Raw genomic sequence first — 60,948 nt, forward strand, 5'->3', positions numbered from 1 at the left:
TCCATTTCCAAATTGTTCAACATGGCAAGAGAGCATATTAGAGGTCGTAATTGGACCTGTGAGGAAGATGTTGCTTTATGCTTCGCATGGGTTTCTGTTAACGAAGATGGTGCAGTTGGCACAAATCAAAATAGGAAGGTTTTGTGGGATAAAATCATTGCAAAGTTTCAAGAAAACTGCAATGGCGGCGGGCGAGATGGTGGTGGTGTTTATGATCAGTGGAAGACTATCACAAATCATGCACTTTATGGAAATGAAGCTTGGAGAGAGCCGTGGTTGGCATGGCTAGTGGAAGGAGCGCCACAGAAATTGTGAGTTTTGTTCTTGATATTTTATTTGGCATGTACATAATATTATTTTGCAACTAATTATTTTTATGTATTTTTTGCATAGGGTGACAAAGCAATGGAAAATTTACAAGACAACAGTAACACCAAAAAATCAAGTTTTTAAGTTGCAACATGCTTGAGACGTCCTCAAGGATTGTTCGATGTGGGGAACTGATGTGGACCAACAATGGGGAAGTTATTTCAACGTGAAGCCGCACAGACAAATGTCGGAGATGAAGTTGTCGATGAAATGACCCCATCTCCTTATTTTGCAAGGCCCCCGGGAAGAGATAAGCAAAAGGAAGCAAAGAGAAAAGGGAAGTCCCAAGATCTGATGAGTGGAAACTTTGGTACCGGAATTGCAAAATTGAACGAAACCCATAGCGCTTGCTAAAAAGAAACGACCCAAATGCGTTTGCAAATGAAGGAAATCTCGGATAGAGAGCAAGATAGGTTTGAAATTGAATTCATGATGGAGGACCTCAGCAAATACACTCAAAAGAGGAAGAAGGTCTTACATGGTAAGCAAAAGGAAATTTTGCGAAAGTCTACCTCAAGAAGTATGTTTCAAGATGATGAATCCTTTGAACCCTATATCCCAAGTCATGTACGAAGTCCATCACCAAGTGAAGATGTTGGATATGATTATTAAGTTTATGTAGTGTATGAATTATGTGCTTTATTAATTAAGTTTATTAATTGTCGTTTGTATTAAGTTTATGTAGTTTATTAATTATATGGTTTATGAATTATCAATTGTATTAAGTTTATGTGGTTTATGTACTTTATTAAATTTATGTCTTATTAATTATTGTTTCTACTAATCTAGATGTCTTCAATAATTATTGTACTTATTATTCCACACTTTGAATGCTTGCTTTATGGAAAATTTAGTGATTTTTCAATATTTATCGGAATTTATTTTTTTTTAGATTAAAATGTTCATAAAATTAATTTACGATAGTCTACATATTTATTTATTTTTAATTTAATTTAAGAAAAAAAAATAACCTAAGTTCATTCTTTAATAATCCCGGACTAAAATTTTAGGTCAGAACGGTTGGGGTAGAAAAACTGTTTCTGGGCTAAAAGCTAAATTTTCCGGACTAAAATATTTGATTTTTAGCCCAACCATTGGAGATAGTCTTAATCACAAGAAGCAATACTCAATTCCCCGATGGTATTCTGACCGAATTACATACAATTACTTATCTAAACATCCTAATGGTAGCTAAGCATTAAGATATAGAGACAGTTTAAAGCACAATGATTAATAATTCAAAGCATGCATGCATAATATCATAAGCAATTAAATAAAAACTACATATTCATGCTAAGGCTCAAGGCATCGCCCTAGCAAACAAAACTAGTTACGATCAACCGTAAAACAAAATATTATTAAAAACATGGATAGAAAACATCTTGAAAATAAACTTGAATTGTCAAAAGCAATTCTCCAATAGTGCATGCGTCCTCTCCTCCTTAACCCTAATATCTAAATATCTTATTTATACTAATTCAAAATAAAACCCTAAAAACTTAGAATAAAACTAGGAAACATAATAAAATAATAAAACAAAAAATAAAAGGTTTCCTATTTGAACTGAAATTCGGACTTATCAGAAAATCACACTTTTGAACCAAATCAACTCCGATTTGGTCCCAAAAGGTCTCTTTTGAAAGCTTGAGACGTCCCCTACAAATCCTCAGAAGGAATCTTCCTCAAAATATGCCATCTTGACCTCCAAAATGTCCACAAACGTCAATCTGGGAAAGCTGCGCACTGGGCATTTATTTCTTCACCACAGCCAAACGGCCTGGTAGAAAAATCTGGAATTTTGACACAATTATCTTGAAAGACTCACGAACATCCTCCAATTAGAATCACTCCAATATTCATCCGTCTGATCACTTTTTACTCCAGAGTTAGTCGAATGTCCTACATTGGAAATATATAACAAAGTATCAAAATTCTACCAAAATAACCAATAAATTAATACTAAGATTAGGGTAAAATATATGGTATAATATAGACTCATCATCTGTCGCCACCTAAGCCATGTTTTCTTGTAGTGTTTCTCGCTATACATACATCCGTGCATATTCTCGCTATACATACATCCGCGCATTTTTGTGTACCTAACATGGTTTATGCACTGAGAGAGAGAGAGAGAGAGAGAGAGTGAGTGAGGGGATGGAATCTGTATGGGGTTCCAAAGATTCCAAACACACCCAAATAGTTTACAAGGGGACGGAATCTATGTATGGGAATCCAAAGATTCCAAACACACCCAAATAGTTTATATAGTGTTCACACTGCATGCATGAATGATATGATTGAAGTCCTTTTTGATAAAGTTGCCCTAATTGATAATTGCTTCCACCACCAACAATATATTATTATAATTCCCTACACGTTCACTTCAGCTCACTTTACCACTTGCTCTCCTACTTCTTAATTTCCGCTGCTTCATCAAATGGAAAGCAAAAGCAATAAGCCGGTGAAGAAAGACAAAGGATCAAAAGTCATAGCCAATAAGAGTATCCCACCAAAATGAGGTCAGGTCAAAGCTAGAATCTTTGAGGAACTAGTGGAGACTGTGACCTACATAGCAGGAGGAGCAGCAGGAGGAAAGTGTGGTGGCAGTTTTCTGGAAAGACCAGGCTCGTCAAGTGTCTACCCATATTCTTCTGATGAGAAATACTAGCACTGTTTGGGAAAAAGGGAAAGAAGAGGAAGGGTAGGTTATTTTCTCTCTTTTAAATTGCTACTTTTAGATGTCTGAGGGTTTGGGAAAAAAAGGGTAGGGCGAGGAAGGGTAGGTTATTTCCTCTCTTTTAAATTGCTACTTTTAAATGTCTGAGGGTTTGGCAAGTATCCAAGTTGGTTAAGCCCTAGGGGTTGCCCAAACGGCAAGGGTGAATACGGAAATGGGTTAGGGTTCGGTCAAGTCAAAGCATTCGATTTCCTTTACTGTAACAAAAATGTAATGTCCATTTTGATTTTGCTATAAATTAACTGTTCATCATTCTTAACAATATGGATATATTCAAATCTTTTTAGATGACAGTTTATCTACAAATAATTAGAATTTCTATTTGGGTTGGACCAATTGAACCTTAGCATGCCACAAATCCATAATATGTGATTATATTTGTTCTAATTTGTTTGTATGTAAGAATTTCCGAAAAAGTGATATATCCCGGTATCCCGGTTATATTCATGAATCTCCAAAAGATAGTTAGAGAGAGGTTTGCTAAGTAGGAAAGGGATCATCTCCGAATCCCTTTCCACCTAATCCACCAAGTTCATGATCCGGGTCGTTGAAATTTGATCCAACAGCTACAAACAGGGGATCCCTTTAAAAGTTGTAACAACTGTAGCTGTTGGATCAAATTTCATTGGTCCAGATTCCGAATTCGGTGGATTGGGTATAGGATCCCTTTCCTGCTAAGTATCCAACAACACTTCTGATGTGGTCCAAATTATATGCCAGTTGTGCTTTTGTCTATATTAGTATTTCTGATTGGTTGAACTTGTCTATTTGTGTGTGTCCAAAACTCATGTGTTCACACACATCTGCTTCTTTTCACTGTCATATACAAAACTCACTTTGGTCTCATCAAAACCCCCCCCCCCCCAACCAACTTTCTTTCCTCTTCATATATAATTCAGCTACGATCTATAAAGATTTATTTATTACAAAAAGCAGCCAAATTTCCACCCTAGAAAGTTAAAATTCAATATATACTAAAACTAAAAAATCAACCGAAACACTGTTCATAAGCACAGTGTAGTTCTGATTTTACCCTTGCTTAGTTTGTGTTATTACAAGGTTGCCATTCTTTCTGCTGAGTTCGTAGCTGTCGTTCTTTCTCTTCGACAGCACGATGATAAAACTCTCTAGCAAGTCCAACTGGCTACAGACTCCATCAAACCCTAGAAATTGTTTTGCTTTTTTTAAGCATCCTCCTTTTTCTCCCTGCTCCTTGCTTTCCCCAACCTAGAATCCTCATCCTTTCCCCGAATGAGATATCTGAAATCCACAACCCAAAACTCACTCATAGTAGCCCCTGCCTTGCCTCATTCCTCATATCCTAATGGTTCGTTCTCTCCATTCGATTCGATTTCGGTGAGTTCTTTGTGTTATGAATTTTGATGTTTTGCGTATAATTTTGGTTTTTGGAATTTCGAATTTGTACCCTGACCTTGCTCCAATTAATTTTAATTTCGTCTGTTATTGTTGGGTTTGAGTAAATTTCGAACCTTTTGTTTTCGTTCTTAAATTTTTTGAGTTCTATCTGTTAAATATTTGTTAAAAGACCCGAATTTTCTGTTCGAACAATTTGTATAGCCTATGAAAACTGAACAAAAAGTCATATGTTCCGTGATTTCTTCCTTCCCGGTCTACTAGAAAACCTTTTGGAGCTTCATGGTGGTCGCACATCTCCTCCTCTCTGCTCCTCCTCCAAAACTGTGAAGATTTATTTACCGTTATGTATTTATGTTTCGATAATTGCATGTTAAAAAAATGTTTTGAATTTGTGATTTAATGTAATTGGACTTTAGAAATTTGTTTCTTGATTATGTCGAAGATTTCATGATCGTGATGTTGAGAGAAAGAGAGCAAGAACCACGTTCACATAATATATTCACTATGGGTGCAGAAGCTCTGTTCTCCCTTTTTGGCCAATTTCAAAGGCTCTGAATTGCTTAATTTTCTTTAAAAATGTTTTCAACTTCAGATATATATATATATATATATTTTTTTTTTCGGTTTTCTGATTTCTGGTTGTGTTTCAGAGCATAATAGTGGGAGTTTGAGTAATGGAGCTGTTGGATTTATCCAATATAAATCAACCTTTAAGTGGTCTACTATATGTAATAGGAATGTAATATTGAAGAATAATGTTATTTGTGATTTGATCTCTTAAAGATATCAATCCTATATAAGGTGTCTTATACTGGAAATAGGATTGATGGAATCCTTAATTGAATATGATTATGATACTTGACTTGGAGACTAATAAAGTAAGTTAGGTTTCCTTTATGGATGGAAACCCTAGCTTTTAGCCTATATAAAACACCGGTCCCTATAAGCCCTAGAACACACAGCATAATGCTTCCCATAGAGTAGTTGTATTCGGCTAGGAACTTATAGAAGATCTTGGTGTTGCCATGCCCACTTCCTTTCGTGTTCGACTTCCATGGCTACCGTTGGAATCAGGTTAGTCACTCATTCGTTTGTGTTTTAATTGTATAACCTAATAAGGCTAACAGTTGGTATCAGAGCCACTGATTATATAATTAAAACCTATTAGGTTTAATGTTGGATTATATAATATTATCTTGAACTGCTTGTTTAATCCAAATTCTCATTGCATATACTCGGCAACATCACCATGCGATTTGAATAAGTTCAATTGTTGATTGGAATCAGGTTGCATAATTATTCTAAACCCATGGTCATGCTTTTGGGTCAATATTCAACTGGGAAAACAACTTTTATTAAACTTTTGTTACGGGAATTGATGGGTTCTCTTAGATCAGCCTCGGGCTTTCCGTCTTCCATATAAAAAATACCCATGTCTATCTCTTCCTCTTCACGACAAGTGCTCGCGGATGATTCGTGTAATATATGCAATTAGCTTTACCTCCTTAGTTTGAGGATTCGACAGAAAAATAATATTTTTCACTAATGTTATGGTTGCAGTCAAGGGAAATTTATTAAGAACTATGCTAATTGATACCCTGATTATTATCAGCAAGACAAGTTGCCTGATTACAGCACGAATCCACAATATTGTATTGTATGCAGTGTATTACGTATAACCACATAGTTTTGCTTGCCAATTGGAAATTGGACTATGCTTAGAGCTAGAGGCGTTTATTTTTTTTTATTTTTTATCAAAGCATGAATTACATTATGGAATTGAAGCATGAAATTTAAGAAAAACCATATAGGAATTGGAATCCTATAATCATATAGGAACTTAAAGAAGCATATATGTAAGGCGTGGTATTACATTATGTATTTTACAGTGGAAATCATGGCACTAAGAAGAATAACAGTTTTGTTCTATTTCAATCTTCATGCTAGTGTTTTGGTTGAATTGATTTACCATGTGCCACTGATGATCTCAATTTTTGTAAGCATGCTATATTTGTTCTGACCTTACTGAAGAGGTCCCTTCGATTAGCAAGCAGAACGAAGTCATCTACCAAAGCAAAATGGTTTGTTTCATTGACTTTGATTTCCATAATGGTTTATGATATTTTGGCTGATATATATTTGGGTTGATCCCTGAAAGCTTAAATTGGTAATAAGATAAATATGTACTTGCATGAGTGATGTGCTAAGTATTGTAGAGCATGTACATACATTGAATACCATGTTTCAGTTAAGTATGTCATGAATATGGATCCAATTATTTTATGTTTGGCAACTGTATAAAAATAGGCACATGATTTATGTGTTTGACTAAGAATTGACATTATCAATTTTTAATCTGGTATATGTTAATATACTTCTTTTCGATCAGGAAGAGCAATGATAAATTTAAGGTTTTGCAATTTATTTGAATTATTACTCCAGTAAATTAAGGTACCGTTATGATATAATTTGGTTGCCATAAATTTCTATTACACATTCACTGATTTGTTCTCTACAAAATGGCTTGAGGTGATACTCCAATTTAACAAGAAATAATTGCATAAGTGTCGGCAATTGGGATATGCAAACATGCCAAGAAGTATGTAAAAGTCAAATCTATCTTGTTTGTTCGCGGCTAATTTTTGTTAGTGCCACATAAGAGCGAGCTTGCTGGAATCAAAAGCTCCAGCCGCAAGTTTAAGGGGGTTTTACTGCCACACGCGAGAACACCTGTGTGAGGTGCGTCCTGGGTGGACAGGCAACAAGGGGACACTAACCACCCTTCGAATGCCTCACGGATTATTGCAGGTTCTGTTTTCCTTTTTGCATTACATGATTATGTGTAGGAAATATATATAGACTGAATTAAATAGCCATGTCATTGGTTGCTGTCGGAAATATCTAATATGGATTCAATTTTAAGTATGCAAGCATGGAGCAAAATTGACATATGGCGTGTTTTATTAAAGGGATTGGGTTGTCCTATATTGCTTTAAGCTTGAGATGATCTTATGTAAAGACACAAATGTGTTGATTAGTAATGCAGTATGCTGGTACTTAAGTATGATTGGAGATTTAATTCAAGTACGGTTTATAATGATATTAACTCCATAAGAAATTTGCTTGACTAATCAAATTAGTTTTGTCTATAATTTTGCTTTCCTATCTCAGTATAGTCATTCAATTGTACGTGACTAGTTAACTATGAAATTGATGCATAACTTGTGGATTGACTGAGAGTGACAGAAAGCATTCGGTGGCAAGAACAAGTACAGTATACAGATGAATGAGGTTTGCAGTAATTATGTGACACTTCTCATTTGTATTCTATTTATTCTTATATGAGAATTATGGTGGTCATGTGATTATATATGTTTATAAAGAAGTAGTGAACATATGAAGGCATGAGGTATGTATTTCATTCAAAGTATGTGGCTTAACTAATAAGCATGAATTTTCAAACATGTATTATTGTTTGTGGTTTTTCCTATTCCTAAAGAATTTAAACAATACTTTGATAAGTAATTTTTATGTGTCATAAGGGGAGAAGAAAAGAAACTTATACAAGCCTAATGTATGGCATGTATTGGAGATGTTTCTTTTGAAAGAAAAGAATTTTGGTAGTTCCTTTGTTTAATTTGGTATTTACAAGGCTAATGCACGCTTTTGATGCTAATGATTTAGGAGCCTTGTACTACGGAAAGAAATGTACAAAAGAAAAGGAACCCGTTTGATTTAAGAAAACATTTGAGCAATTTAGTTTTTAAATTAAAGGAATGTATTGTTCTTTTGCATTACATAAAGTATTTCTATTTCAAGCAATTGACTCTGTAATGATAAGTATTGACATTCTTGTGGTGGAATAAAACTTGTTCTATATGTGATTAATCTTTTTCAAGTATGCTGTCAGGTTTCTTGAGATTAATTTAATGTCAAAGGGAGTTATGAAGGAATTAGTGCCATTTGTTGGCAAGACTCGAAGCTCGAATCAGGTTATCATAATTTTGTCACTTACAGTTAATTAATCCATGTGACTTCTTGTATCGTTTCAGGGCAGAGTTGATCAATGCCTTTTCAACTAAAGGAAGCCGCAACGGCTTAGTTGATGATGAGACTGTATTTTTGAGTTACTTCGGTCAACTTTGCATCTTAATTAGAATAAAAGGGATAATCTTCTTGCCTACAGGTGTGGATTACTTCTTTTAGTTTAATTAAGATGGCATAGTATGGGTTTTATTTCACAGAAGTTGTGAAAACCTTCATCTTGCCTACAGGTGTTGAAGTTTTTCATGAAGGAACTTTTGTGACATAAAATCTAGTACTAGAAACTAGTTAATTTTCTTGCCTACAGGTGTAAATTAATTTAGTTTCATGAAGTTTATTGGGATAAAGTTCCATGCCATCAGTGACAAATATTTCCACAATGAGCCCCATAAAAGGTTTTGGTTTGAAGGCATGGAAATCGGTTGCATCATGATGTATTTTGTATCTCTTTATGAGACTTGTTGATGCAAAGTGTTGGATCCATGAAGGTTAATCAATGATTGCTAAGGTACGCATTGTTTAAGTCTTATGCTTGTAAATCTTTTCAATTTGAATTATGATGTCGGTTTAGAGGATGAAATTTGACTACTAAAGTTTCCTTTGGACATCGAAATTGAAATGATATGAAATTGAATTTGTTATGGATATATAAATTCATGATAGATGCACATAATTGTTTCTGGCAGATTGCGTGTCTTGATTTAAATCGGGTGAATGACATGTCTAATGATCACCAAATGACCTGAATTTTGGATATGTTCAACATATAAATGTCTACTATGTGTCTGAAAATTTTCGTAATTTTCTGCCATGTATGTTAATTATGGTGAATTTACTAGTAACCCATGCTCGTATAGACAGTTTTTACTGGCAGATTGTGATGTTTTTTGAGACGTGACTTTAGACTACTATTTTGACCCAAAATGGCTCTGTATTTTTATTTTATGAAGATTAGTATGTCTATTTTGATCAGTATAAATTTTGTAGCAATCAAGCATATAAATTAATTATGATTAATTCTAAAGTGAGTGTACCTCGTTACTGAAATTCTGTTTAACAACTTTGTGTTGGTTGTAATATCTATTTTATTATGTCTAAAATATAAAGCAATTTTATTTAGGTACATCTTTGAAAGAGTGTTTGCCCAAGTGGGAGAATTAGTGAACGAAAATTGGGCTTCACACTCATTAACTTATTTGCAAGTATAAACTCTGAAAACTTAGTGGGAGTTGTTCTAAAATTGTGAGCATTAAGTGGACTTGCATGAATCTATTAAAGCATTATTCTATCTTCCATGAATTTGCGTTACTCGAATGTCTATAATATGTTTAAGTTGCACGAATGTATACTTGGTATATGCGTGCATTTTTCTGTTACTGCCAATCATTTGGATTTCTCAGTTGATCATTTGTTTTGGGGCTCATAAGGACTTAGCATAAATGTGGACTTATTAATACATATAAGATGGTTGTTGGATACATGTTTTGTGTAAACAGCAGTGAATGCTTTCAAGCTTAGTTGTACCTTTCATTGAGGTAATATGCATTCATTGACTAAGTAAGGCTACTCCCAAAGGCATATTTTCAAAAGTATGATTTAAGTATTGATTTGCAAATTAAGTAACGATGTTGCAGATCAGTGGGAGTTTGAGTTTTGTGTTAGTAATGCCTTGCAGTTGCAGATGACCTATAAGGTATGTATATAATCCATGTATTCATTTTAATCTCCAGTTGGATTCATTAAGTCACATTTTTCGTGTGCTAGTCAATAATCTGATAAAATATATATCAGATATCAAGTTGTTATCAAATTGCATATTAAATGGCATGACATGATTTGTGCATTGCCTCAGTTGTGAGGATTTCCATCTTGCCCGCAGGTGTTGGAAATCACTATGAAAGTAACTGATATGGTGCATAGATCAGTGTCAAAAACATATTAATTCATCTTGCTCACAAGTGTTGAATTAATTTGTTTTATGAAGTTTTGGGATATTTTACTTGGACATGTGCCTATTTGGTATTTTCAGTTGTGTCCGTTGGTTACAAACATTGTTTGTATTGTTATCGGTCTAATGAAACTGATGCATGATTGTTTTGGAGATGTATTCACCCCTGCAGGTTATAGTGGTTTCATTAGATGAAGGATATCTGCATTGGCAGATTTAAGGCTTCGAAGAAGCATAAAGTGTAACTTGTGAGTTACAATAAGGTGGACCTGAGATGATATAAAGTAAGACATTTTGGTTAATTTAAAGTTTAATTTTAAAGTTTCATCTCTTGATCATAATTTGTGTTTCATGTGAATGAGGATCTTAGCATGTGTGATTATGAAGGTTCTGGGTTGTGTCAACCCTACAACCTTGTTAGTTCCATGTTAAGAAATGCATTTGACAGAAATTGCATTAAGGACGAGATGTAATCACTGTTACATGGCCACTAAAGTGACATTAGTCTCCAATCTCAAGTATAAACGTGAATATTACATTTTGTAGACCAAGTGGGAGAATGTTGGATTTATCCAATATAAATCAACCTTTAAGTGGTCTACTATATGTAATAGGAATGTAATATTGAAGAATAATGTTATTTGTGATTTGATCTCTTAAAGATATCAATCCTATATAAGGTGTCTTATACTGGAAATAGGATTGATGGAATCCTTAATTGAATATGATTATGATACTTGACTTGGAGGCTAATAAAGTAAGTTAGGTTTCCTTTATGGATGGAAACCCTAGCTTTTAGCCTATATAAAACACCGGTCCCTATAAGCCCTAGAACACACAGCATAATGCTTCCCATAGAGTAGTTGTATTCGGCTAGGAACTTATAGAAGATCTTGGTGTTGCCATGCCCACTTCCTTTCGTGTTCGACTTCCATGGCTACCGTTGGAATCAGGTTAGTCACTCATTCGTTTGTGTTTTAATTGTATAACCTAATAAGGCTAACAGGAGCTGCAACCATGCAATGGAGTATAGCAGGAGGCAGAGGACCTTTCTCTCCATCTCAATAGATAGAGCTAGAACACCAGGTCTTGATCTACAAATACACCCAATGTGCCTATTTCGTCCACTCTGCTCATCCCAATCAAGAAGGCCCTTAATTCTGCAGGATTTTTGACATTTTCTAACGGAATTCTCAGGCCCAATTCATGTAATTTCTTCATTTTACTCAAAGGAAAATGATTTCTGCACACTTTTTTTTCTTATGCACGTTTTTGCTTATTTTGTTGTTTGATTTTTGCTTGATTTTATTTAATTCAAAGGCTAGAAATAAATCTAAATTTTTCATGCCTTCGTTCTAAGTATTTTTCGATTTTCGTGGGGTTGTGTATGTGCAGTGGGATGGGGTTCTATCCATTTGGTATTCTCCAACACCACTGATCCTGCGCAGAACATGTTCATTGTGAATTACAAAGATTTCATAGATAATGTACAGATTAGGGATACACTTGAGCCTAGATAAGCATGAAAAGCATACGGTTTTGCTTCACCCATCTAATCACAGAATTGTGTACCATCAATTCAAACGTTGTAGAACCACTTTCTACAATGAAACTGTAGTTGGCTGTGTGTGTTTGTGTTCATTGGCAAAAACAGATTGATAGTGTTGAAGAATGGGGTAACAATTTAATTATGTGTACAATGAAGAATCACATATGTTATTCTTAAAATGGGTCTGCACAAATTTTGCATAATATGAAGTCACCGTATATAAATGGTTTTTCCAAAATTATTTGCTATTTTGTTCCTTTTCGTAAATAGGGTTGTAAGATTTCCACATGTATGTAAATAGTATTGCCTATCGGATATACATTTATAACTTTCTATATGTTTTATACGGTTTTAAAACCCGCAGTATCGCGCAGAGACACTTTCGCTAGTTAAAGCTAAAACTTAGCTAGGAAAGAGAGTTTTTTCACTCTAATAGGATGGCAAATCTAAAATAATTAGAGTTCTGTATGATCTAGTTATGAATAAATAAATAAATAAAATTGTTAAATCGATGATCAGTTTAAAATTTTGAAGATTTTATTACAGTAGAATCTGATTTTTGAGCCACTTAATGTTGTCCATTTCGAATGATCAAATAAGCCTGATCTCGAATATAAAAATCAACTCACATTTTTAACTATTTGAGCTATTAGTGTTCGATGCATATGAATTATTTGTTTACATTACTTGTTTAAAAGTAATTTAATTTTATCTGAAAAATGAAAAGGGTTGCTTAGAATGAGCAAAATAAGGGCTGGTTTGGTATTGATGTGCTTTGAAAAAAAACTGCTGTGAGAATAAGCGGCTGTGTTGTAAGAATAAACGGCTGTGAAATAAATCAGCAGAGTGTTTGGTAAACATTTTTGTAAAAGTGCTTTTGGAAAGAAAAAAAAGCAGTCTGATAATGGATGTTTTCATTAAAAGAGCACTGTAGCTCCGTGTGCTTTAAAAAAAACCAGTTTTCCAAAGCTGCAAATAGCTGCTTCAGCTTTTCCTTTTATTTCAGCTTATTCTCACAGCAGTTTCCAAAATAAGCCCCTTTTTTATTAGTTTACCAAACACCTAAAACCCTCACAGCTTTTTTTCATGGGTGCTTTTTTTTTAAGCACCTCACTCCCAAACCACCCCTAAATGTAATCATATGGCTCAGCCAGTCTCTGATTGACAGCTTACTCACTTTATCTGGTATGAGAATGACATGTAGTTGATCGTAGATGAGATGAGCAACATCTCTTAGTAATTATATATTATTTGTTTTTAAACCGCATAATATGAACAACGATGGCACACAGACGAAATTTTTACAGTTCAACTGATCGGCGCAAGCGGAGAGAGGTGACGACGGCAAATGGATGAAATTTTTACAGTTTGACTGATTGGCGCGAGCGAAAATAGATGAGATCAGAAAGGGAGAAAAATTAGGGTTTGAGAGATAAAGAAAGCTAATCCCAAAATGGGTGAGAACGGCAACAACCATAAAGAAAAGAAGAAAGAGCACCGAAGCATCCAAAGAAATTGAAACAGGAAAGAAACAATGTGTGGCCTTCGAGGGCAGGGCCGTCCTTTTACTGTGGAAAAGATGGCAAAAATTTGGCTTAACAAACAAATTGAGAGGCATTTTCGTCCACACACTGCCCATGAACAGTGCACTTGAGTTTGAGTTTTAGCATATGTACTAGCCTTCATGCACGCACATGAGCGCGTGCAAAAGGCATTTTTTAAATCGCTGCGTGCTACGCGCGACTTACACGTTTTAAATGTATTTATATGCGTAAACTGACAAAAAGAAAGTCAAATATTTGAAGTAAATGAATAATCTTAGATCATGGTAGAAGAAACCCCTCGTAAACCAATTAAAACAGTTGAATTCACATAATAAAATTGGTCTCTATAGAATTTACAATAAGAATAGAGAAAATAATATTTAATGAACAATTGATTGAAACACATTATTGCTAGCCCATTGTGAGGCTAAACCCACCTCCTCCCCCTTAGTGTAGATAATATCATTTGTTAAAAAAAAATTTATTTGACAACTAATTTAATCACATTATTATCCGTGTGCGAAAGACCTTTTTTATAACCGGCATTATACGCCTCTTAAGATGTTTTGAACGTGTTTAAAAATAGAGAAAATAATATTGAATAAACAACTAATTAAATCACATTATTGCTAGCCCATTGTGAGGCTAAGCTCATCACCATCCTCCTTAGTATAGATAATATCGTTTGTTATAAATAGAAATAAACAATCATTTAACAACTAATTTAATCACATTATTATCAACATGCGGAAGACTTTTTTTATAACCGGTATTACACACCTCTTAAGATGTTTTCGACGGCTTGGTGACACCAAAATTACTATTCACAACATCTGATTGAATCACATTATTACTAGCCTATTGTAAGATACAAATTTATAAAATTAAAAAATTAAAATTTTTTTTACTAATTTATCACCCGCACTACGTGCCTCTTAAGATGTTTTGAACACAATATTCATAATTTTTCTTTCCCCTTCACGTGGGCACCATCAACTTTCACTCATCCTTCCATTTTTTTGTTCTTTTCTCTCATCCCACTTATATTTATATTATATTTTATAATGACCAAATTACCAAATTACCCCCACATTATTTGATATAGGGATACTTTGGATGCGGTCCCTAATTCCTAACATTTTTTTACTAAAACCTTAATTGTGTTCAAAGTTTGATCAAAGTCCCTTGACTTTGTACACCTCATTATATTACTATTAATATTTATATTTTTATAGTTTAGACATTAATTGTTTGATATTTTATGAGATTTATAATCCTATAAATTTAAAATCCCTCATTATAATACTGTTAGAAACGGCTACAATAAAAAAATTCAAACATTTTGATTGAATAAATGGATAAAAACTATGTAACAATAAAAAATAATAAATGGCAAAAGAATGTATCTGTAGTGTTAAAAAAATTGGTACATTTGACATATAACAAAGTGGTACATTAATAAGAAGAATAGGTACATTATAAATAAATTATGGTACAAATAAAAGATTAAAAAATTATGAGTACAAATGAAATTTTAAAAAATATGGGCGTATAAAGAAATTAATACATGGGTATAAATTAAAACTAAAAAACAAATACAACAAATTTTAAAAAAGGTTGCAAATTAAAAGTGGTTGCAAATTAAAAGTGGGTACAAACTAAAAATATAAATACATGATACAAAGTTTAGCTATAAAACATAAATATAATATATGTAATTTTTCTATCATTGATTAATTATACAATGTCATATGACGGTAAACACATGGGCACAAATAAAAAAATAAAAAAATATGGGGACAAAAAAAAATATATGGGTACAAATTAAAACTGAAAACGAAAATTGGTACAAATTAAAAAAGGTTTGCAAATTCAAAATGGGTACAAACTAAAAATAAAAATATATGATAACAAATTTAGCCATAAATATAAATATACTAATTGTAACATTTTTAACACTAAAGGAATATATTTAAAAATATTGTATTATTGAAATAATTAATTATGTTATTAATATCCAAGGACCTTGATCAAAAATTGAAAATGAATGAGATTTTAATCAATGAAGTAGCAAAAAGATGGATGAAAACCTAATTTCTCCTTTGATTATATTATAATGGGCTACTCTTGAATTTTTTTGGTTAAGGAGCAATTTGGTCCAAATATTTTGTCGAAGCCATGACCCCAAAGTAGGGCTCTGGCTTTATATATAATAGATAATATATTGAGTTTGAGTTTTAGTATATGTATAATATATTATGTGTTTTTAAACGCAAAATAAAAGTGATATACACTGATTCCTTCATTCCTCATAAATAAACATACTAAATATATATATATATATCATCTGCATGCGACACTAAGCCAATCATGGGCCCAAAATATCTCTATAGGTGTGTTATCTATACCTATTTTTATTTCTTTCATATCTTGTTAATTTATGTTATTTGATATTCTTCAATTTATCTGATCTGATGGTCAAAAATTAAAAATTTGTAAGAGGAGAAAAAAGAGATGTGTAGATATCACACATCGTCTCTATATATACAGAGGACAGTAGAGACCTCTCTACTTCACTTTACCATCTGGCCCTCTGCGATTCCTCTCTTCTCTCTCAATTTCATTCTTTTCCACCATAATTCAACTGAGGAAAAAAAAATGGAAAACAAAGACAGCAGCAGCAACCCAGTGAAGAGGAAAGGAAAAGGGAGAGACTTGACGAATTTCCCACCAAGAAGAGGTCTTATCAAAGCCGGTATCTTTGGGATTGGGGGCAGATCTAATCAAGCATGTTCATCAGGAGGATCAGCAGCAAACTGTGACACCAATTCTTCAGGGGAAAGCTCACCTTCTGCAAGCTAATCTTCTAATGGGTACGATTAAAGCTACCAGCTTTTGGGAAAGGGGAAGAGAGAGAGAGAGAGAGAGAGATGGCAGATTGTGACTATATGATGAAAGAAATTAATTAAGGGAAGTTATTTGTTTCTGGTGTTTTTCTTTTTTTACTTTGAATTTTGAGGGTTTGAACTTTGAAGTAATTATGTTATCCAAGTTGTTCTGCTAGAAGTATGTAACTCTTCCTCTTTCTTGGCAGTAATTAAGTTCCATTTTGCTACCTCTCTTCAGTTTTCTGGATCTTCCTTTCTGCACTGCAATTACAATCCTGAATTTTACTGAACATTTTGCGTGGATGAACATCTGTTTCCTAACAGCTCCAGATCACAAAAATTCCAACTCGTTTTTATCACTAATTAATTAATTATCTAAGAAACAATTTGATCTTTGATCAAACTAATTAACTTATTTTATGTTCTCACTAATTAAGAAACAAATTATGTGCATCATGCACACTCGTTAGTAGTGCTAAAATATGTGGTTAACCAAACTAGCTCGCTTTTTGGCGACAAATCTGTATTGGCCCTTCGTGACTGACGATCGGCTCCCCGAGGAAGACCTTTTAATCTGTTATACATTGTTGATGTATCCCTCTGAATTATGAATAAAATTTCGTATTGAAGAAAAATAAGAAAAATTGCATAGGAAATCAGGAATCTGCAGAGAATTATATGAATTATTGAAGTGTGACAATTTTTTAAGCAGTTCATCAACCAAATCATATCCATCCAATATTCTTATTAATTAATTTAACTTTTTTTAACGGATTTTTTGGATCATTGGAATCGAACTTATCCAGACATTGGAAGTGATTACAGACAGAATATTATTTGGTTACTTCATCAAATTGTATTCTTTCTTTGACTTCAATAATTATCATCTTACACTACAAAAAATACAAAAAATGGCCATTGGGTACAAAATTAAGGACACAAATGAAATATTGTGTCTTTTTGAACACCAATATAGAGGAACATTGCCCATTCCATGAAGGGCTATTATGCCCAATGTAAAAAAATAAAATTAAATAATAAATAAAAATAAATAAATAAATAAAAACTAATGAAAAATGCTTGAAAACTTTGAGTTTTAACGATAAGAACAAAATAAAGGGTAAAATGAATAGTAACATGATTAACTTTTTAGTATAAAAATTTGATTTTTCGTTAAAGTTAACCGTAGCTAAACCTTTTCGTTAAAATTCTCAGAAAAAATGGACACAATACATTACCTTGAAAGCTTAAACAAAAAAATGGACACAAATATATTATTTGTGCCTATGTTATGCTACTAAGGACACAATTGTTGGTTCTTTATTATTTTTTTCATAAACTTAATACCAAGGAACAAAATGTCGATAATATCGGCGATATATCACCGATATTATCGGTTTTTTCCCGAACCGATATTTTAATAGGTATCCAAGGGGTTTTCGTCAAAATATCGTGATATTATCGCGAAATTTCGGAACTGTGCAAGTCGGAGACGAACGCCGGAGCTTCTACAGCTCCGGCCGACTGTAAAACAGCCCCCTAGACTCCGATCTAGGTATGAAAATGAAATAGAAGACGAGAGGAACGTTTTTATAACGTCCATTTGCCGTGAAACGGCCGGAGGTGTTCGAAAAGTTCGTCGACACCCACGGCCTCACCGGAGATGGGTGTGCCTATTCCCGAGTCGATTTCATCCCAAAAACCTTGCAAAAACACGAGATAGAACTTCAATTTCACATCTAAGCTTCGATCTAGAACATAAAAAGAAAAACCCGAAGCTTACCTAATCAGAGAAATTGAAGGAACTCACTGGAGCAGGTGCGATGGTGTGCGTGTGGGTCTCGGTGCAGAGAGAAATGAGAGGTGTATGTGGGTCTCGGTGCAGAGAGAAAGGAAAGGGAGGAGCAGAAGGCCATTGTGTGTGTGTGGGTCTCGGTGCAGAAAGAAATGAGAGGTGTATGTGGGTCTCGGTGTAAAGAGAAAGGAGAGGGAGGAGCAGAAGGCCGTGGTGTGTGTGTGGGAGAAGAGAGAAGAGAGATCGAGAGATCTGTGTGTGTGTGTGGGAGAAGGGAGAAAAGAGATCGAGAGATCTCTGTGTGTGTGTGTGGGAGTGGAGAATGGAGAGAATAGAGAAGGATCGAGAGAGAGAGAGAGAGACAGAGGTCGTGTTTGTGTGTGTGATGTTTGTGTGCATGCGTTGTGTGCGTGTGTGGTTGCGTGCGTTGTGTGTATGTGTGTGGGGTTCCTCCTGTCAGGAGGACATATGACTCATTCAGGATTCCTGACAACTTTTACAATTATTTTGACAATTTCATACTACTTTTACAATTATAACTTGTACAATTTCAGACCATGGATGGTGGTTTCATTCAAAACTGTGTGCCGATATTCTTTCAAGAGGTGGAGTATCAGAGTCATTCAGAGCATTTTCGTTTCTTCTTCTTCCCTTACCACTTTCAAAGCTGACACTGTGATATTCTTTCAAGAGGTGGAGTATCAGAGCCATTCAGAGCATTTTCGTTTCTTCTTCTTCCCTTACCCCTTTCAAAGTCATTCTAGATCCATTCCAGAGCTTGAACACAAAGGGTTCCATACTTAAAGTAAGTTTACAAACTTAGATTTATATTATTGTAATTTATACAACAACAAAAAAATTTGTGTGGACTCGTATGTTAATTTTTTTAAGTAATTAATACTTGCATGTTAGTTTTTGTAAGTAATTAAGTAATGTTAACAATTACATGTTAATTTTTTTAAGTAATTAATACTTAAATGTTAGTTTTTGTAAGTAATTAAGTAATGTTAACAATTACATGTTAATTTTTTTAAGTAATTAATACTTGCATGTTAGTTTTTGTAAGTAATTAAGTAATGTTAACAATTACATGTCAATTTTTTTAAGTAATTAAGTAATGTTGTATAATTATTCCCTAGGATAATTTTAATATGTTTAATGTTATTTATTATTTTATTAATATTAGGTTTTATTATCAGATTGGATTATTATTCATTAATATTAGGTTTTTTTATTATCAAATTGGATTATTATTCATTAAATTGGATTATTATCAAATTGGATTATTCATTAAATTGGATTATTATTAAATTGGATTATTATCAAATTGGATTATTATTCATCACTATGTTTTATATTAGGATTTTTTTTATCAAATTGGATTATTATTCATTAATATTAGATTTTATTATTCCATATTATTTTTATAATTACTTAAATTTTTACAATCATTTCTTTACTTCGTATTTAATTCTTCTGTAGAATAACTTTATTATTTAGGTTCTCTTATATAACCGTCATCACTACTATATTTTTTGGCCAAAAAATACTTGTCTAATTTTCATGAAAAATAAATATAGGTACGTTTAAGATGTCCAGTGGAGTTACTAAACGTGATCCAGCTTGGGAACATGAAGACCCAATAGACCGAAACAAACATGGCACAACTTGTAAATATTGTGGTCGGGTAATGAAGAGTGGCAGAGAGACACGACTTAAGTATCATCTTAGTGGATTAGATCTAGCAAAAAATGTCCAACGATGCGATAATGTCCCCCCAGAAGTGAAGGCATTCATCAGTACATTATTAAAAAATAAAAAACAGCAGAAGGAAAAGATAACACATGGAATGGAAAATATTCGAGCTGGGCTACGGGGAGAAGTCTATGGCCAAGCGGTTGACAATGATGATGATGACGATGAAGACGAATGTGATGATGACATAGGACCTAAAGAACAACGCAGTTTGAAACAAGCATTACGTGCCTCCAAACAGTCAGCATGGGAAAGAGAACACCTTCATAAAATTCCTAATAGAGCACAAGGTTCCGGGACAAGTGGTGGTGCACAAATGAGACGGGGAGGCAGTCTTAGAGAATCACAACCAACACCACCAATAGCTCCAAGTTTATACAAGTCATCCAAAGCACGTCAAAAGAGTGTTTGGAGTTATTTCACTGGAGGTAATGTGAAGGAGGGAATGGGGCGTCTAATTAGCAAGTTCTTTATCTATGAAAATGTCCCTGCTGAGAAAGCATCATCACATCATTTCAAAAATATAGTAGTGGGATGTCAACAAGCCAGTGTTGGAGTACAACCTCCCACTCCCTATGAGATAAGAAACAAATATTTGGATATGGAGTATAAAGACATTGGCGAGTATGTTAACAAGTTGAGGTCAAAGTGGGAAACTAATGGTTGCACAATCATGTGTGACGGATGGACCGGCCCGACCAGATTGTCTATCATAAACTTCTTGGTATACTCCAAGGGAAAGACAATTTTTTTGAAGTCTGTTGATACTTCAGACCATATAAAGAACTACAAGTATATTTACAAATTATTAAGGGATGTAATCATAGAGGTGGGAGAGCATAATGTTGTCCAAGTCGTGACGAACAACGGTTCTGCATTTGTCAAAGCTGGAAAAAAGTTAATGAAGCATCATAATGTGTTTTGGACATCATGTGCAGCACATTGTATTGATCTCATGTTTGAGGCAATGGGGAAGAGAGAGAATGTTGCTACTGTGGTCAAAAGAGCTAGAACGATCACAAATTATATTTACAATCACGGTTGGTTGTTGGCAAAGATGCGTGAATTTTGCAAAGGAGAAATTATTCGTCCAGCTACCACTCGATTCGCCACCAACTATATTGCATTAGACATCCTACTTAAGAAGAAAGCAGGATTGAAGCAACTATTCATTAGTGACGATTGGGCCAACCACAATTTCAGCCGCTCAAATGCAAGTCGTATGGTGGAAAGTATAGTGCTTGATCATGCTTTTTGGACTCAATCAGAACATGTGTGCCAAGTGTTTGAACCTCTTTACAAGGTTTTATGGATTGTTGACACAGAAGTGTATCCTACTATGGGGGCAGTATATGAGTTGATGCGTGTAGTGAAGGATGAATTGGAAAGAAAACATGGTGCAAGGTGGGTCATAAAGATAATTGAAGACCGATGGTATAAAACATTATACCACGATTTGCATGCAGTAGGTATAAATTATGTCATAATTTGCAATTCATTTCTTTAGTTACATAAGTATTATTTCTCTTATTAGAGTATGTGTTTCTTTGAACAGCATATTATTTGAATCCTCGATACTAATACAGACCCGGTGTTGGAGATGATGGTACTCTTATACGTGTTGTACATAATGTATACTATAAATTAGACCTTGCATCACCAGCAGTTGGCCAATTTGGAAATGAGGTACACAATTACTTAAATTATAATAATTACTTTGTTAGATTAAACTAACACAATTTATTGAATTTAGCTAACATGGTTTAAAAATGCAAGAAGAACTTTTGGAGAGCCAACATCAATTGCTGCTCGAACAACAATGTCTCCTAGTGAGTGTAAACATATTTCACTATAAGTTTATAATAGAATTTGTTGGAGTTATTAGGCTTATTAACATTCTTTTTCATTGTAGCTGAATGGTGGATCATGTATGGGACCGATGCACCAACTGTGAGAAAGTTAGCAATCAAAGTATTATCACAAACAGCTTCCTTATCTGCTTGTGAAAGAATTTGGAGCACATTTGCACTCATACACACAAAGCAAAGAAATAGGTTGGCTCATAGTAGGTTGGAAAAATTAGTTTATTGCTACTACAACATGAAGCTTCAAATTCGAGATAAGGAAGCAGAAATAGATCATGTCGATCGTGGTGACCCACTAGATGTGTTTGATATTGTTGGTGAAGATGATGATACAGAGGGTAACCAACTTTATCAATGGATTAGACCTCTTCATTTAGATGATGATGAAGGCAACCCAGCTTCCAAAGTTGCGGAAGAAGCACGTAATGAAGGGATAAATGTAGAAAGAGTATTAGAGGATGAGGTGGGATCTAGCAGCGCTGACTCTTTGGAAGAACCTTTGCGCCCAAGACCAAGAAACACTGGAATTCCACCTTCATCCAATCCTACACAACCACAACATCGTGCTGATACTAATAATAGCTCTAGTACAAGATCAGCAGACTCACCTACCACCGGATGTGGGAATGATGAAGGATATAGTGGAGCTGGAGGTAGTGGAGCTGAAGGTAGTGGCGGTGGATATGGAAACTATGTTGAACCACCTCTCGGATTTATGAGCCCCTTCACTGGTGAGGCAAACTTCACGCATGCAACACAGGATGATGACCATGGCAGTAAGCGGGCAGGACCAACAATTGGTGCCATAGGGAATGACTATACTCGTAGAGAAAGAGGCAAGGGGATTTTGTCAAGTCAAGAAGATGACTCATTATCTATAACTTCGGACTCTGTTGGATTGGGAAGTAGTAACTATGGTTATACTCATAACTAACCATTTCTCTACCCTTCATATCCCAATCATATTGGGATGGAATCGAGCGACTCATGGAAACAATCCGAGACTCAATCTTCAAATGATTTTGCTTATGGACAAGGTCAACCAATCTCGGATCCATATGGGTGGCATGCTAACAATTACATGCAAAACTATTTTGGGGATTTATCATTTGATAACTACTCTTCACAATACACTCACTCTACACATAGAGATGATGAAGATAGTGAAAAATTTGAACCTCATAGGAACTATATGTGGTACTAAGTCACTCATGTATCTTACCATACAATGTATAAAGTATAAAATATTGTACTAATTCAACAACAACAACAACAACAACAAAGCCTTTTCCCACTAAGTGGGGTCGGCTATATGAATCCTAGAACGCCATTGCGCTTGGTTTTGTGTCATGTCCTCCGTTAGATCCAAGTACTCTAAGTCTTTTCTTAGAGTCTCTTCCAAAGTTTTCCTAGGTCTTCCTCTACCCCTTCGGCCCTGAACCTCTGTCCCGTAGTCACATCTTCGAACTGGAGCGTCAGTCGGCCTTCTTTGCACATGTCCAAATCACCGGAGCCGATTTTCTCTCATCTTACCTACAATTTCGGCTACTCCTACTTTACCTCGGATATCCTCATTCTCAATCTTATCCTTTCTCGTGTGCCCACACATCCCACGAAGCATCCTCATCTCCGCTACACCCATTTTGTGTACGTGTTGATGCTTCACCACCCAACATTCTGTGCCATACAACATCGTTGGCCTTATTACCTAAAATATTGTACTAATTCATTATATATAAATGATTATGGTGTGTTTAGTTTAGACTTTTTTCATTAATTACTACATATTTTCTACACTCACAATGTTTGTCATCTCGCTATATAATCAATTTGATAATGTTAAATCCATCATGCAATGCATTTCCTTCCAATTTTTTGTAATAAACTAATAGATAATTGACTAAATAAACATCCTGCAAAGTTTCAATAAAAATTTCCAAGTTTTTCTTATAATTTCCGTGGTTTCCATGTAATTTTTATCGATATCGATATTATCCCGATATTTCCATCGATATTTCCGTGTTTTCGGACTACCGATATTTCCGATATTACCGATATTTAATACCTTGCTTAAGACCCACCCACACCCATCTTAACGGATTTGGATCCTCTCCTGAGCCGAAGGAGAGGATCCTCCTAACCAAAAACTGTAGGCTATTGGATTTTTATTCAACGGCTACAAACAGAGAGTCATTTTAAAATTATAATAATTATAACTGTTGGATGAAAATCTAACGGTTCACAGTTTTTGACCAAGAGGATCCTCTCATTGGGCTCAGGAGAGGATCCAAATCCCATCTTACCAACACCATAAGCTCCTCGAAATGCCACGTGTTCCCAAGTTGCAGACTTTTTGGCCATACGAGTCTCCAAATTCATCTCACAAATTAAGAATACAATTACCATTTCACAACTATCCAGTTGCTTTTTTGATTTTCTAGTCAAAGTCTCTTTCTTGATAATCGCTATCTTATCTCTCTCTGCTATGGTGTTGAATTCAGAAGAAAACGACGAAAACGACGACTCCATTGATTATCCAGACATTGAAGGAGATAACAGACCGAATATTCAATGTTTACTTCGGACATGATTCTCTCCGCATCCATCGGTCCAACTTCATCAAATTCTGTAATTCGAACAATTAAAATTTAATTTTTATTTATTAAAATTATTATAATTTTAAAAATTAATTCTTATTTGTAATCGTTTGATCAAATTTTAATAGTCTGAATTACGAAATTTAATGAATTATGACCAATGAATCTGGAGGAGATCCATGGTTGTTTACTCCATCAAATTGTATTCATTCTTTGACTTCAATGATTATCATCTTACATTTGAATTCAATAATTGTCATCTTACATCACACATAGGCTATGTCATCAATATGTCACTCAATATCTCACAACTTTATAAATTAATTTAATTGTGGGGTGTTTGTTTAAGTGTTTAATTAATTATGTTTAAGTGTATAATTAATTAATTAGGATTTCACTATAATATTAGAGAAATTTGATCAAACGGCTACAAACACGGGCCTACTTTAAAAGTTATAATAACTTTAACTGTTAAATCAAATTTCAAGAGTCCGGATTGTTTGATGAGAATAGGTGGAAGAGATCCGGAGATGATTCATTTCCGTGTATGTGAAATGGTCTTAATTATCATAAAGTAAATAGTGCACCAATGGCCTGCAGCCCTAATCACACAAAAGATTATTATTGGCTTAAATTAGATCATCAAATCAACCATAGTAAGTGGCCCAGTGGTAAAGGTGCGGACTACGGCTTCCCAATAAATTTAACTGTGGTCACAGGCAGGGTGAAATTCCTCATAACCCCTCTAGACCCGAAAGATGTGGATAACCGTGGCTTGCCACCAATTATCCCCTTTTATAAAAAGAAAAAAAATTATCTCATCAAATCATGCCTAAGCACTTTTTAACATCCTCATTCATTAACCCATCATTGAAAATGGGAATGGATTTTCCCACCCAAAAGATTTGTTAAAGGACCAAATATCCATCATGTTCTTTATTTGACAAAAACATATGTAGAGACATCAAGGTCAAAATTCCCACATGGAAATTCAGAAAGAATATGTTTTGAATATCAGGCAATTTTGAACAAAGACATGTGAACTTTTGACTCTTATTTGGCACTTATCTCTACAAACAGAAAGGGGTCACCACCCTTCAATTCAAAGTTTCTTCATAATTAGTAATTACAAATGTCTTGCCTGTCTTACTGGTGGCTGAGATCGAACAAGATTAAAATTGAGTTCGAGCCAGTTTTATAGAGTTTCGTTATTTTTTCTAGAACTTGTAAGACACAATATGTTGGACTGTTTTTTATTTTAATAAATGTAGTTCCAATATTTTTATAACTTCACCAAATAGAGGCTGATATCGAAATAGGAGTCACCAAACAAAAGTAACATTAGAGAATGAGGAGGATTTTGATTCCACAAACATCATCATTCCACCAATTGTTTGTTACCTAGGGTAAGTCTTGAATAGTCCGGACTACTAGATAGTCCGAATTTATATCCATTAGATTGGCAAGTAAGCAAAAATAGTATTTTCTCAATTCAAACATGACCGTCCATTTTTCGTACTACTGAGTAGTCCGTCCTATTGAAAAAAGTTGAGTTACCTATAGTGAAACTCTAACACTTAGTTTGGCATTGATGTGCTGTGAGAAAAATTACCTCTAGAAGTGCTTTATGAGAAATTAGTTGTGAGAAAAAAGTCTTTAGCTTCACAATAGGCTAGCAGCAATATGGTTCAAATTCGCATTTGGCGATAATCGAATTTAAGATCTCTCACTTACAAGTGATAAACTAAATTTTAAATCTGTTGTGAAACTCTCAAGGCTTAGCTTGCCCTTGTAGTATCGCCCTAGGGGCATCCTCGGAGTAAGTTCGTCCCTCTCCCGGAGTCCCACTTCAGAGGGGCCATATGATGTGTCATCTCTGCTAATTAATAAAACACTCATTGTCAAACAAAATCCTATGAAATTACCCGTTTAACCCTCTAATTAAAACAAAACATGAATAAGAAATATGAGGCAGAAATGTAATTTCACACAACCAAATTTTGCTGTTTTTTTTTTAAGCCTCACATGCATGTAATCCTAACATATCTCTAATTAAAAAAAATAAAAAAATTTCTCACTCCCACATTCTCTATCAGTCTCTTCCTCTCTCATTCTATTTCAAAAACAAAAATAAAATATTTTCTCGTGTGCCCATATGCTAGTAAAATTTAAATAAAATAGTATGTCTAAAGCAATTGTGATGTCAAAGTTTTGCTCCTTGATTAGAACACACCTTGTCAACCTTTTTGCCCATTATTTCCATTTTTGCCCCTCACTTTTGAATACACAATGATGAGATGAGGACAAAATAGTAATTTTATACCTTTTGACAAATGACAATCATATCCCCTTTTTTCCTATTTTGCCCTCAATTTTGATACACAATATTTACATAAGGAGGGTAAAATAGTAATTTTGTATCAAAATATTTACATAAGATAAAAATATGCACTTATTAAGAGAAATTGTCTCACCATCATTTTTTTTATACAGGTAAGTGAAATCATAATGTTTTTTTAATAGTTTGAATGAACCGAAGCGGTTGCAATTAAGGAGAACGTGAGAGGAGGTTGGCGGTTGTTCACACACACAAAGTGTGTGCTCTCTACTAGTATAATATTAGAGAAATTTGATCCAACGGCTACAAACACAGGCCCACTTTAAAAGTTATAATAACTTTAATCATTAAATCAAATTTCAAGGGTCCGGATTGTTTGATGAGAATAGGTGGAAGGGATCCGGAGATGATCCCTATCCGTGTATGTGAAATGGTCTTAATTATCATAAAGTAAATAGTGCACCAATGGCCTATAGCCCTAATCTCACAAAATATTATTTGGCTTAATTTAGCTCATCAAATCAACCACAGTAAGTGGCCATGCGGTAAAGGTGTGGACTGCGGCTTCCCAATAAACAAAAAATGTGAGAGGTCCCAGGTTTGATGTTCCGAGCTAGTGAGTCTGCTTGACTGTGGCCACAGGCATGGTGAAATTCCCCATAGCCCCTCCAGACCCGAAAGATGTGGATAACTTGCCACCAATTATCCCCTTTTATAAAAAGAAAAAAAATAGCTCATCAAATCATGCCTAAGCACTTTTTAACATCCTCATTCATTTACCCATCGTTGAAAATGGGAATGGATTTTCCCACCCAAAAGATTTGTTAAAGGACCAAATATCCATCATGTTCTTTATTTGACAGAACATATGTAGAGACATCAAGGTCAAAATTCCAACATGGAAATTCAGAAAGAATATGTTTTGAATATAAGGCAATTTTGATCAAGGACATGTGAACTTTTGACTCTCCTTTGACACTTATCTCTACAAACAGAAAGGGGTCACCACCCTTCCATTCAAGGTTTCTTCGTAATTAGTAATTACGAATGTATTGCCCGTCTTACTGGTGGCTGAGATCGAACAAGATTAAAATTGAGTCCAAGCCAGTTCTATAGAGTTCGTTATTTTTTCTAGAACTTATAAGACACAATATGTTGAACTGTTTCCTATTTAATGTAGTTCCAATATTTTTATAACTTCACCAAATAGCGGCTGATATCGAAATAGGAGTCACCAAACAAAAGTAACATTAGAGAATGAGGAGGATTTTGATTCCACAAACATCATCATTCCACCAGTTGTTTGTTACCTAGGGTAAGTCTTGAATAGTCCAAATTTATATCCATTAGATTAGCAAGTAAGCAAAAATAGTATTTTCTCAATTCAAGCATGACCGTCCATTTTTCGTATTACTGAGTAGCCCGCCCTATTGAAAAAAAGTTGAGTTACCTATAGTGAAACTCTAACACTTAGTTTGGCATTGATGTGCTGTGAGAAAAATTACCTCTAGAAGTGCTTTATGAGAAATTAGTCGTGAGAAAAAAGTCTTTTGTCTCACAATAGGCTAACAGCAATGTGATTCAAATTCGCATTTGACGAGAATCGAACATAAGATCTCTCACTTACAAGTAATAAACTAAATTTTAAATCTGTTGTGAAATTCTCAAGGCTTAGCTTGCCCTTGCAGTATCGCCCTAGGGGCATCCTCGGAGTAAGTCCGTCCCTCTCCCGGAGTCCCACTTCAGAGGGGCCATATGATGTGTCGACCTTGAACCTTAACATGGCTCTCCCAAAGTGTTCAGCTCTCTATGTTACAGTTGAGTGAATTTTCATTTCACTGAAGTTGAGATTTCAGCAGAGCTTAAAAATGCAATTAGAAGATGCACGAGACACCGGAATGTTAATTGAACAGCAATCTAAATCAAAAATTGGATTTTTCCTTGCATAAAATACCAAGTCACATCCAGAACACCAAGAATTTAGCATAACGATAGCATCTCAGGATAAATAACACATTATTACCTCTCACATTTCTCGTTATAGTCTCTTTCCACCCCCGACAAGCAAATTGTCAACGTTACTCTCTCTGCCCCTCTTCGAGATGCCTCTATACCTGGCTCGCGTATCTGAATGGATGCTCTTGACAAACTTGCTTCGAGTTCATTTAACTCATCAAGGTCCAACTCATCATCATCATCATCATCATCATCATCATCATCTTCAATGTCATCATTAACGGGAACTTCAGAACCAGCAGCACTAGTCGAGGCGCTTGGCCCTCCTGCTGCTGAGTTGTCTTTGGCCTGAAATGAAGCACAGTCAAACTCAGATCACATAAAATAATGGAAATTGTCAAACTGTTCATGTAAACGGGATCACATAATATAAGGGAAATTGTCGAATTGTCCATGCAAACGGGAACCATCCGACTTTAATTGAAATAGGTAGTCTTAAGAGTTCAAGAAAGCACTGGATACATTTCACCAAAAAAATAGAAAGCACTGGATGCAAGAGGACACCCAGGATATTCATCGCTCCTGGTTTCGGAATATTTGTTCCTTGGTAACGAGCTAGATGTAGTTCTACAGAGTTGTAAAAATAATTGTGCACCGAAAAGAGAACAACCAAAGCGAAGCTTTCGGTTATTGTGTCACTGATGTATCTTAAAAGAAAAAGTAAGAAAATTTCTATTTTGGAAAAGACCACCACCTCACGTATGGTATTGAGAATTTCTCACCATTAGTGTATTCACATCAATATCAAACTTCGATCTCATGCAATCTCATGATGTCATCACTTCTTTTAACATAAGTGAACAGTGTGTTATTATGATCATGTTTTTGTCTAAATGCACGGTAGAGTTTCCCCTATAGACGCTACAAGTCAAACAGGGGCCACTCTTTCACAACAGGATACACCGACTTGTGAAACAACTAATATGGATGAAGGGAAAAGAATGAAAAAGACTGAAATGAATTACGTATAAAATTTAACCCTGATCACAAGATGGGAACAAATTAAAATGACCAGTTTTATAAAGTTTGACCTCCTTGATAACAGAAAAGACGAGGAAAAAAGAAACAAGTTCATGCCAAAAAATTCAAGTAACCAGTAGCTAAACGTACTTTAGTACTTAAAGCAAGTCCACCCCTAAGGACTTTGTGTCAGCACCCAACGCATTTATCCACTCAATTTTACAGTAATAGACCTCAGTAAACCGTAATAGGCCAAAGCATCTCCACCCCTAAAAATACGCTGGCACCCAGTCTATCTAATATTATATTATTTTATTCATATCAATTAATATTTTATCATTTATTTTATTTTTTATTTTTTCTTCTTTCTTCCTTTCCCTCTCCTCTCTCTCTCTCTCTCTCTCTTTTCCAGCTCACTCCCGTGAGCTCTCCTTCTCCTTCCTCTTCAAAACCTTCCATTTCTGCACGCCATCCACCCTTGCATCTCTGACGCCATCCACCCATGCATCTCCGACGTCGTCGACGCCGTCCTCCTGCATCTCCACACCTCCGACGCCGTCGCTTCGTCCTCCCGTCGTTCTCCCTCCGTGGTTCCTTCCCTCCCGACATCCTCTCCCGCCTCGACCAGCTCCGCTCCTCAGCCTCCACAACAACTCCCTCTCTGACGTCATATGCCCTCCGACGTCACACTGACGTCAGATAGGCCTGTCCCAAGGTCTGTCGATTTTAGGCCGGCCTGTGGACTGGCTTGGGCTGGGTGCCAGTCAATTTCACAGGCTGGAGTGAATTGACAGGGTGCCAGCCTGGTTTTTTGACTGGGTGCTGGGTTCTCTTCTTCCCGGTGGAATTGCTCTTAAGTGTATGAAATTCCAAAGCACAAGAATACCAACCAATAGCACTCTGTGGCATGAAATATCATGTCAACAAATAACACTTAAAATGGAGTGTAAGTACAAGTAGACATGTTAAGGGTTAGAGCACAAGTTTACCCAATCACAGACGCTCACTTTAAAGAGTTAATAGTTAGAATTACTGAGGATGCATGGAACAAACAACACATAGAACAAAGAAGGAATAAGACATACACGGTATACCCTTAAAAGGATCCTGAAGCATGTAATCAATATTTTATAATCTCACCAGAAAAACCCTTGAGACCATGATCTACTTATAAACAAAACCAACAAAGAGAGACATAACTAAATAAAAAGCATAACGACATAGAAAAATGATTTGAAAAGCAAATCACATCAAGAACAGAAATTTTATTGCATAGATCCAATCACATCATTTTGGTCATTTGCAAACGTAAAAGAATGTTCCATGATCTCTTTTAACGCCTCTTAAGATGTTTTGAACGGCTTGGTGACACCAAAATCACTATTCACAACATCTGATTGAATCACATTATTACTAACCTATTGAAAGGTACTAATTTTATTTTTTTTTTAAAAAAACTTTACTAATTTATCACCGGCACTATGTGCCTCTTAAAATGTTTTGAACACAATATTCATAATTTTCCTTATTTTTATTATATTTTTCTTTCCCCTTCACTTGGGCACCATCAACTTTCACTCATTCTTCCATTTTTTTATTATTTTCTCTCATCCCACTTATATTTATATTTTATTTTATAATGACTAAATTATCAAATTACCTCTGCATTATTTGATATATTATAATAGATAGCTTTTGAATTTTTTTGGTTGAGGGGCAATTTGGTCCAAATCTTTTTATCGAAGCCATGACCCCAAAGTACGGCTCTGGCTTTATATATAATAGAAATAGATAATATTTTGAGTTTGAGTATATGTATAATATATTATGTGTTTTTAAACGCAAAATAAAAATGATTATACTGATTCCTTCATTCCTCATGAATAAGGATTGATTATTAGAACTTCAAAATTTTCATTTGATACTCTAAACTGTCTATAATTATAAAGAAAAATATACTTGTGATGAGTGTATATATATCATCATCATCATGCATGTGACACTAAGCTAATCATGGACCCAAAATATCTCTATATATAGTACAGTGGAGACCTCTCTACTTCACTTTACCATCTGGCCCTCTGCGACTCCTCTCTTCTGTCTCAATTTCTTTCTTTTCCACCATAATTCAGCTGAGGAAAAAAAAAATGGAAACCAAAGGCGGCAGCAGCAACCCAGTGAAGAGGAAAGGAAAAGGGAGGGACTTGACCAATTTGCCACCAAAAAGAGGTCGTATCAAAGCCGGTATCTTTGGGATTGGGGGCAGATCTAATCAAGCATGTTCATCAGGAGGATCAGCAGCAAACTGTGACACCAATTCTCCAGAGGAAAGCTCACCTTCTGCAAGCTACTCTTTTAATGGGTACGATTAAAGCTACCAGCTTTTGGGAAAGGGGAAGAGAGAGAGAGAGAGAGAGATGGCAGATTGTGACCGTATGATGAAAGAAATTACTTAAGGGAAGTTATTTGTTTCTGGTGTTTTTCTTTTTTTTTACTTTGAATTTTGAGGGTTTGAACTTTGAAGTAATTATGTTATCCAGGTTGTTCTGCTAGAAGTATGTAACTCTTCCTCTTTCTTGGCAGTAATTAAGTTCCATTTTGCTACCTCTCTTCAGTTTTCTGGATCTTCCTTTCTGCACTGCAATTACAATCCTGAATTTTACTGAACATTTTGCGTGGATGAACATCTGTTTCCTAACAGCTCCAGATCACAAAAATTCCAACTCGTTGTTATCACTAATTAATTAATTATCTAAGAAACAATTTGATCTTTGATCAAACTAATTAACTTCTTTTATGTTCTCACTAATTAAGAAACAAATTATGTGCATCATGCACACTCGTTAGTAGTGCTAAAATATGTGGTTAACCAAACTGGCTCGCTTTTTGGCGACAAATCTGTATTGGCCCTTCGTGACTGACGATCGGCTCCCGGAAGAAGACCTTTTAATCTGTTATACATTGTTGATGTATCCCTCTGAATTATGAATAAAATTTCGTATTGATGAAAAATAAGAAAAATTGCATAGGAAATCAGGAATCTGCAGAGAATTATATGTATTGTTGAAGTGTGACAATTTTTTAAGCAGTTCATCAACCAAATCATATCCATCCAATATTCTAATTAATTAATTTAGCTTTTTTTAACGGATTTTTTGGATGATTGGAATCGAACTTATCCAGACATTGGAAGTGATAACAGACAGAATATTCTTTGTTTACTTCATCAAATTGTATTCATTGTTTGACTTCAATAATTATCATCGTACATCACACTTAGGATATTCATTGTTTACTTCATCAAATTGTATTCGTTCTTTGACTTCAATAATTATCATCTTACATCACAGTGATCACACATAGGCTGTATCATCAATATCTCACTCAATATCTCACAACTTTATAAATTAATTTAATTGTGGGGTGTTTGTTTGAGTGTTTAATTAATTAATTAGGATTTCAATATAATATTAGAGAAAATTAGAATGCTTGCTTAAGTGATATAATAATCTAATTATTTTGGCTGAGAGTGAAAGGATTATATGATGAATGTTTTGGCTGGTACCAACTCAGATATAGTCTCCTTCTTTTCCCATTTTGTAAAAATTGCAATCTTTAACCCTAACCTTTTTACAATCTTTAACCCTAACCCTAGAGGGTGGCCAACACATCTGCAAATATGAAAGTGAGAGAGAGAGAGAGAGAGAGAGAGAGAGAGAGAGAGAGAGAGAGAGAGAGAGAGGTTCAAGGGTGTTCAAAGTTCAACTTTCAAAAAGATTATTTCTTTAGGATGAGGTCTTGAAAGCAAGAAAGAACAATCCTTCTGAAATATTAGATTTGGTAAGGATGGAATCATGTGTTCACATTTCACATCAAATGCATAATATATATTTTGTCCTAATTTGGGAAAATGGATGAAAGAAAACTACCTAAAGCAAAGATGGCCAGTGAAACATTATGGACCCGTATAAAACTTGGACTCATTTGGTCAACACATTACCATTTAGTTAGTGAACCGCACCTAGCTTTGGGAGTATGCTTTCTTAAGAGCATATTAAAACATGGATCTTGGGAATTAGTCTTTAATCTTATCTTATTTGAACTGAGAACTGACATCCGCACTAGTTTTTTTTCTCTCCTTGCACTCTTGTCATTTTCTTCTAGCCAATAAATTGAATAAATCGAATACAATTCAAGAAACAAAGAAATAGTATGTCAAGAGAAAATTTAAGTGCGGAAATCCTGTCTTTTAAATTAGCCTCCTAACCCAATTTTCTTCCTTTCTAAGGTAAAAGTGGATGACAGCTTTGCGTGAAGCCCAAGCCACACATGTTGGTAAAAGGTGACCATCATCATTGTGAATGATGGTGTATGTGAAATGGTCTTAATTATCATAAAGTAAATAGTGCACCAAATGGCCTGCGGCCCTAATTACACAAAAGATTATTATTGGAATTGGAGTCTCCGAGGCAACCCCTCGGGATCCTTCTAACCGGTGTTAGTAAGCCATTGGATTTTTATCCAACGGTTACAAATAGGGGGTCCTCTAAAAATTATAATAATTGTAGCCGTTGGATTTTTATCCAACGGCCTACTAACCCTGGTCAGGAGGATCCCGAAGGTTTGCCTCGGAGAGGATCCAATTCCATTATTATTGGCTTAAATTAGCTCATTAAATCAACCATAGCAGTCCAGTGGTATGGGCGCGGACTGCGGCTTCTCAATAAACAAAAAATGTGGGAGATCTCGAGTTCAACGCTCCGAGCTAGTGAGTCTGCTTGACTATGGCCACAGATAAGGTGAAATTCTTCATAACCTCTCCAGATTCATATTGATAACCTTGATTTGCCACCAGTTGTCCTCCTTTTATAAAAAGAATTAAAAAATCAGCTCATCAAATCATGCATAAGCACTTTTTAACATCCTCATTCAATTACCATCATTGTAAATGGAAATGGATTTTCCCATCCAAAAGAGTTGTCAAAGGACCAAATATCTATCATATTCCTTATTTGACAGAAACATATATAGAGGAGGTGGTGGTCAAGATCAAAATTCCCACATGGAAATTCAGGGAGAATATGTTTTGAAATATAAGGCAATTTTGAACAAGGACGTGTGAACTTTTGACTCTCCCTTGGCACTTATCTCTACAAACAGAAAGGGGTCACCACCATTCAATTCAAGGTTTCTTCATAATTACATGTCTTGCCGTCTTACTGGTGGTTGAAATCGAACAAGATTGAAACTGAGTCCTTGCCAGTTCTATAGAGTTTCGTTATTCCTGATAGAACTTGTAAGACACAATATGTTGGACTATTGTCTATTTTAATAAGTGTAGGTTCCAATATTTTTATAACTTCACCAAATAGCAGAGATATCGAAATAGGAGTCACCAAACAAAAGTAACATTAGAGAATGAGGAGGATTTTGATTCCAGAAACATCATCATTCCACCAGTTGTTTGTTACCTAGGGTAGGTCTTTAATAATCCGGACTATCTAGTAGTCCGAATTTAAATCTATTAGATTGGCAAATAAGCAAAAATAGTATTTTCTCAATTCAAACATGACCGTTCATTTTTCGTACTACTGAGTAGTCCGCCCTATTGAAACAAAATTGTGTTACCTATAGTGAAACTCTAACACTTAGTTTGGCATTGATGTGCTGTGAGAAAAATCAAATCTGGAAGTGCTTTATGAGAAATCAGCTGTGAGAAAAAACAGTCTAGCGTTTGACAAACTTTTTTTTTTTTTGAACCACCGATATTATTTACACTAAATGAGTGAGGGTGGGCTTAGCCTCACAATAGGCTAGCAACAATATGGTTCAAATTTGCATTTGGCGAGAATCAAATTTAAGACCTTTCACTTACAAGTGATGAACTAAATTTTAAATCTGTTGTGAAACTCTCAAGGCTTAGCTTGCCCTTGCAGAACCGCCCTAGGGTCATCCTCGGAGCAAGTCCGTCCCTCTCCCGGAGTCCCACTTCAGAGGGGCTATATGAAGCTTATGTGTCGACTTGAATCTTAACATGGCTCTCCCAAAGTGTTCAGCTCTCTATGTTACAGTTGAGAGAATTTTCATTTCACTGAAGTTGCGATTTCAGCAAAAATGCATTTAGAAGATGCACGAAACCGGAATGTTAATTGAACAGCAATCTGCATCAAAAATTGGAATTTTCCTTGCATAAAATACCCAGTCACATCCAGAACACCAAGAATTTGGCACAAAGATAGCATCTCAGGATAAATAACACATTATTTCCTCTCACATTTCTCGTTATAGTCTCTTACCACCCCCGACAAGCAAATTGTCAACGTTACTCTCTCTGCCCCTCTTCAAGATGCCTCTATACCTGGCTCACGTATCTGAATGGATGTTCTTGACAAACTTGCTTCGAGTTCATTTAACTCATCAAAGTCCAACTCATCATCATCATCATCATCTTCAATGTCATCATTAACGGGAACTTCAGAACCAGCAGCACTAGTCGAGGCGCTTGGCCCTCCTGCTGCTGAGTTGTCTTTGGCCTGAAATGAAGCACAGTCAAACTCAGATCACATAAAATAAATGAAATTGTCGAATTGTTCATGTAAATGGGATCACATAATATAAGGGAAATTGTTGAATTGTCCATGTAAACGGGAACCATCCGACTTGATTTGAAATAGGTAGTCTTAAAGAGTTCAAGAAAGCACTGGATACATTTCATCAAAAAGAATAGAAAGCACTGGATGCAAGAGGATACCCGGATATTCATCACTCCTGGTTTTGGAATATTTGTTCCTTGGTAATGAGCTAGATGTAGTTCTACAGAGTTATAAAAATAATTGTGCACCGAAAAGAGAATAACCAAAGCGAAGCTTTCGGTTATTGTGTCACTGATGTATCTTAAAAGAAAAAGTATGAAAATTTCTATTTTGGAAAAGACCACCACCTCACGTATGGTATTGAGAATTTCTCACCATTAGTGTATTCACATCAATATCAAACTTCAATCTCATGCAATCTCATGATGTCATCACTTCTTTTAACATAAGTGAACAGTGTGTTATTATGATCATGTTTTAAAGAACATGTTTTTATCTAAATGTACGGTAGAGTTTTCCCTATAGACGCTACAAGTCAAACAGGGGCCACTCTTTCACAACAGGATACACCTAGACTTTTGAAACAACTAATATGGATGAAGGGAAAAGAATGAAAAAGACTGAAATAAATTACGTATAAAATTTAACCCTGATCACAAGATGGGAACAAATTAAAATGACCAGTTTTATAAGAGCAGTTCCAGCGGAGGGCATTTTGCCCAGCACCCTGTGAAACCCCTCCACCCGACCCAATTGACTGGCACCCAGCTCAAGCCGGTCTCTAGCCCAGTCCAAAATTGACTGAGGTGTTGCCCGGTACATCTGACTCATGCTGACGCCAGCCGGGTCATGCAAAGGAGGAGGAGGTCCATTTTTTGAGGAGCGTTGGTGTGGAACACCTCCACGGCGAGATCCGACTCCTTGGGTGTGGAGCACCTCCATGGCGAGCTCCGGTGAGGAGACGACAACGAGGTGCCTGCGGACGTTTGGGTGGAGCTCCGGCGAGGTCCCATCCGTTGGTGTGGAGCACCTCCACGGCGAGCTCCCATTTTTGGGGGAGGAGGTCCATTTCAGGTGCATCAACGCATTTGAAGAAGAAAACATGGAGAAAAAGGGGGAAAAAGAGAGGGTAGAGAGAAAGTGCTCTGCCGGAGAAGAAATGGAAGCAGAGAGAGAAATTAAATGATAAAATATTAATTGACATGAATAAAATAATATAATATTAGATTGACTGGGTGCCAGCGCATTTTTAGGAATGAAGATGCTTTGGCCTATTACTATTCACTGGGGTCTATTACTGTTCACTTGAGTAGATAAATGCGCTGGGTGCTGACGCAAAGTCTTTAGGGGTGGACTTGCTCTAAAGTTTGACCTCCTTGATAACAGAAAAGACGAGGAAAAAAAAAAGTTCATGCCAAAGAATTCAAGTAACCAGTAGCTAAACGTACTTTAGTACTTAAGTGCATGGAATTCCAAAGCACAAGAATACCAACCAATAGCACTCTGTGGCATGAAATATCATGTCAACAAATAACACTTAAAATGGAGTGCGAGTACATGTAGACATGTTAAGGGTTAGAGCACAAGTTTACCCAGTCATAGACACTCACTTTAAAGAGTTCATGGTTAGAATTACTGAGGATGCGTGGAACAAGCAACACATAGAACAAAGAAGGTACAAGACATACACGGTATACACCCTTAAAAGGATCCTGATGCATGTAATCAAAATTTTATAATCTCACCAGAAAAACCCTTGAGACCATGATCTACTTATAAACAAAACCAACAAAGAGAGACATAACTAAATAAAAAGCATAACGAGATAGAAAAAGGATTTGAAAAGCAAATCATGTCAAGAACAGAAATTTTATCGCATAGCTCCAATCACATCATTTTGGTCATTGGCAAACGTAAAAGAACATTCCATGATCTCTTTTAACCCATTTTTTCACAGCACTATCATTATAATTGTGGCCATTCTGCGCCCTATGCAATGGCCAGAAACCCAGCATTAAAACTTCTATCACATTACACTGCACAAACTTTATATTCTAGAGACAAGATAACAAAGAAAGATTAATTCCTTTTCTTTTTCCCTCAAAAAGAAAGAAACTCAGGTGATGCACATAGAAGATAATAACTTCCAGCCTTCCAGGCAATCAAACCCAAAAACAAAAAAAATAACAAACCAGCCCACAATGACCAGAAAAAGAGCCTCTATGGACACTTATTTCTTTTGATAAGCCAATGCTTTTCTTTGGTAGCATAAAAATGTGCTGACTTGAGATAAAGAAACCTCTCTTAATACCAAAATGGAAGCAAACTCACAGATAAGAAAAAATATTCACACAAGTCAGCGATGAGATGTTGGAAGTTAAAAGTTAGCCAACACAATACCAAAAGATGCACAGAGATGTACTAAGGCGACTGACTTCAAAGTGACATACTATCAGTCCATAAATCGAATATATTCATAGTATAAAAAGAAAACATTACCTTCTCTTCAGTGGCCTCAGGATCTTGTCTTTGATATTTTTCATACGCTTCAGCATCATCCACAAACAAGGTAGCATCTGATAGAAACAACTCACGACCACTGAAATACAGGAAAGCTTGAGTCGATAGCATAATACAGAGAACATTCACAAAAAGGAAAGCATAAAAGGTACAGAACCTCATGCGGTCATTCTTAGCCCTCTCTGCTCGTTGTGCAGCCAGGCCAGCCTCTTTCTCTTCAGTCTTTTTATTCCTCCATTGCATGAACAACTCAGTGGTCATTGGAGTAATGGTTGTTACTTTTGCGCGCTGCAGCAATCATCAGATGAGCATTAGTAAGAATTAAAAATTAAACAGAGGAAACAAAGCTAAAAATACTTAGGGATGCAATATATAACAAATGTACAAAGGGTTTCTATGATTCTATTACAAAATAGGTCGTACCCAGTGCACAAGGCTCCCGCTTTACGCAGGGTCTGGGAGAGGTGAATGTCGGCTAGCCTTACCCCCATTTATGGAGAGGCTGCTCCCAAGTCTCGAACCCGAGACCTACCGCTCATGGGCGAAGGCACTTGCCATCGCACCAAGTGCGACCTCTTTATGATTCTATTACAAAATAAATGGATAAAATGAAAATGCAAAGTCAACAAAATCAATATGATCATCACCTGATTTTCAATTTCATCCTCAATGGCAACTTTTTCAGCCTCTTCATCGAGAAGCGCCTTCATCTGAGATTTCAAAACATAACCAGGAGGAAGAGCATGTCTGTAGTGGCACTCTTTTCCACCATTTGGACAAGACCAAAACCAACCATATTGCTTCTTTTCCACTGCATCTAAGAAATGTTTGCAAACCTGTACATATTAAACGCCAGCTTAGATTCATAACATATACTGCATGCTAAAGTCAGAGATTTCACGTTACCCAATGATTAGGTCAAATAAGAAAAAGTATTTACTGTTTACCTGTCACCATTTTTAATATTTAAATATTTTCTCATCTCGAGGACCAAAATAATTTCCCCTCTATTATTCAATAACTCCACCCAGTTTAACTCACTAGCATAGCCTACAAATAGGGAACCCAAGCAAAAATCCCAAATATTTTTCAAGCAACATTGCAAATTCTATACAAGAATATGTCTTAGTTAATATTCAGCAAAGCAAAACCCACAACTGAAATAGAGTAAAAGTAAAAGTATCCATCTGCCAAATCTTTGTACATAAGACAGAAAATTGGTCGCCTGAATCCACTATAAAGTTGAGCATTTTAACATATACCATATTCGATGACTTGTTCTTTCAAAGACATAAATCAGCTATCAGATTGTGACATCAATAATTTAAACTGTAACATAACCCTTAGGATCAAGGATTGCACAGCTGACCTACACCACCTAAACTAGTTTTAAGTAAAGACTGATGTCCCATGCAACTAAGGCTCTGCCAGTCTGCCTCCCTCTTCTTTTTCTCTCTCTTTTTCCCCTCATGAAACATAATAACATATCATTGATGTAGTGGGCAATGTGCCCAGAAAGGCCTTCATATTCTAATCACCAAAACATTTGGAGGGTGGGTAGGGAGGAAGGTGGGGGATAGATAGATGGATATCTGGAGACAGATGGAGAGCAACACATTCAACTGCCAATATCTTACTAAAAGCTTCTATATCAGAAATCAAAAATAATTTACTATATGAAAACAGACATACAATTTCGGTGGGCTTATTCTGGTTATACTCATTCTTCTTTGACTCCACAACCTTTTCCAACGTCGCTTGATCCCAATCCTCCATAGTGTCTGAAATATAATGAGTAAAGAATAAGCAAATCACATGTGATATATTAGCATCAGAATATTAAACAAGATAATTCCATCCTTCTCACCTTCATCATCACGTTTATCACTGTAAATATCAATCTTTTCACCCTTCCTCTGGACATTCAAGTCATGCGAAAACTTGCACTTGAATCCCTTGGTACATTGTCCAACCTTGAAAAACTCGCATAATATAGACTTTGGATCAACACCTATTCAAATTTCCAATTCGATTACAAGCATACCAAAACCAATCCGCTATCAAACACAACATAATCGACCACCACCAAACAACAACTTAAAAAAAATGTGAGAGTTGGGGTACGTACTACATACCAGGTGGCACTTTAGGCTGACTAACAGCAATCTTAAACAAATCATTAAGCTCCTTCTCTTTTGCTTTCTCTTCCTCCTTCTTTTTCTGTAAAACCCTTTAAATTTTGATATAAAAAAAAAAAAAAAAAAAAAAAAACCCACACCCAAACACTAATTCCCAATAAAAATCGTTAATTTACTTTCTCAGCTGATTTTCTGCTTATCCAAACAGAACCCAACGGGGAAAAAACAGCAGAGATACGAAAAAGGATCCGAATAACGAAAAGCGGGAGTGGGACCTTAGCCTTGGTGGGGTCTACTTTGGGCTGGACAGACTGCTGGAGATTCTGGACGTACTTCTGGACATTCTTGCTCTTGTTCTTGTTCTTGAGCCCAAAGGTCTTGTCCTCCACCACCTTCTGCTTCTTCGCCAAGTCGGCCTTCGATGCCTTTGGCGGCATGGCTCCTTCGAATCCAACAAACAGAAAAATCAATAGTAAAAAGGGGGGAAATTGAACAATCTGTGGTTTCCGAATTGAATGAAAGTTATGAACTTTCGGTACGGATTTGCTCAATTTTGAGTCGGAGATGGCGCTTAGGGTTTTCGACAGCCCTCTCTGAGGTGCGAGAAGGATGAGCGAACGGCGGTAGAGTGAAGAGGGTAGGACTTGGGAGTGTTTTTGTTTTGCTGAGATAAAATGCCGATTTTGCCCTAACTTTCTTGCTACTATTGACTAGTGGTGAATTTTGACTGTTTAAGCAAAATCATTAAAATTCTATTTTTAAAACTAAAATTAAAAAAAAATTATCTTCTGGAGAAAATTCTAATCACAATTGCGTACTACGCGCCTAAGCGAGACCGTTTACCGTTAAACTGTTAGCCACGGAGCGCACGGAGCAAATCTTAGAGAGGGAGAGATGACGCCGATGCGATACCGCGCGGTCTTCCGGATTCCTCAGAGCAAAAACAGAGCACCATTTTTCTTCCAATTTCGTCCCTACTTTCAGTCCAATTATCAACAATCCCGGCCCGAACGGTTGGTCCAATTCAATGATCCAAATCCTCTGTTTGGCTGCCGAGAAACTGTAGGAAAGGAATAGAAAATAGTTGAAAACATGTGTTTGATTGCATTTCAGGTCTTCGTTTGGGATTGCGTTCGACATCGACGGGGTCATTCTCCGCGGCCGGGCTCCGGTGGGAGGGTCGCCTCGAGCTTTGAGGAAACTGTACGGACACTCAGGTGCACTAAAAACTTCATCTTTCTCCCTCTAAATTCAGAAATTTCGTTTATTTTTTAGAAATATGAAATAAAAATAGAGAATTTTGGTTTTGTATTATTGTGGCCGTTCGTTTGGTAGCAGCTACATTGGCTAGAGCGGACATGGCAGCAAGTTTGAATCCCGCTTCTCGTAGTTTAGATTGTAAAGAAAGGATGGTCTCACTAGCTTAATAAAACTATTGCTTCTTTGTAGGTACTTTGAAGGTTCCTTTTGTGTTTTTGACCAACGGTAAGACACCTAAGCGGTTTGTTTTCGTGTAGCATTGCGAAGAAACAGTATACATGATAAATTTCTATGGAAAGTGTATCTGCCCCCATTGTCATTGCATTGGATTTTTGTTCGAATTGCATTTGGTTGAGTAATGGTTTTCGTTGGAACAGGAGGTGGCGTCCCTGAATCAAGACGAGCAACTGAGTTAACTGAAATTTTGGGAGTTAACATCCTGCCTTCTCAGGTAATATTCTGAGATCTAATTCTTTGATTATTATGAGCATAAGGACGACGTTGTGTTGTCTCCCATTTTCTGTGACTGTAATTTGACTGATGGAACCTGTGGCATAGCTCTCTTTTCTGTGTTATGGTGGTGCAGGTTGTCCAGGGTCACACACCTTTTAAAAATTTGTTGACGAGGTATAAATCAGCTTCACATGAATCTTTTTCTACAGAGATTTTTTTAATTCAATCTCAATGTGTCATACACTTCTTCATCTTTCTAGGCATAAATCTTAGTCTGATCAATGGTCTCCTTGTTTCTGTGCTATCTTTGAGTAACAGTGTTATATCGTAGGAAATATCATGCAACCAAGGCCACAGAAATCGTTCTTACTTTACATGTTGGATGAGCTAGAGCGATCGAAAGTGGGTAGACAACTTAGACGAATACAAAATTTGGGGGAGATTTCGTGTCTGCCAAATTGAAATTCTTTGGTTTGGAAGTTCCCGAATTTTGCTTATGCTGGTACTGAATAATAGCCAAATTTGGAGATAAATCTCATCGAAGCTAATAGCTAACTCTTTTTCCATCGGCGACTCCAAAAGATGAAACTCCTGAGTAATGCTCACTCAGCTTGTTCCCATAGGTGAAATTGTCCCTCCGTGTCAAATAGTCATATCCTTTCCTATCGCATACCTCTGTTTAGTACTTGGATATCCATTTTGAGAGAGTTGAAAAAGCACTATCTCGTTGAAACGTTCTATACATCCACCCTTTAAGAGCATCTATCTCTTCACGGAGCCTTACTCCTCATTTTGTTATAATAAGAAATTCAAGTTTTCCTGTGTACATACTAGGGCCATGACTTTGTTTATGGTTCAGAGAATAACAATGTATTGACCTGTTTTCATCTTCTTATGTTATGTCTATTTTATCCTTTTTATTCAGATATGAAAATGAACTCATTGTTGCTCTGGGAAAAGGGGAACCGGCTCTTGTAATGTCTGAGTATGGTTTCAAGTAAGTTTTACCTTACAGTGTATGTCCGTTCTTAATTGTAGCATCTTCTGGTTTTGAATTCCATACCTTCTGTTGCTAGATTTTGTATAAGTAACAGATAGCTAAATTTATATTGGGTGGCAGAAAGGTTCTCTCATTAGATGAGTATGCATCGCACTTCGAGAATATTGATCCCGTATCCCAATATAAGATGTGGAGAACTAAGCAGACATCGGATTGTAGTAGCCAACACAAGGAGTCTGTGCCGAGATATGATGTTTATTCTGACAGGGTTAGTGCAGCTTTTGTTGTCAGCGATCCTGTGGATTGGGGTAGGGATATTCAGGTACTTCATTTCGCTGCTTACAATGCAGTATTAAGGAATCATTGTGCGTTAGGATCTCAAATTATAGCTTCTTTTGGCATAGCAGTTTCATTTCCCACATAAATTGCCAAATTTTGCATGCTTATTATGAACTAGAAAGTAAAGTTTTGGGAGCTGCAATACCGTCATGTTATTCCAGAAGGCCTCGATCATTTGTGTTCCTGCAAAAGCTCTGAGCTGGTTCATGAATTGGTTTAGGTTCTCTGTGACATTCTAAGATCTGGAGGGCTTCCTGGACAAGAGAATGGGCATCAACCACCTCTATATTTTGCCGCAGATGATCTTGAGTATCAGGTTGGTCAGTATGATTTTCCCTCTCTAAAGATGCTGGACCGTGAATATGGAGATATAGAAACAACCTGAGATTTGTTTGGTTCACCGTTGACCCATTTATCGTTAGAATAAACTGAAAGAGGAAACCCTTATTTAACTATTGTCCCATTATTTTTTCTTGAGTATGTCATCCTCTTGCTGAAGCCCATTGAACCTTGACTATTCCCATGAACATTTTTAATGAATCCTCATGTCTAATAAAAGGGTTCTATTTGGTTGATTTGCTCCATTCCCTCACCTTTGGAAGAGTAGAATTCATTCACTCTTATTTTCATCACGAACTTACTTTTTTCTCAACTTGAAGTTTCACATGATGATTAGGATTGTACTGATAATCTGCCTACATACAGGCTGCATTTCCTTCTGAGCGACTTGGAATGGGTGCCTTCAGAATTGCACTAGAAAGCATCTTCAACCGGTGAGACTGGCTGTTTTGTCACGCTTAATTGGTGTACCTTTTCAGTCATGCACATCTGATCGAATATTTAGTCAACGGTCTTTGGTTGTAACTACATGAGCCCATAAATGGCCAATACGATATCTTAGCATTGCTTCTTTGATCCCTTTTGAGAAGCCCGGTAATCGTTCATCCACTGAGAGAGTTTACAAAATGTAGTCACCCCCAAGTGCGAGATGCATACAAGATCAAAATTGATGATGATTGAAGAAAGTTTAGCAGAGATAATTGATTTGTTTTGGGAAACTAAGCACAACTGAAATATGATTTTAAAATCTTGAACTACTTGTATAAAAAAGCATGCTTATGCACATTTTAACTACTCGTGAGTTATTCTGGATATCTACTATGTAGTAATATGATTTTTGTTTGGCTTTGCTGCAGAATTCACCATGATGCTCTGGAATATGTATCTTTTGGGAAGCCAAATCCGTTTGTATTTAAGAACACTGAAACTCTGTTGGCACAGCTTCAACCATCTCATTGTGATAATGATATTACAACTGCTGGAGACTCTCCGTCACATGCTTTCAAAACCCTTTATATGATCGGCGACAACCCTTCAGTTGATGTCAAAGGTGCTCGGCAGGTTTGTTTGTCTTGTTTCTTGTGGTGACAAGATTTTACCGTTAAATGATTTGAATGTGCATTGACAACTCATCGCACCTGATTCTCAGGCTGGACATCCTTGGTTTTCTATTTTGACGAGGACTGGCGTTTTCAAGGGGGAAGATAATCATGCTGAGTTTCCGGCAGACCTGGTAAGAAGTTCCTTCGCTTTTGTTCCTTCTGTAGGTTGTAGATACTGTACAAGAGGCAGTGGACTACATTCTGAAGAGGGAAGGAACTTCTGTAGGTTGTTAATGCTCATAAGCGCACTTGCTTTTACTACAAGAATGTTGAATACAAGTGTTTCCTGAAGAAAAGAAACCTAATTTGCTCGAATCTAATAAATACAACAAATAATTACGGGAGTTAGTCACTTGCACCCTAAAAATGTCATCATGAATTCCGCTCGAGTGAAAAAAAAAAAAAAAAAAAAAAAGTGAAACAGCATGACACATTTTCGTGTGTTTACAACAAATTCCTGTTGAGAATATTAAGGACTAATTACACTTTTGCATCCTCCTGGTTTAGAGCTTGTGACAATTTGGTCTGTAGCTTAAAAAGAAATATTGTTATCTCTCCTGTTTTGGTGGATCTACAGCGGCAGCGGGGATTGCAAGCTGCTAGGGTTTGTGTTTTTGCTTTTATGCTCTGTTTTCTTTCTATTTTGAGCCATGTTTTGTTTTGTTTTGAAGGTCCTTTCTTTATATTGTACTTATCTTGTAATTTAACCTCCACTGGTGCACGCCACTTGCCATTTACCACAATAATAGAAAGGAGTTGGGTTCTTAGGCCATCTTCAACCGAAGGGTCCAGAGGGTCGAAAATAGCCCGAAAACCGTCTCCAACCGAGGACTAGGCCAAAGGGCTCTGGAATCTGGGAGGGCCCCACAGAATCGGGGAGGGTTGGAGGGCTGGAGGGCTTGCCACTTCCAGCCAGCCAGCCAGCCCCGGGCTGGCCAATTTTTTTTTTGAAGTGTTGGATTTCCAGTCGGTTAAAACCGACAGGAATAGTATAGAATATAATGAATTAAAGTTAACGGCTACTGGGATATTTATTAATTAGTATTAGTGTCGGTTATAACTGACACATATAGTTTGAAAAAATTTGAATACAACGGCTAGCTGACTGCTAGCCGTTGTATTCAATTTTTTTTTTTTTTGAATTTAAACCTTTTTTTACTTCTATAAATATGGTGAAGCTCTTTCAATTTCACTTCATCTGCAATATTTCCTTCAACATATTTTTCAATATTTCCTTCAATATATTTTTCAATATTTCCTTCATCTGCAATATTTCTTTCAATTTTTCAATAACTTCCTTCAATATTTTTTCAATAATTTAAATAATAAATTATGTTTGGCCCTATGACCCTTTGGCCCTCGGTTGGAGACGGTTTTTTGTAACAGGGCTAAAACGAGTCATCTGACCTTCTGGCCCTCGGTTGGAGACAGAAGCAAATATGGCCATGTACTGTTCATTAAAATATTAATATCTTAGAGAATCTTGGAGGGTTAGAGGGTTAAAACGAGCCCTCTGGCCAGCCATCGGTTGGAGATGGCCTTATATGATGGTGTGGACTTGAAACTCGTTAGTAGCTAATCTAACATCTAATTTAACAAAATATATTGTTTGACAAAAAAAAAACCTCTACTTGTGTACATTTACTTTGTTGGTAATAAAATTTACCTTTTAACCAAAGAGTCATGCTCTCCTAAGGCCATCTCCAACTGAAGGGTCCAGATTGTCAGAGGATCGAAAATAGCCCAAAAACCGTGTCCAACCGAGGGCTAGGTCAAAGGACTTGTGGACCCCACAAGACAAAAAATGGCTAAAGGCCCGACCGGCTAGCCCAACCCAGCCAGCCCCGGGCCGAGTCACAATTTCAAACACGAAGGCTAGCTAACGGTAGTTACCGTTGGAGTTGAATTTGTTTTTTTTTTTTGCCAAATGTTTTTTTCCTATAAATACCAAAGTCATTCCTACACTATTTGTCACATAATTTTCACCATTTCAATTCTCATATTTTCTTACCTATTCCAATAATCTTTCCTTCAATTTTTTCAATAATTTTCAAATGGCCTCATCTGTAATGGAAGGTAGGGAAGAAGATGAAGCTCTTTGCAAGGCTTATAGATGGGTCTCGAAAGATAATGTGAGGGGGACTTCTCAAACAAGTAAAGGTGTTTGGACTCGTGTGTCCAAAAAATACTATGAGTTATACGAAGGCACCACTCCACCGAATACCCGAAACCACGAGAGTTGTTCTTCAAGATGGAAGAAATATCTTCATCAAGTTTGAATAAATGGCATCAAGCACTGTTAGCAGCCGCAAGTAGACATGAAGGTGGCGATAATTACTACGACGAAGTAAGTGTTTTCACAATTTATTTTAAATATTTAATTATATTACATTTAATTTCATAAATTAATTTCCTTTAATAGGAAAATGAGGGAAATTATGACCCGGCGGCAGTTGTTTACCTCCGACTATACTCCTACAATAGCGGATGATGAAGATGATGTTGATTATGGACTTTAAATTTAAGTTGTTGTAGTTTTTAAACTTAAGTTGTAGTTTTTAAATATAAGTTGTAGTTTTTAAATTTAAGTTGTTATAGTTTTTAAATTTTATTTGTAGTTTTTAAAATTTAGTTGTAGTTTTTAAATTTAAGTTGTTGTATTTTTAAATTTAAATAATAAATTATGTTTGGCCATCGGTTGGAGATGATTTTTTGTCACAGAGTTATCTTTGGCCCTCAGTTGGAGATGGTAAGAAATATGGTCATGCATTGTTCATTAAAATATTAGGCCATCTCCAACCGAATGGTCCAGTGGGTCAGAGGGTCGAAAATCGTCTCCAACCAAGAGTTAGGCCAAAGGGCTCGTGGGCCCCACGAGACAAAAAAGGGTCAAAGGGCCAACCAGATGGCCCAACCCAACCAGCCAGCCGGCCCTGAGCCGGGCTATACATTCATATGCAGCAGCTAGCTGACGTCAGTTACTGTTGGATTTGAATTTATTTTTTTCGGCCAAATTTTTTTTAAAAAAAATCTCTTTTTTTTCCTATAAATACCTAAGTCATTCCTTCACCATTTCAATTCTTATATTTTCTTACCTCTTCCAATAATCTTTCCTTCAATTTTTTCAATAATTTTCAAATGGCCTCATCTGCAATGAAATGTAGAAATTGGACCCGAAAAAGAAGATGAAGCTCTCTGCAGGGCTTATAGATGGGTCTCGGAAGATAGCAAAGCAAAATGCCTTTGCCGTGGAAAAAATGAATTGTAGTCATGAAAAACGAGTCAAACAAATACAAGAAGAGATGGATGATATGAATGTGCAAAGGAACACTTCGGATTACATTTCAATGAGTAAAGCCTCTTTTGATAGGATAAAGAGAGATATTATGACCCGGCGGTAATTGTTTACCTCCGACTATATTCCTACAATGGCGGATGATAAAGATGATGTTGATTATAGACTTTAAATTTAAGTTGTTGTAGTTTTTAAGTTTTAGTTGTAGTTTTTAAATATAAGTTGTAGATTTTAAATTTAAGCTGTTGTAGGTTTTAAATTTAAATAATAAATTATGTTTGGCCTTATGGCCCTTTGGCCCTCAGTTGGAGAAGGTTTTTTGTCATATAGCTATTTGTAGTTTTTAAATTTAAGTTGTAGTTTTTAAATTTAAATTGTTGTAGTTTTTAAATTTAAATAATAAACTATGTTTGGCCATATGACCCTCGGTTATAGACAATTTTTTCTCACATGACTATGTTTGGCTCTCAGTTGGAGATGGTAAGAAATATGGTTATGCATTATTCATTAAAATATTAATTTCTTAGAGGGCCAGATGGCTAAAACGATCACTCTAGCCGTCCAAGAAATTAAGGTTATCTCTAACCGAACGGTCCAGAAGGCCAGATGGTCGAAAATAGTCTGAAAACCGTCTCCAACTGAGGGCTAGTCCAAATAGCTCATGGGCCCCACATGAAAAAAAAGGCCAAAGGGCCAACCAACTGGCCTAATCCAGCCAGGCAGCCTCGGGCCGGGCTAAAATTTTCATTATTCCTATCGATTATATCCAACAGCATTGTACTTATTCCTATCGGTTATATCCGACAGGAATAGTAGGCCAAAATTTGAAACACAATGACTAGTTACCGTTGGATTCATTTTTTTTTTTTGGGCCAAAATTATTTTTTTTATGAATTTAATTTGTAGTTTTTAAATTTAATTTGTAGTTTTTAAATTTAAGTTATAGTTTTTAAATATAAGTTGTAGTTTTTAAATTTAAGTAGTTGTTGTTTTTAAATCTAAGTTGTTGTAGTTTTTAAATTTAAATAATAAATTATATTTAGTCCTATGACCCTTTGACCCTCGATTGGAGACGGTTTTTTGTGACAGAGCTAAAACGAGCCCAATGGCCCTTTGGCCTTCAGTTGGAGATGGTAACCGAAGGCTGGCCAGATGGCTCGTTTTAGCCCTATGGGCCTCCAAGAAATTAATATTTTAATGAACAGTACAAGGTCATATTTGCCTCTATCTCCAACCGAGGGTCATAGGGCCAAATGGCCAAACATAATTTATTATTTAAATTTAAAAACTACAATAACTTAAATTTAAAAACAACAACTTAAATTTAAAAATGACAAATTAAATTTAAAAACTACAACTTAAATTTAAAAACGACAAATTAAATTTAAAAACAACACTAACTTAAATTTAAAAACTACAACAACTTAAATTTAATATCCATAATCAACATCATCTTCATCATCCACCATTGTAGGAGTATAGTCAGAGGTAAACAACTGCCGCCGAGTCATAATTTCAATTTTTTTTTATCAAAATAGGCCTTACTCATTGGAGTGTAATTCGAAATGTTCATTTCCATATTCTTATCAGCCATCTCTTCTTGTATTTGTTTGGCCCGTTCTTCATGCCTACAGTTCCTTTCTTCTGCCTCAATGGCAGTTTGCTCCTCCATTAATCGCAATGAAGCCGCCACTTCCTGTTGGGTGGCATAATTATCATTTGTCTTGCCCTTTTCCTTCAACCTTTGCTCCTTATTTCATCCCATAGCCCTAGGTATGGAACATTCACCCGAAAACCGGATTTTCTACCCTTGTTTGTTGAATGGTAGGGGATCCATCTTCATCCATATTTGTAGCTAAGGATGCAGTTCTGAACACCGACATAGGAGCTCTATGTTGAGGTGGATCTTCAAATAACACCCACGCTTTACAAATTTCCCAACAACCGTGAAACTAAAAGGGTTTTGAGCTGCCCTCCATATACAATTCCTCCGCTTAGCGTACCTAGAAAATAGAATTACAAAAATTAAAGGAAATTAATTAATGAAATTAAATGTAATATAATTAAACATTTAAAATAAACTGTGAAAACACTAACTTCGTCGTATTAATTGGTGCCACTTTCATGTCTACTTGCGGATGCTAACAGTGCTTGATGCCATTTATTCAAACTTGGATGAAGATGCTTCTTCCATTTTGAAGAACAACTCTCATGGTTTCGGGTATTCAGTGGAATGGTGCCTTCGTAGTACTCTAAGTATTTTTTTCACACACAAGTCCAAACACCTTCACTTGTTTGACAAATCTCCCTCACACTATCTTCCAAGACTCATCTATAAGCCTTGCAGAGAGCTTCATCTTCTTTTCGGGTCCAAGCCTTACCTTTCATTGCAAATGAGCCCATTTGAAAATTATTGAAAAAAATGAAGGAAATATTATTGGAAGAGGTAAGAAAATATAATGTGAAGAATTGAAATAGAATGAAGTGAGATAGTATGGAATGATGAAAATTATGTGAGAAATGGTGTAGGAATGACTTAGGTATTTATATGAAGAAAAAAAGGTTTAAATTCATTAAAAAAAATATATACAACAGCTAGCTGCAGTCAGCTAGCTGTTGTATTCAAAATTTTGCCTATTATTTGTGTCGGTTATAATCGACACTATTGCTTTTATTCCTGTCGGTTATATCCGACAACTTTAATAAAAAATTTGGGCCAGCCTGGGGTTGGTTGGCTGGCTGGAATGGGCCAGCCGGCTAGCCCTTTGGCCCTTTCAGATTCTGTGGGGCCCACGAGCCCTCTGGTCTAGCCTTCGGTTAGAGACGGTTTTCGGGCAATTTTCTGGCCACTGAACCATTCGGTTGGAGATGGCCTAAGGAATATGGCCTTGCACTGTTCATTAAAATATTAATATCTTGGAGAGCCAGATGGCTAAAACGAGCCATCTGGCCATCCTTCAGTTGGCAAAAATGACCCTGAAATTTATAAATTGTTACGCGATTGATCCATCCGCTCGTCAAACTATTAAATTAACCATAATTTTCTAACAGAAAATGATCCTTGCCGGATTCTTTTCCTAGGGATCTCGGAGATCCTGTGATCATGATCATGATCATGAACGGTCACGATCACGGAATCTCCAAGAAAATGATCTGGCAACAGATCCTTTTCCTTTTCTAACATACCACTCGGTCGGCCAATTTTTTGCTTACGTAAACACCAAAATGACTTGTAGGTTATTTTTCACGGAATTGGATTCTCTCCTGAGCAAAGGCTTGAGATCTTCCTAACCCACGGCCTGTTGGATTTTGATCCTACGGCTACAATTATTATAACTTGTAGATGAATTTCTTATTTACAGTCGTTGGATCAAAATCCAATGATATGTGTTATTGGGTTAATGGGTCAAAAGGATCCCGAGCCTTTCGGCAGGAGAGGATCCAATTCCATTTTTCACCCCTCCTGCTCCTAATACAATTTAAGCACTAGGAGGTCCGGAACCTTCGACCAACCCCCACCCAAAAGAAAAACCGCAATAACATGTTGTCAATTGTTACTTGAGAGCTCAGCTCGAAGAATCCATGGAACCTGAAAGCAAGGGACTCAAGACAGCTGAAGACGGAGAAGGAGAAGGAGACTACATTGTTATTTCAGAGGTGGGACGGGGCTCTTTTTCCACCGTGTCAAAAGCCGTGCACCGCCAAAGTGGCCAGGTGGTGGCTCTCAAGCAGGTCCACCTCTCGCGCCTCAACCGCCACCTCAAGAATTGCTTGGATTACGAGATCAATTTCCTGTCCTCCGTTAACCACCCCAACATCATCCGCCTCCTCAATTCTTTCCAGGTTTTCAAGTTTTTCTGCGTCACGGTTAACTGCACTTATTTTGACGCGGACATGCTATCAAATATATATGTTGTCGATATTGTTGATATTATTGATATTGCGAACTTACACTTGTCAATATGCGGTCGGTTTGGTTGTGGATACGTTAATTTGTCTGCAAGTGCAGTTAACCGCAACTTACAAGTACTGTTTAATTTGGTTGCACGAAGTTGAGCTTATGTCTTTATTGCAGGATGAAGGTTGTGTATTCATGGTGTTGGAATTCTGTGATGGGGGAAATTTGGCTGCGTATATTCGGCGTCACGGAAGAGTTGAAGAACATATTGCCAAGAGATTTATGCAGCAGCTCGGTAGCTTCTTATTCGCATTGTTCCCTGTGAATTTGTAATGGGGATCCACAGCGCTTCGATTCTCCGGTCTGAAAATCTAATCAATTTCTTGTTATGCTTGCAGGGGCGGCGTTGGAAATACTACATTCGCACCACATCATTCATAGAGACTTGAAACCAGAGGTAAAAACAAGAGTCTACTGAAAGATGGGAACAAAATGCAGTTTCATATTCGTATTTTTTGAACTCGATTCTGTTGATTTTTTCGCTCGCATCCAAATCTTTAGTAGTGAATTGGTTTGTTCAAAAATTGCCTACATTGTGATTTTGTTGTACTAGAACATTCTACTCTCTGGCACTCAAGATGATGTGGTGCTAAAGGTAGCTGATTTCGGTCTCTCGAGGTAAACTCTAGCAGAGAGATCCTTATGTGGAAATTCATCCGCTAACCCGTTTAGTATGATTCAAAGCAACCAACTGTGGTAGTTTCATCCCTTATTACCTTTTCTTTTCTACATTGTACAGAAGTTTACATCCAGGTGATTATGCCGAGACAGTTTGTGGATCCCCATTGTACATGGCGCCTGAAGTTCTTCAGTTTGAAAGATATGACGGGAAGGTACGGTCTTGTCTATAACTGGTGCCATTTTCCCCTTTCAATCACGATGAGTCAAAATTGACGGGTTCAGTTCATAGGTTGACATGTGGAGTATTGGTGTAATTCTTTTCGAGCTTCTCAATGGTCGCCCTCCTTTCCCTGGTAGGACTAATGTTCAGGTACTAACTTCTGCTTTTCATTGTAAAAGGTCCCTTTAGTCACACTTGCCCAGATCGTTGATAAATTTTACTTTCCAGGTGCTTAAGACCATCAAGTCATCCACATACCTTCCTTTTGACCAAGTCATCCTTTCTAGACTGCATCCTGACTCCGTCGATATGTGTTCAAAACTGTTGTCTCGAAATCCAGGTTTGGCGTTTTACCTTCCTCAGTTTCATACGTCCTTTCTCGATCGCATCCTGACTCTGTATGTGTTCCAAACTGGCTATGCATTACGTTTAGCTATTCTCTGATGTATTTGATGCGCTATTGCAGTTAAGCGCCTGTCCTTCAGCGAATTCTATTCGCACAGGTTTTTTCAAGGTTTTTGAGAAGAATCGAGATGCGAAAACATTTACAGGAACACAAATGTTGTAGCACTCTGTACATAAAGTGATTTTACTGTTGTGTATGATTCCCAAACCGATAAATTGCGTTAGAAGAGGTGTTGAACAGAAATGTCAAGATTCCAAGCTCCGTTGTGGAATTTCGCTGTTTAAGGTAATTGTTTTGGTTGTAACTATGAGCGTAGAAGTTGTAAGTGTTATTCTCGTTCCTGTTATGCATCAAGTAAAATTGAGTTTGCAGGCATAGCGTTCCTGTGTGTTTTCGAATTTACGCAGACATAAAATATCATCAGGCATCAGCAAATGCGATATAAAAGGAGCTACTTATTTACGAGATCATTCATATCAGCAAAAGCATCAAGAAGGATGCGTGTGTTCAACGAAATCAGGTCTAGCCTACAGATCTCAGAGATTAGCATATAGCCAATAACGGCATCAAGGATTAGCTTCCGAATTTTGTGTTCATGTGTAATCTACATTCTCACACCATTTCAGCAATGCTTGTTAAAAATTGTCTCGATAACGCTCTGAGCTATAGGGTGATAAGTCTCGCGAGCGGCTGCAAACACCTGTTTCGCCAAAATCTTCTCTTCTTCCTTTCCATTGCCTTCCACAAGAGCACTGTAGAGGGGGACAAGGTACTTCTTCCTCCCCACTTCCTTCAAAGTTCTTTCCACCTCGCCGAAGTAGTCTTTGCACTTGGAAGCAATGGCCAGCAGGAGAAATGTCACCTTCACGTCATAATCTCTCGATTCTGACAGCCTGAAGCGCGAGTTCAACTCTACAATCTGCAAATACATAAATCATGATGAGACAACATGAAAAGTTTGGTGATATTCGACGGTAAAATGGGAACTGAAGCTGACTCAGAAATGAGTTCTAATAATTGACAATTATAACATCTTCGGTTCTGAGAAAACAAGATCTGTACTTAAATTTAACTTTTCAATGCAGAAAGAACACGAAAACGCGAAACTTACTAAGCTCAGTATGATTACCTAGGAATTGCCACAGCATTGCAGAGCTTAAACAAACTAAGAAAGTAACTACAAAAAGTGTGTTGAAGCCCGCTATAAAATCATGGTAATATGAAAATCTTAGAAGAGAAGAAACACAACAGTACCTGTGAAGGTTCAATAGACTTGGGGAGGTTCTCCAAGTAGAGTTCCCACTCCTGCCCTCTCCAGTCAGCAACTTCATCCGCCCCTGGCATCCTACCAAACTTAAATTCATTTGCCATGGACACAATCTTTGCATATATGTTAGAAACCGGTTCATACGCATCAGGAGGGATACCAGTGCCCTCAGTCCACAACACTAAGTCAACCTCTTTCTCTATTCCAGGTAGGTTTGCTTTCAGAAAGTCGAGAAATGTATCGGTATCAATTGATTGGAACTTGAAGGTGGCAATGTATTTCTTCAGAAACTCATCAAATGCAGGCCTTCCAACCTTTATATTTTAAAAATCAAGTGCCAATCAGATCGTCTTTACAGGTCAATACCAAGAAACAAAAGATGTTACAATTTCAACATACCTGACGTTCAATGCGCCACAGAAACTGGAAACCCTTTTCATATGGAACTTCAGAATACACATCATCTGGATCAACTCCTTCCTGGTTGGTTTTCAGCTTTGTGACCTCCAAGTTATCCTTGAACCTCTCCATTTCCTTATTCAAACCCCGCCAGCCAATTCCAATGTTCAATGCAGCTCTGTCCTCACCTTGCACAGCCTCAACAATTCTCCTCTCAGCATACGTCGTGAAACCCTGTAGCAATAAGTAAAGATTAACACCCTGATCTCGTTTCCAAGAACAGTATGCGCATAACATAGATCAACATAATCAACTACAACCGGAAGCTCGTAATCAGTAAGACATTCATTCTTCACATTCTCCTAACCCTATACGGCAATACTCCGTCAAGGATTCACACATTGCGGTTTTAACAAGACAAAACTAAAAACTGGCCTCAAATGCACTGTAGGCAGATAGTATTACGTCAAATGAAGAAAACAAGCATCTCAAGATTACAAAATTGATCAATTTTGAACTTAGCACCAATCAAATAGGCAAAAACAAACAGCATCTATCTATTGAAATTTTCGACCAAAAAACAAGAATCTGAACCAATTGATAATCAGGAACTGAAAAGTTAATGCCACCAAACGAATTGTATGAATGTAAATTTTGGTACCTCATTCAACCAAAAATGCTCATTAGTCTTGTTGGTGATCAAGTTCCCAGTCCAGCTATGAGCCAGTTCGTGCGCCACCACCTGCGCGCCGCTGGAGTCGCCCTTGAGCACCGTCGGCGTCAAGAACGTCATTCTCGGATTCTCCATTCCACCGTACGGAAAGCTCGGCGGCAGCACCAAGAGATCGAACCTTTCCCACTCGTACGGCCCAAACAAGGCCTCCCCTTGCCTGATCATGTCCTCGGTGCTCGCAAACTCCGTCGCCGCAGATTCAAGCACCGCCGGCACCGCCTCAGAGTAAACCCTAGTTCTCGGGCCCACCTCCCGGTACCCTAGCTCACCGACGGCGAACGCGAACAGGTACGGCGGGATTGGCTGCTCCATCACGAACTCCTCGACGACCCTGTCGTCGGCGCACCATAAGGCGTCGCCAGAGATCAGCGCCGACCCCTCACCGGGGATTGGGTCGCGGCGGTCCACGTGACGCGCGGACATGACGGCGGAGAGCTGGCGGGGGACATTGAGCTTGGCCGCGTACAGCACACGCGCAGCGGGAGTGTCCTGGCAGGGGAAGACCGAGCGCGCGTGGATGGCCTGGCATTGGGTGTAGACAAACGGCAGCCGTTTGTTGAAGGTCTGGGGAGGGGAGAGCCACTGGAGGGCGGAGGAGGAGGGGGAGGTGGAGTAGAGGATCAAGACGGAGGAGGCGTTGGAGAGGGTGAAGGAGAGGTGGCAGCCCTTGACTGGGTCAGGAGGGGAGATGACGTAAGAGATAGGATCGGAGGGGTTTTGGGGGTCGATGACGGAGTGGATGGTGAGGGCACGGACGTCGAGGGAAAGTGGGCCGGAGTACGGAGCGGGGAGGGTGAGGAGGGCGGAGGCGTGGATGGTGGAGGAGGGGAAGTCGAAGAAGAAGGAGAGGGAAATGTGGGTGGCGAGTGGGTGAGTCGAATCCGTGAACGAGTGAGGGTCGATGGGCGCCATTGAGTAATGTTTTGGGTTTAGGGCGTGGAAACGGACAAATGCTGAATTTAGAGAGAGAGAGAGAGCAATAACTATTTTTCTGTTGTAAATAATGGGTATGTTTGCCCACATGTGTATAGTAATGTGTATAATGAAGTATCACATGTGTATACTATATACTCATAAGCTAAATAGTAATGTTTTGTAATTTTCTATAGAAGTAGCTCTATAAATAGAGCACTTCAATTGTGCAAAGATTAGTGAATGAGAAGAAGAAAGAAAAGAGAAATATATCTAATAGCAATAATATACATTACTTCCTCTGCAACAGCTTGTGTCGGTATATTACTCTGCAACTGCTTCGTTCCTTCACCGAGTAAAGGTTATCTCTCTATAAATTTTGCCTATTTATAACACGTTATCAGCACGACTCTCTAATAATTTCTCATTTCCTTTCACCGAAAGAAAAAAAAATGTTTCCTTTAAGGTTTTTACTGTTCTTCTTCTTCCTCTCTCTCAATTGCTAGGTATACCCTCGCGAAGAACTGTTTGCACCATGTTTACTTCTAGTTCTCCAACTAACAGTCACTTATATCTTTGATTTCTTGTTTGGTGTAGATATTGACTACTAACCCACTGATTATTTATGCAATCCAAGATTGTGCGGTTCTATCGCCTATCTTGGACTGCAGATCTAATTTTACTGCAAATTTTAAGTGGAGCGGTATAATCGCCCGCTCTATCCTGCATATTTAAATTTTCCCGTTATTTAATTTTATCGCAATTTTAGGTGGTGTGAAATAATCACTCACCCTGCTTTACATATTTAATTTTATCGCAATTTTAGGTGGTGTGAAATAATCACCCACCCTGCTTTACATATTTAATTTTATCGCAATTTTAGGTGGTGCGGTATAATCGTCCACCCTGCTTTGCATATTTAATTTTATCGCAATTTTAGGTGGTGCGGTATAATCGTCCACCCTGCTTTGCATATTTAATTTTATCGCAATTTTAGGTGGTGCGGTATAATCGTCCACCTTGCTCTACATATTTAAATTTTCCTGCTGTTTAAAGTAGTGCGGAATAATCACCCATCCTATACTTATTTCGATGAGAATGGTGCGGTACAATTGCCATTCTCATTAATTGTGTAAATCTCGAGCCTGAAGTTTCGAGTACTTATCATTTTGGCCTGAAGATCAAAAATTTGTAAGAACCAGAAGTTCTAACAATATATTTCTCCAGTACACATATTATTGCAAGTTCTTACACACCTCATTTTTCTTTCAGAAAAGAAAATGGCAAACTTGGCAAAGCTTGATTTTGCTGCCCTGGACATTACTGGAAAGAATTACCTTACATGGGTACTGGATACCAAGATCCATCTGGAAGCAGCAAATCTTGGAGATACCATCAAGGAAGAAAGCAGCTCATCCTCTCAAGATCGGGCAAAGGCCATGATTTTTATTCGCCGTCATCTTGATGAGGCACTAAAAAGCGAGTACTTAACGGTTGAAGATCCGCTAGCCCTTTGGAATGCCTTGAGAAGCAGATACAATCACCAGACAACAGTGATTCTTCCAAAAGCTCGCTATGACTGGACACACCTGAGGATCCAGGATTTCAAATCAGTGGCTGAGTACAATTCGGCGTTGTTCAGAATTACCTCTCAGATGAAACTCTGTGGGGATACTATCACTGAGGAGATGTTATTGGAAAAGACTTTCAGCACATTCCACGCCTCTAACATGGTACTGCAACAACAGTATAGAGTGCGAGGCTTTACTGAATACAACCAGCTGATATCTGTGCTCCTGGTAGCTGAACAGAACAATGAGCTTCTCATGAAAAACCATAATTCCCGACCTACTGGATCAGCACCGTTCCCAGAAGTGAATGTTGCTTCCCTTGAAAGGAATACCATATCCTCTCGTGGCAATAATTACAAACGAGGACGTGGCCACAAGCAAGGTCGGAGGAAAGGGAAAAGCAAGAACCATGGTGTCCAGTTTCACAACCAGGTTCCAAGGTATAATCCAGGCCCGAGCTTTAAAAATACCAATCGCCAGAAAGGAAAAGCTCATGTGAACACTCCTAGAAGTCATGAAGGAGGTTGCCATAGGTGTGGTGGCAACGGACATTGGGCGCGTACTTGTCGCACCCCAAAGCATCTGGTGGAACTATATCAAGCCTCCTTCAAGGAAAAGGGTGTCGAGATCAATTTCCTTGACCAGGCTAAACCAATGGAAACCCCTGATCCAGTGACCAATTTATCAGGACAGTTAAACACAACCCACCTGGATGCTACAGACTTTATTAATGAAAGAGGGAATGAAGTTTATGGGTCCGATTGAATTATTTATGTTTAATGTACTCATGTTATTTGTACCTATGGTTTAATGCTCGCATTTTCAATTCAATAAAAGTAGTATTCCAGTATAAATAAACTGCTTTTTCTTTACTCAGAGATCATGGATAAAAATTATGGTTATTCTCAAAACAAGATCAATGGCGGAGACTTTTGTCTTGCAGATAGCGCAACCACGCATTCAATACTTCGAGACCGAAAGTATTTCTCGAATTTGGTACTTGCAAAAGTAAAGGTAACAACAATATCAGGACCATCAGATGTAATTGAAGGCTCAGGAAAAGCCCAGATTATGTTACCAAATGGAACAATATTGTCTATAAAGAATGCATTATATGCTACTCAGTCCATTCGAAATTTGTTGAGTTTTAAAGACATACGTTTAAATGGATACCACCTTGAAACGAAAAGTGTAGAAAATGTGGAATATTTATGCATTACCTCCAATGATACCCAGAAGCGTATATTGGAGAAGTTGCATGGTTTATCGAGTGGATTGTATTGTACATACATAAAGACAGTTGAGGCATATACTGTCATGAACCAGAAGTTCATTGATTCAAGGGTTTATATGCTTTGGCATGACCGTCTAGGTCATCCAGGATCTACCATGATGCGTAGAATCATTACCAACTCTAATGGACATCCATTACTGAGCAAACACATTAATGTCTCGAATGATAATCCTTGCAAGGCTTGTTCCCAAGGGAAGTTGGTAATTAGACCATCACAACTAAAGGTTGATGATGAATCCCCATCATTTTTGCAAAGAATTCAAGGGGATATTTGTGGACCTATTCAACCAACTTGTGGACCATTTCGATATTTTATGGTTTTGGTTGATGCATCTACCCGATGGTCACATGTTTGTCTATTGTCTACTCGAAATGTAGCTTTTGCGAGACTTCTTGCTCAGATAATTAAGTTGCGAGCACAGTTCCCAGATCATCCCATTAAGTCCATTCGACTTGATAACGCTGGTGAATTTACGTCTCAAACCTTTGATGATTACTGTATGGCACTGGGCATTAATGTTGAACACCCTGTTCCTCATGTCCATACTCAAAATGGTTTAGCAGAGGCATTTATCAAGCGGCTTCAATTAATAGCCCGCACTCTGCTCATGAAAACAAAATTGCCAGTTTCTACATGGGGACATGCCATATTACATGCTGCATCATTGGTTAGATTGAGACCCATAGCCAACCACCAATACTCATCAATACAACTCGTGTTTGGACATCAGCCAAATATTTCACA

The 60,948-nt window shown here is 36.9% G+C and overlaps 5 protein-coding genes and 1 long non-coding RNA gene across 12 annotated transcripts; 4 read left to right on the top strand and 2 right to left on the bottom strand.

Annotated features, from left to right (window-relative positions):
* Positions 1 to 3,978: 3,978 nt before the first annotated feature.
* Positions 3,979 to 12,203, top strand: LOC114826085 (uncharacterized). Its single transcript, XR_003774940.2, has 4 exons — positions 3,979 to 4,462; positions 5,134 to 10,759; positions 11,474 to 11,683; positions 11,871 to 12,203. It is a non-coding gene; the product is annotated as an uncharacterized lncRNA (long non-coding RNA).
* A 23,312-nt stretch (positions 12,204 to 35,515) lies between these two features.
* Positions 35,516 to 41,812, bottom strand: LOC103446926 (zinc finger CCCH domain-containing protein 11-like). 2 transcript variants are annotated; one of them, XR_001791240.3, is made up of 9 exons: positions 41,309 to 41,712; positions 41,031 to 41,115; positions 40,763 to 40,906; positions 40,588 to 40,676; positions 39,543 to 39,731; positions 39,053 to 39,183; positions 38,875 to 38,974; positions 36,057 to 36,315; positions 35,516 to 35,943 (listed from the first exon to the last, which is right to left on the bottom strand). XR_001791240.3 is itself a non-coding variant. In XM_008386082.4 (8 exons), the coding sequence occupies exons 1-8, from the start codon at positions 41,468 to 41,470 to the stop codon at positions 36,124 to 36,126; spliced, it is 1,092 nt and encodes a 363-aa protein (XP_008384304.1). In that variant the 5' UTR covers positions 41,471 to 41,812; the 3' UTR covers positions 35,945 to 36,123. The 2 variants fall into 2 exon arrangements, 1 of the variants encoding a protein (XP_008384304.1); XM_008386082.4 differs by lacking the exon at positions 35,516 to 35,943 and having other exon boundaries at positions 35,945 to 36,315; positions 41,309 to 41,812.
* A 5-nt stretch (positions 41,813 to 41,817) lies between these two features.
* Positions 41,818 to 48,110, top strand: LOC103446925 (mitochondrial hydrolase YKR070W-like). Of its 5 annotated transcripts, XR_530962.4 has the most exons (13): positions 41,818 to 42,046; positions 42,147 to 42,250; positions 42,483 to 42,518; positions 42,671 to 42,744; positions 42,880 to 42,920; positions 43,672 to 43,743; positions 43,867 to 44,068; positions 44,306 to 44,401; positions 44,791 to 44,858; positions 45,282 to 45,486; positions 45,575 to 45,658; positions 47,604 to 47,874; positions 47,950 to 48,110. XR_530962.4 is itself a non-coding variant. In XM_008386079.4 (12 exons), exons 1-12 carry the CDS (start codon positions 41,928 to 41,930, stop codon positions 45,759 to 45,761), a joined length of 1,170 nt encoding a protein of 389 aa, XP_008384301.1. In that variant the 5' UTR covers positions 41,818 to 41,927; the 3' UTR covers positions 45,762 to 45,871. The 5 variants fall into 5 exon arrangements, 4 of the variants coding, with proteins under 4 accessions (XP_008384301.1, XP_070681349.1, XP_070681351.1 ...); XM_008386079.4 differs by lacking the exons at positions 47,604 to 47,874; positions 47,950 to 48,110 and adding an exon at positions 45,693 to 45,871; XM_070825250.1 differs by lacking the exons at positions 47,604 to 47,874; positions 47,950 to 48,110 and adding an exon at positions 45,693 to 45,871 and having other exon boundaries at positions 42,012 to 42,046; positions 42,852 to 42,920.
* A 4,142-nt stretch (positions 48,111 to 52,252) lies between these two features.
* On the top strand, positions 52,253 to 54,404 carry LOC103446927 (serine/threonine-protein kinase ATG1t-like). The gene is made up of 8 exons (XM_008386083.4): positions 52,253 to 52,665; positions 52,898 to 53,015; positions 53,119 to 53,177; positions 53,334 to 53,398; positions 53,520 to 53,613; positions 53,691 to 53,771; positions 53,850 to 53,961; positions 54,088 to 54,404. The coding sequence occupies exons 1-8, from the start codon at positions 52,405 to 52,407 to the stop codon at positions 54,141 to 54,143; spliced, it is 846 nt and encodes a 281-aa protein (XP_008384305.1). The 5' UTR covers positions 52,253 to 52,404; the 3' UTR covers positions 54,144 to 54,404.
* Positions 54,405 to 54,462: 58 nt separating this feature from the next.
* Positions 54,463 to 57,442, bottom strand: LOC103446928 (leucine aminopeptidase-like). Its single transcript, XM_008386084.4, has 4 exons — positions 56,355 to 57,442; positions 55,694 to 55,927; positions 55,282 to 55,608; positions 54,463 to 54,946 (listed from the first exon to the last, which is right to left on the bottom strand). The coding sequence occupies exons 1-4, from the start codon at positions 57,336 to 57,338 to the stop codon at positions 54,650 to 54,652; spliced, it is 1,842 nt and encodes a 613-aa protein (XP_008384306.1). The 5' UTR covers positions 57,339 to 57,442; the 3' UTR covers positions 54,463 to 54,649.
* Positions 57,443 to 57,475: 33 nt separating this feature from the next.
* Positions 57,476 to 59,767, top strand: LOC139197565 (uncharacterized). Of its 2 annotated transcripts, none has more exons than XM_070825252.1 (2): positions 57,476 to 57,699; positions 58,611 to 59,767. In XM_070825252.1, exons 1-2 carry the CDS (start codon positions 57,582 to 57,584, stop codon positions 59,672 to 59,674), a joined length of 1,182 nt encoding a protein of 393 aa, XP_070681353.1. In that variant the 5' UTR covers positions 57,476 to 57,581; the 3' UTR covers positions 59,675 to 59,767. The 2 variants fall into 2 exon arrangements, with proteins under 2 accessions (XP_070681353.1, XP_070681354.1); XM_070825253.1 differs by lacking the exon at positions 57,476 to 57,699 and adding an exon at positions 58,396 to 58,529.
* The last annotated feature ends 1,181 nt before the right edge of the window (positions 59,768 to 60,948 follow it).

This window comes from Malus domestica, chromosome 07 (genome assembly GCF_042453785.1).
Source record: "Malus domestica chromosome 07, GDT2T_hap1".
Taxonomy (NCBI): domain Eukaryota; kingdom Viridiplantae; phylum Streptophyta; class Magnoliopsida; order Rosales; family Rosaceae; genus Malus; species Malus domestica.

Coding starts and splice junctions, on each gene's coding strand:
- LOC103446927 (XM_008386083.4), top strand. CDS start 52,405: ATGGAACCTGAAAGCAAGGGACTCAAGACAGCTGAAGACGGAGAAGGA. Junction 53,016..53,118: donor GAGATTTATGCAGCAGCTCG/GTAGCTTCTTAT, acceptor TTATGCTTGCAG/GGGCGGCGTTGGAAATACTA. Junction 53,962..54,087: donor ACTGTTGTCTCGAAATCCAG/GTTTGGCGTTTT, acceptor GCGCTATTGCAG/TTAAGCGCCTGTCCTTCAGC.
- LOC103446925 (XM_008386079.4), top strand. CDS start 41,928: ATGACGCCGATGCGATACCGCGCGGTCTTCCGGATTCCTCAGAGCAAA. Junction 44,402..44,790: donor CAGATGATCTTGAGTATCAG/GTTGGTCAGTAT, acceptor GCCTACATACAG/GCTGCATTTCCTTCTGAGCG. Junction 45,659..45,692: donor CTGAGTTTCCGGCAGACCTG/GTAAGAAGTTCC, acceptor TTCCTTCTGTAG/GTTGTAGATACTGTACAAGA.
- LOC139197565 (XM_070825252.1), top strand. CDS start 57,582: ATGAGAAGAAGAAAGAAAAGAGAAATATATCTAATAGCAATAATATAC. Junction 57,700..58,610: donor CGTTCCTTCACCGAGTAAAG/GTTATCTCTCTA, acceptor TTTTTCTTTCAG/AAAAGAAAATGGCAAACTTG.
- LOC103446926 (XM_008386082.4), bottom strand. CDS start 41,470: ATGCCGCCAAAGGCATCGAAGGCCGACTTGGCGAAGAAGCAGAAGGTG. Junction 39,732..40,587: donor AGAATAAGCCCACCGAAATT/GTATGTCTGTTT, acceptor TAATATGTACAG/GTTTGCAAACATTTCTTAGA. Junction 36,316..38,874: donor CTGAGGCCACTGAAGAGAAG/GTAATGTTTTCT, acceptor GCTTCATTTCAG/GCCAAAGACAACTCAGCAGC.
- LOC103446928 (XM_008386084.4), bottom strand. CDS start 57,338: ATGGCGCCCATCGACCCTCACTCGTTCACGGATTCGACTCACCCACTC. Junction 55,928..56,354: donor AGCATTTTTGGTTGAATGAG/GTACCAAAATTT, acceptor TTATTGCTACAG/GGTTTCACGACGTATGCTGA. Junction 55,609..55,693: donor TGTGGCGCATTGAACGTCAG/GTATGTTGAAAT, acceptor TAAAATATAAAG/GTTGGAAGGCCTGCATTTGA.